Raw genomic sequence first — 72,089 nt, forward strand, 5'->3', positions numbered from 1 at the left:
TGGAAATCATTGTGGCATGAAATTGGTACTAAGCTTCTTTTCTCCACATCCTATCACCCCCAAACTGACGGACAAACGGAGGCGGTAAACCGGGTGTTGGGTAATCTCCTTAGAGTTACTGTGAATTCACATAGTAAAAGTTGGGATGAATGTCTTCCTTACATTGAATTTGCATATAATAGACATATCCACATAGCCACGCACATGTCACCGTTTGAAGTAGTTTATGGAATGAACCCACTAACGCCTATTGATCTTTTACCATTGCCTAGTAATGAGTTCTTAAATGTTAATGGTAGGGAACGAGCAAGACGCATAAAGAAACTTTATAAGGATGTCAAAGAAAGTCTAGAAAAATCTGCGGAGGTATATGCTAAGTACACTAACCGCGGGCGTAAAACTGTAATATTACATCCCGGAGATTGGGTTTGGGTTCACATGAGGAAAGAAAGGTTTCCCGCAAGACGGCGTACTAAGACTATCACCCCGAGAAAATGGGCCATTTCGAGTGCTTGAAAGGATTAATGATAATGCATACCGATTGGAACTTCCGGATGAATATGGTATTAATCTTACTTTTAATATTGCAGATTTATCACTCTATGATCGAGCCGATGAGGAAGCACAACGGTTGATGGCTCAACCTTCTGAAGGGGGAGAGGACGACATGGATACGAAAAGATCGGGACTTGCAATTCCACATATTCCAATTGGACCAATCTCGAGAGCTCGAGCGAAAGCGTGCATTGAAAAATTGCACGGCCTGATAAAGAAATTAGAGAATTGAAGCCCAACCGACGGACTATATTACAACATGCGAGAACTTGATGGAAAGCCTTGGGCAAGTGCCATGGTTGTAAAGGTTACATTGGAGCTTGCAACGCCTCAATCAGACAACTAACAGAAAAATTGTGCAAACCTAGGAGTTTGCTAAAATAGACGGTTTGATATGTAATAATACAAATCAAGGTAGCTCAAGTGGGGGGGGGGGGGAACATCTATTGGGACCACTTATATATACATATATAATAAGCTCTCTCACATGTCTCTCACATGCATGAGGGGGACCATTAGCTAGGTATCATTCATAAGGAGATTACTTATATAAAACTCATCCCACATTGAAAAATCATTCCACTTACCCCTTCCCCCACTTCTATAAATAGGACCCTCAAGGTTCTTTATAAGACACACCAACCAAGAATATTATTATGAATATTTTATCATTTATGATCATTTCCTTTTATGAAAAGTTATGTTTGATAGCAATATTTTCTCTTTTAATCTAATATTTCATGGAATGCAATTCCATTGCATGCTCCATAAGGTTTAGTTTCAAAATTCGGGTTTGGGTATAAAGCCTCAAGTTCGTGGCATTTGGGGAAGGTGGAAGAGCTCTCCAAAGTGTCGACCGAGGTGGTGCCTTCGTGGAAGATGGTTCGATGCTAGAAGGGTATCGGGTCGTGTTTACGTTAGTACTTACATAGGTTTGCTTCTCTTTCGATGATCTTTTTTCTCGATTTATTCGTTCCGTTTAGTTAATTCGTTCTTTTCTTACTTAATTAGTTCTGTTTAGTTGTTCTTTCTCATTGTTTATTAGTTAGTTCCGTTTAGTTAGTTTATTCTGTGTCTTGTGTAGTTGATCAATTTCGGTCAATAACATATGTTATATAATTTTTGGTATCAAAACAAACCCCTTGTTTAGAAATAATTTTGGGATACAATTTTTCTTCCTTTTATTTTTTTTTCTTCCTTTTATTTTTTTTTCTTCCATTTCTCTAAAACTACTTGGAAAAAAAAAAAAAAAAACTCTTTTTCTTCTTTTCTTGAAAAATTCCTGAGCAAACCCCCTGATTTTTTTTTTCTTTTCGAATTTGGTTTGCGAAATTCATTATTTCGTTCAAGTCGTTTTGAGAGGTCATCAGTGGTGGATCAAATTTGCTTCAAAGAACTTGTACATGAGGCTCGAATTTCATTTCGAATCAAATCCGGTGTTTGATTTTTGTGTTATTCAAATGGTTAGTTTTGAACTTTCACACCTCTCGGATTTTACTTGTTACTGTGATAACAATACTATCTTTGGATAAATGACAGATTTTATTTTAGCACTATTATATAGATAATAAAAATCAGTTAATCAATAATATTACTTTCTTTTCCGGTAAATTAGTTAATCAATTATATTTGTTACTCTCTCGGTCCCATTGAAAGGTTGTCATTTTTCATTTCGTTAGTCCCAAAACAAGATTATCATTTCCTAATTTAGTAATTGTACTACCTGCTTAAAATAATAAATATCTTTCCAACTTATAATATATTACACAAATGTGATTACTTTTATATTAGACAATACTAATAGAGATATTTTCGTCTTTTTTACTACAACCTATTATAATACTAATATTCAAAACTTTATGTACAAAAAGTAAACGACAACCTTATACCGAAACGCAGGGAGTATTATTATTTTTACTTGTTTATCAACTAATTAATAAATTTTATATAATTTCTCATTTTATTTTAATATTATAATTTTAATCTCTCTTTTGCAAAAATTATTATCCTTTGTAATTTGCGTTATCTTTTAAAATCCGTATCGAATCAAAATTACATATTAGTTTTGGCTGAAAAATGTATACTTTTAGTTTAAAACTAATTCAAATGGATAAATAAAATCCAAACACAATCTAAAGAAAGCCCAAATTATGGGCTGACCCAGGTCCATAAAACACCCAGGTTTGGTCCAATTGCTAAAGCTGAGTGAGCAACGGCCTACTGAGCTCTAAACCCTTCCTTCTTCCTAGCTCTGCCATGAGCGACCGCCGGGATCGGGACCGGGACCGAGATAGAGATCGAGATCGAGAGCGAGAGCGTGACCGGAAAAGGTACCGTGAAGTTGACCGCGAACGTGACCGTGACCGTGACCGTGAACGTAGTAAACGCTCGCGCTCCCGTACGCCCGACCGCACGAGATCCCGCCACACGCGATCGCGGACTCGTTCCCCCGACGAAAGAGATCGTGACCGGACCCGGCACAGGCACCGGCACCACAGGTCGCGCTCCCGTTCCCGGTCCCGCAGTCCTAGCTCTCCTCCCCGGAAGCGCCACAAGGATGACTTGAAAGACAAAGACAAGGACAAGCAAAAGGACGATGCCCATGCCCCGTCTAGAGAAAAGAAGCAAAAGGATGGTGCCGGAAACAACCAGGAGGGCAATAAGGACGAAGATATGGTGGATGAAGATGAGATGGAGATGATGAAGAAATTCGGGATTCCAGTGGGGTTCGACACCACGAAAGGGAAGTCAGTCCCTGGGAACGACGTAGGTGCGGTGAGAAAGGTCACGAAGCGGCAGCCGCGGCAGTACATGAATCGTCGTGGTGGTTTCAATCGCCCCTTGCCTGCTGAACGCAACCGTTAGAATTTCAATTTCATCCAGGTTAGGGTTGGTCTTCATATGATTTTTAGCTTATTTATTACTGACTGCATTTTGAATAGAATGGAAACTCCAATCGTTCCGCCAACCATTATATTTCCTTCACCTTCTTGATTGCAATTGCTTTCTTGGTCAATATTTTTAGGAAATTGTTTGGAATTGTTGATGATAAAAAGTTGCATCTGGTTGAAGTTTTGGATATAAATTCCATTTGTGGAATTTGTTTGCAATTCCCACTTGAACTTGTGAAACTGAATAGCCAACTTCTTTGGCTACTTTTGAATGATAATTTATCAAGCGCCCTGGTTTTGATGGGCATAAATGATCTTCTTTGTTGGCTGCTCTAGCAACTTTGCACTAGTTTTTTTATATATATGCTTCTGATTGTGCTAAATAAGGGTAGCTTGAACTCACAAATACTCTTGGGTTGCCTCCGAAATTTTCTATTAATTTGGATACTTTTCAGATTTCAACTGATTTTTGCCCGAGTTCATAAAAAAATTATTGTGGTATTTTGCTTTGCAATGAACAAATACCTTGATACTATTTGAAACCACAGTTCCACAAAATATCACAAGTATTAAATGCTATAGCTTCTAAATGTTTTTAAAATCAAGAATGTTCATGTTATGTGTAGCATCAAATTTATTAGTTGAAGCTGGAAGTTTCAATTTGTACATATTATTGAGACCATGGGAGCATGACACAGGAGGATGCTTTCCTTTCCTTTCCTAAGCTGATGTGTAAAACAAAACATCAGCCCAATCTAACAGAAGAAGGAATATGTGTTTCATTTTCATTCTGATAGCTTCCTGCTTGAGTCATGATGTTATGCCTAAGAAAGGGAAAAAATGACTAATTCTTGTAGTTTTCAATCTTGATGTAGGTTGAAGAAGATCCACTGAAGATAACATGATCTCTCTCGGTTTAAATCTAAGTTGGACTAGCGGGGAAGATGCAAGGAAGGATTCAATTTAGTCATATTATAGAGGATGCACATGTCTCTGTAGTGGTGGTATCTATCTCACTTTGCTTAATGGATTACAATTTGATAAATTGGTTTCTCTCTCGACCACCCGACTTGTGTCCAACAGATTTCATGAAAATTATCTGCGCTAGCTGGTCTGAAAAATCATCTCAACATACATAGTAGATGGATACTCAATAGCTATGATTGGTTTGGTCGTAATCATTGCAGTCTTCCTTCTCCACTGCTGGTTATGACATAGTTGATTTCTGAAAACCTTATATCTTCTCTTCTTAAAGGACTGACGTGTGTGTATCTCCTTACTCTTCGGGTAATGTCTTGATAGGGAGAGGCAATTTTTATATGTGCATATATATGCAAGTATATTTCACCATATAGCATGAAACTATGCTCAATGACAGTTCCAGAGCAAAATATTTCTTTGCCTGGTGATGCATGTTTGATTCGCCAGAAAGCTGGTTGCCTTCTCGGTAGATGTTAGAAATCTTTCTAGTGGCATTCTAGAGGATGTTCATTAAGTGAGTATGGTCCATGTAGTTAGAATCTGATGTATCTCTTGTTCAATACAAGATTCGAGAATGAATCCATAAACACCTTAACAACCCTTACTTCTTGTGGTGTTGCCGTCAAGCTTTTTCTTCTTGCGGTGTTGTTGTCAAGCTTTACCACATCAACCCTTACTTTTAATAAATATTATTAAAAAAAATTATTGTCACACTCCAGCCATCGGATAACTTTTATGCAATAGAAATCCTTGTCAACAATGCTTGTAGGTTCATCGTCTTTGAAGCCTCGGTCACAATCAGTTTCCAAGTGATATTGCACCTATTATTTCTTTCCCTGGCTCTTCCGTCAGTTTTGCATGGAGTAATTTGCAATCTAAATTCTAATCGATCCCTTGCAAAAGGCATGCATGCCAACCCTATATACACCGTCTTTGTCTCATCAACCATCCGGTGGCCCTTCAACAACATTTGTTGATAGCATCAGAATCAACATTCAGTTCTTATCCGTCGTCAATCTTTGAAGCAAATTTTGTTCACTCTATCTTCCACCACCGAAGAAGGGTTAGAAAGTCTGCACAACTCTCTATTCTAAACAAAAATTCACAAAGCCTTCTTGTTGCATCTCGATCCTAGTTGATGATAGTATTGGGAACCACTTTGGGAAAGTACTTAGTCAATGGGCTCAAACCAAATGGCAAGAACTATGTATTAAGTGAAAATAATCGACAAGTAGGTTTAGCGGGGTAATTTGCATCCTCGGCTCTTCAATGCCACATGATATAATAGCTCAAGATGTTTTCTAAGTTTGTGCCTTCTGAGTCTAGAACCACTTAACTAACGAAGTTTGGGTGTCTTCAAAGTTTACGATCAACTTGCATTTTAGACATCACAAATTTGTAGATGAGTTCGGACAATAAACAATTTGCATACTCTAAAGATAAAAAATAGGAGAGAGAGAGCAAACCAAGAGAGAGAGAGCGCAAACCATGAGCGGACTTATTTTTAGTTTTAGTAAGTAGGGTTAAGATAGTGCTATTTAAGTAGTAGTTAAAGTGATGAGACAATCATTCTGGGTTTGAAAATATAAAGTATCCTTTGAGTTTTTTGAGCAAATGGTTGATATCATTTTGTTATTCTTGAGCAAACAATTGCTATTGTTTGCTTAATCTCATCTATTTACTTTGATGCTAACAATTGGTCTGATCTCTTGGATCCCTTTCCCTCTAGAATGATGAGATCGACAAGCGATCGATTGAATATATCGGAGGCCAAGATGAAGGATAACTAGAATAGAATAATGCGAAATTAGCATAGAATAATGTGCATGATTGTCACAGCATCGCCTAGGTGACACCTAGTCATCTTAGCGGTGTACGATCACCGCCAGAATAGGTAGCATCGCCATTTGGTGAGGCTGGCATCCAGGCGTCGCTTGGCGATTCTGTCTCGCTAAAGCGACGCCATACAATGCCAAGCCCAAGCTCTGGGCCCTAAATCCAGTCCAAATTCATTCTTAATCCAATTTAAACTCATTATAAAATCCAACCTTAAAACCTGAAACTCAACCCTAAAACCCAACCTTTCCTTTGTTAAGGTTAGTGTTACTTAAGTCTCACCCACTTCTATTGCTGCCGCCATCCACCGGTCGCTTCAATTTTGTCTTCTGTCTTCCGTCTTTTGTCATTGCTAGCCTTGTCGTTGGCACCTATGATCATGTAAGAACTCTTTATAGTGTAATGTGTATTGTTTAGGTTAATTGTATATATATATATATTATATGTGTTTAGTAGTGTAGTATTGTTTATTGTTTTGTTCTACAATATTGTAAATTTTTATTATTATTTACTCTTTCCGTCCCATGTATTATGGGTCTATTACCGTAGATACGAGAATTTAAGTAAAGTGTGATTAGTAAGCAATTAAGAAGTGTATTAGTAAAAGTAATTATCGTATAATAAAAATAATTGTGGATTAAGATTAAGATAACTAAATAGTTTAATTAAGATTAAAAAAATTATAAAATTTAAAATTTAAAATTTAAAATGAGATTAAAATGTATAATTATATTTCCAAAAAAGGAATGAACAAATTATGTGGGACGGACGAAAATAGAAAATAGGGACAAATTATGTGGGACGGAGGGAGTATTACTTAGTGCGGACTGTAGTGAATATATATATATAATGTATTGTTGTTGTCGGTGATTATATATAATATATTACTAGTGTTTTACTGTTAGGCAATTATATATATATATATACATATTTGTATGGATAAGTGTTATAGCTAAAGTTGTTTTATGCTTGTCTTGTCCCGGTAATATATATTATATACAGTCAATGATGGTTGGTTAGACATGATAGATTGTAGATAAAAGAGTTCTTTTTTGTGTTTCTATTTTATAATTTTTAATTCAACTTAGTTTATTTTATTGATTTTGTCGTTAAGTATGTTGATTTTTGTATTAATTCTATTCATATTTTAATGTTTGACTTGTGACTTATGCATTTTACTCTATTACTACGCAATTAGCCGAGATCGTAGTTTTTCCAATTGTGCTATCGAAGGCGATTCTAAAACCATCACCGGAAGGGCACTCGTCAATTGGAGCCACAAAAGGAGGAGTGTGGGTATCTGTCACAGCCCCAAAGACGCCACATGTATATGATATGGCGCACGGTGGTGCGACAACAAAGCCAATGCCGTCGTTTGAAGTTGGACACCTGATTGGGTGGGTAGCTAGGGTAAAACAAAATTTTGAATTAAATCATACTTCACTGTAGATGAAGGTCGAATCAAGTGTGGTTGCTATGGATGGACCGACCTTGTACTGGTTGACATGGTTAAGGGTGCGTGTAGGAGGATTTCACACAAACATTGGTAGGGCGATTTGATACACGATTTAAAGGGAGCCGGTTTGACATTTTGTCCAGGGTTAGGCAGACTAGACAAAAAATGAGTTTACGATTTTTTAGAGCCCTAAATGATCTCGGATTGATAAAAAAAAAAAAAATATCGTCCGGGGTCATTTACATCATTAAAAACCCCAAACGCTAAAAAAATGTAAATCCAATCTTTACTCTCTAAAATGAACAAAATTCACACTGTTTATTCGAAACAACGCAAGAAACCAAACTCATTAGCCATAGTATGATGACTAAGTGATGTTTTTCGATCATTCGAGGTCGTTTAAGAATCTAAAAACCCTAAATACTAAAAAAATTGTAAATCTATTTTTAGACTCTGATTTTATGAAATTCGTACGCTTTATCCAAAATGACAAAATGAACCAACCAATTATATTTTTTCTCAATCCGAGGTTATTTAGGGCCCTAAAAATTCGAAACAGTGAAAAAAAAATCATTTTTTACTCTCGGAAATGAAAGAAATGTGCATGGTTTATTTGAAACAATCCAAAGAACCAAAGTTATTAGTAATAGACAAACCCTAAATGCTAAAAAAACTTTAAACCCATTTTTTAACTTTCAATTAGACAAAATTCGCATGGTTTATTAAAATGGACAAATGAATGATATTTTTTTTACTCAGCCAAGGTTGTTTAGGGACGAAAAACACTAAACGCTAAAAAAAATATAAACTTGTTTTTACTCTCGAAAATGGATAAAATTCACATGATTCATCCAAAACGATCTAAGGAACAAAACTCATCAATCATAAGTTGATGACCAACAATGTTTTCAGCCATCCGAGGTTATTTAAGGATCTGAAATCTATAAACGCTATGAAAATATAAACTTTCTTTAGTCTTGAAATTAGACGAATTTGTATGGTTCATCCGAAATGATCAAACGAACCAACCAACAATATTTTTTGTTCATCTGAGAGCGTTTAGGGCTATAAAAATCCTAAAAGCTAAAAAAAATGTAAACTCATTTTTATTCTTTGAAATGGAAGAAATTTGCACGGTTTATTTGAAATGACTTTAGAAACCAAACTTCTTAACCATACGCTGATGAGCAGCGATGTCTTTCGGTCATCCAAAAAAGGAGAAGATGTTGGCACAAATATCTTTGGCATCTCGTAAACTTTATATTGACAGATCAACTAAATGGAAGTTTGAGGTTGTTGGTGATGATGAGTTGTGCACAGTAGATTTGCAAATAAGAAATTGTACTTGCAAAGAATGACAACTATATAAAATTCCTTGCAAGCATCCATGTGCTTGTATACATAAAAAGGAGTTATCTTTGTATGTTTTTTGTAATGAACACTATAAAGTAGGCATGTACTAAGAGGCTTATCGGGTGGCGATAAATCCTATTCCAATATTTGAACTTAATAGCTCTCAAGTTGATGTTGAAATTGTGACTCATCCCCTAGATGTTCATCCTCAACCTAGGCGTCGAAGAAGCAAAAAAATACCATCACAGATAGATATTCAACCTCGAATATGCAAAAACTGTGGAATGTCTGGTCATAACAAAAGAACATACAAATATCCCCAGCTACATTAGTGATATAGTATTTTTAGTAAGGGTATTTTTTTTAAGTTGTTTTGTGGACAAACAAAATGGAGTTGTCGATTCTTTTTAAACTTATATATTAAAGCAATGTTATTGACTCTTTGATATGTTATTTTTTATATGTACTGATGATATTTTATATTTAATATTTTTATTCGTATAAAAATTAATTGAAAAAGGACATAATATTGTTTTCATCAATACGTTATAGATAGTATGTATTATCAACATCTTGTAGAAGTACTTGTTGCTGTACAATAAAGTATTAAAAATGAAATGAAAAAGTACAAATTTTTATTTTAAAAAGTATATTTTCTCCCTTAAAAAGTATAAACAACAGTACAACCCCTTTCAATAAAATAAAAATAGCATAAACTCCAGATTAAAAAAAAAAAAAAAAAAAAATAGCAGCAGCTCTTAAAACAAAAACAAAATATTTATAGAAATTATTAGTCTCAAGCGAATAATGTTTGTTTAAGGAAAAAAAAGTATCTCGAACACCTTGTAGAAGTATTGGTTGCTCTAAATGAAAATATTAAAAATAAAATGAAAAAGTACAAACTCTTACCTTAAAAAGTATATTTTTCACCTTAAAAAGTACAAACGAAACACCTTGTAGAAGTACTGGTTGCTCTACAATAAAGTATTAAAAATAAAATAAGAAAGTACAAACTTTTATCTTAAAAAGTATATTTTCTCCCTTAAAAAGTACAACGATACACCTTGTAAAAGTATTGATTTCTCTACAATAAAGTACTAAAAATAAAATGTAAAAGTACAAAGTTCAATTCATCAATTGGGGTATGTTTAGGTCACAATAGTAGAAGATTACTATCTAGTGAACATAAATATAGTGTTCAATCTTAAAATCATCGCTCGATAATAAATTGTTCGATTCGATATAATAATAGTAATAATTTGTAAAATAAAAATAGTAGCAACTAGTAAAACAAAAAGGAAAAAAAATTATAAAATTATTAATCTCAACCGAATAAAGTTTGTTCAAGAAAAAAAAGAAGTATCTCGCGCACCTTGTTAAAATACTGGTTGTTCTACAATAAATTAATTAAAAATGAAGTAAAAAAGTACAAACATTGTCTTAAAAAATATATTTTCTCCCTTAAAAAGTACAAACAATACATGAGAAGTATTGATTTCTCTACAATAAAGTACTAAAAAATGAAATGTAAAAGTACAAACCCTTGTATTAAAAATTATATTTTCTCCTTTAAAAAGTACAAACGACACCGCAACCCCTTTCGACATGATTTCATTGCTGCGATAGTCTATCTTTTAAATTAACCTATATAATTTTATTTGTGCTTATTGTCGAATAAAATTAGTTTAAAGAAAAAGAAAAAGTATCTCGAACACCCTGTAGAAGTATTGATTTCTCTAAAATAAAATATTATAAATGAAATAAAAAAGTACAAACCCTTAACTTAATAAATCATCGCTCTGACAATAAATTGTTTGATTCTAAAAGTATCTACCATAGCATAAGACAAAACTTGATTGATAATAAATTTGGCTCGTGCCAACATCTAACGGATTAATTCATGTCTGAAAAAAATATATATATTAATTGATACCAATATTTCAAATTAAAAACGCACAAATAACCTTTATTTTGTCCATCAATAGGAATTTCTTTTTATTCAATTCGAGCATCACTCAACAAAGAAGCAACAACAATAGCTCAACAGTGTTCAATATTCATTATCTTCTCATAGTCCCACCAAGTAGATGTATTATGGACGTAACATTCAAACCAGAGACACAAACATACCACAATCAAGCTTTTTTCGATCTTGTTTCCGACAAAACTGGGTACTTGGCTTGCCCCGATTCTTGGACTTTCATTTACAACCATGGACCTTTAGTTGAAGAAAATGGAGAAGAAACTTTCCCTGCATTGCATAAATAAAATAACATATGTTAGTTCTACAAGTTGTATATTTAAAGTGAAATAGTACTCGCATTAAAATAAAATTCTACCAAAGTATTTGCATCGCCCCTGGATTTTGGAGAAGGCATAGAGTGCGTTGAGTGATACATTTTTCCTTAGAATCAATAACAAGAAGGTGCCAATGGAAGCCAGTCAAGACTAGGATAAGAATATACCAACAACCACGATACATTGGTGATGCTATTCTATTGAAACCATTTTTCACAGGATCCCACAAATAACCAAGAAAGTCATCAAATTTATTTAGTGGTACATAACCAATTTTAAATCCCTTGGTGCGCAGCTTATTCATAAGACTTTTATTAAACACAATAGGCATTATCAATACATATATTATAATACTAATAATAAATAATAAAATAGACCTTACCACAAAAAAAGATGAAACATATCCCACACTGTGATCCAGATTATGAAGTTGTTTGTGTGCTTCCCTACAAATAATCTCGTTAAATTCATCAATAACATCACCACGTGTAGAATGGTTGAACAAAACATCAACAATAGATGTTCCAACTACATGTTGATCTTCAGAATATCAAACAGTGACCCTACGCAATAGTCTAAAAATAGTTTAATGCATCAATTTCTTATTTACTTGTAAAATAATAATAATAATAATAATAATAATAATAATAATAATAATAATAATAATAATAATAATAATAAATTATTCATACTTATGACAATAGAGAGATTAACTATTGTTTTATTCTTGTTTTTTCTTATTTGATTTGGCGGATGAGAAGTAGGTGAAGTCATAAATAGACTAGGTTTTTTTCTTTTTCTATCATTTCAATTAAGCACATCTTGGGCAATGGATGATATCAAGTGTTCTAAGTTGCATATATTATCAAAGTTCTTTCCAACCAAGTTCTCATCTATTATATTTTTTTCAACTTTTTCAATTGTCTCCTCTTTATTAAGAGCTTCGACGTTATCCTTTTCTCCATTGAATTTCTCTTTATCCTCATGCACTTCTTCATAATCACTTCTTCACATCATCAATAGTCATTTTCTTTGTATTTTTATGCCCAACAACTTTCATTTCATCAATAGGTATTGTCTTTGAATCACCATACCCAACCAAATTATTTTTACCCATAGAACCCTTTTCAACTCGTTCATCCTCACTCCCCTCATTCGATTCACTACAACAACAACATATCTCCTCAAATTTATGTAGCAATGTGCGTAGTTTCTCAATCAAGGACTTATTTCCCATTTATTCATTTCTTAGTCTCATACATTCCTCATAAATATCCTATAAAAATATGAATATTAGAACATTACATTGTAAATTAAATAAAATATAAATATTACCTCTTGTGCAGGTTGCAGTGGCCTAATAAATGATTTCTCTACTTTTCTAACTGTGAATTCAATAATAAATTCCATTGCTTAATTTGTTCGGGTAACTTCAAACTTCTTTCACTATCCCCAATATATTTTATCTCAATCCACCTCATGAATCGGGAGACAATCGGTACATCACATGGCTTTGCTAAAAAGGGAATTCTTTCTTAAATCCATCTCTGCAATATCAATTTTTATAATGTTACCTAATTGTGAAATTTAAATTATCAATTTATAAAATATTATAACAAATAAAGCATATACCATTAGCCCAACTATGCAACTATCCAAGTAGACTCTTTCTCGGGATTTGAAGCTTGTCATTGACTTCACTAAAAAATAATATACAACTCTACCCCAGTCATACTCTCTAATAGAATCCAAATTGTCAATATGTTGGAGCAAAAATGGAGGAATGGAGTAATTTCCGGTTGGAAATAAAACACAACAAAAAACAAAAAGAAATAATAAATAAACAAAGAAACAAATTTTCGAATGTTTCCTTCACTACTTTCTTCTTTCAAAACACTCTTCATATGTTCAACAATGATTTTTCGTTTGACGTTACTTATCTTTCCATTGAACAAGCTTGTAAGTAATTCAGATGTTGATAGGATGTTATCAGCTACATGTAGACCTCTAGAATGATGTCCCATTGTGACTGAAAACTCTTCACATAAAAATGGTACAGTGATCAAAGAGTTTTGGAAGATTTTAAAATATCTTTAAGATACAAAAAAATGATATATGTATTAAATGAAAATAGTGTCATGCGTGTTTGTATAGTAACTCTAAAAACTTCGTCAAATATAAAAGATTTCTTTAACTGGTGAATATCCAGGTTGAACTCAGAGAATATGCGAATATCCTAGATTTAATTAGAAAAAGTGTAATGAATTAATGCAATAGAAATGGCTGAAAAGTAAATTCACAGAAATTAAATCTAACTAAAAAGCAATAAAATATATGTATCTCGAAGAGAATGGAACGAGGCGTGTGTGTGTGACTTTTGCGTTCCTCAATGGCTAGAATTCCATGGATGAAATGAGCGGGATGACGATGGTGTGCTAGCGGATAATATATGTATAATTTCGGAATGATTCGGAGGAAGGAATATGATCGCGTTTGCTCACTTAAGCCCGATTTTTGACTCGGTTGATACTTGACCTTAGGAGATCTACAACGAGGCTTCAGCAACACTCGGCGAAGAATATTATTTTCTAGAAAAGCCGATGTTACCGGACATTTCTGTAACCCGATAGGCAAGCGCCTATGTCCAATGATTTATTCTTCCAACTGTTTCGCTAGTGGCTTTATCCCTCTGATACATCTCTTTAATCGGGGTTTAATTTGGCTCACAACGAAGCAGCTCGACAAAGCTCCCGCGTACTTAGCTGTTACAAACTTCCTAATCTCTGTTAATGAATACGACGCAATCATAGGCATGGATAGTTAACCCTTCTGTCGCCCTTCCACAACCGTGTCGAAATCTAGCTTGAACAATTCAATTGCGAACATGGAAAATAGGGAGAGAATCAGCTTGCTCGTGACACAAAACCGAAAAACTCGTATTATTAAACTAGATAAAAAAAAATAGAGAATGAGAAATGGAGAAAATTGAGTATATGGAATAATGAGTTGTGTGTATAATTATTTATAATAATATACAATGAGAGGGGATATTTATAGGGGACGAAAGCTTCTAGAAGCTTGGCGGTTACAACCACCCATAAATAACTACCTCTAAAAATAATTACTTATAACTTACTAATAACTACTTATTTTCTAGAAGGTTTTAGAATAAAAATACACAAAACAACAAAAAAAATGGCTAAGAAATAGTGCAAGAATTTAATTGAGTAGTTGGGAGAATTCAGGACAATAAATGGTGCAGTTGAGGGTGGATGAGACATACTTAATAGTTGCTGGCACAGTAAATGCGTCGTTGACCAGCAAAAGTAAATGCAGCCAGGAATTATGTGCAACCGCCACTCCCTAGTTTCCGTGTAGAGTTAATGTGCCGCTGACCAACCACAATAAATGCAGTTGTTGTTGTTGATTAAGATACATAGATTTCTGCTTCGCTCAAATTTCCGCTCTCATGAATGCAGCAGCCGCCACTCGCTTCCCTCAATTTCATGCATAGCCTTCCGTGCTAAGTAAATGCAGCTGCCACTCACGGCCTCCGCGCTTATAAATGCAGCCGCCGCTCATGGATTCCGCACAGCCGCCGCTCGCTTTCTACGTTCGCTTGCATTCCGTGGAGAGTTATTGTAGCCGCCACTTCGCTCACCTCCATGCAGAGATTTCTGCTCCACTCACAAATTCCGTACCCGCTGGTGTTTGTGCAACCGCCGCTGGAATTATGTGCTCACTGCCTTCCGCGTGCAGCGTTGACTTTGACTTTTGTGCATTAACTTTTATGTGTTGATTGTTGGCTTTTGTTGACTTTCGCACCGGCGGCTGTTTTTTCGCTTATGAAGCCATTTTTTCGCTTTTTAAAGCTAATTCTGGATTCTCATACCAGTTTTTAAATATTATTTTGCCTGCATAAATAATAAACACCTTATAAATATTTATTTAAATAAATAATACTTATTAAATAATATTAATTTACCCAAATTTAAATACTTAAATAACACATAAATAATACCTAAAAATATAATTCAAGGAACACATCAATTAATTTAATTTATACACCAAATAAATTATAAATTACACTTAAAAACTAATAAATTAATATTTTACAAACAATATACAATTAATGCAATTATTTGAATAATTAATATAAATATTACCAAAATTCGACATAAATAAACAAGTAATTAAATAAATATTCCCTCCGTCCCAAAGAGTCATCTTATTGGGTGTTGGCACGGAAATTAAGGAATAATAATATTTAATTGAAAGTGGGTATGAAATATAATGTAAAAGACTAAAATGTCTTTGCTTTTTGAAGGATTTTAAAAAGTAGATTAGAGTAATAATTAGGGGTAGTTTGGAAAAGTATGAATAATTTTTTTATAAAGTGGGGACCACGGTTACTAAATAAAGAAACAAAACAATTGTTTTGGGACAGACTAAAATAGAAAAACAAGATAACTCTTTTGGGACGGGGAGAGTATAAATATAAAATATGACAAAATCAAGAGTTATCATACAACAATATTCCTACAAATCTGAACTTTCATTTCGACCCATCAAATTTAGTCACTAACGCCTCAACATGATCCCACGGAATAGTGCCTTTTGGCATATCCCAAAAATGCGTAAATGGAGTTTGGCGAATGGTAGTAAAATGCACTTCTTTCATAAACATTTTTAGAGAACTTATTTTTTTCCAAAAGAAAATAGTAGAACACCGAGATATGCTATCTCTGTTAATAAAAATTAAACATATAAATCAATAAAAAAGAGAAGTAACATCAAAAGTGAATATATTTTCTACATTATATCATTGTATTACATCAAAATAATAAAAGTAACATAAAAAAGTAAAAGCAAATAAAGAGAAGTAAAATTTGTGTAAAAGCAACACTTAAAATTATAAAAGGATTTCAATTTATTCAAAACTTTAATTTGAAAATCAAACCAAAATAAGATTTTATTTAAAAAATTAAATTAAATCCAGTCAACCAACATGAAAATAAAGATGCACAATTTATTATTAACTCATAAATGAATCACGTTATCCTCTGTGTCCCCCAATTACATATAATTTTTCTAAAAATAACGAAAGAACATACTAACATTAGGTTAACATAAGTCTAAATAAATGTAATTAAAATTAATTTTTAATTAAACCTGCAATTTAGAATAAGTAATATGCATTGGAATGCCCTTGTATAGACATTAAGCAATAAAATTTCATAAACAGCAAAATTGTTCTAGACAAAGTTGTTGCACAATTAATATTATGAGCATGATGTATTTCATTCACCACAAACAAATATGCTATCTGTTTGAACATATTTATTACCTTTTGAAATCTCATGCTATCCTTTTTTTACAATATTTATTTATATGTCTACCTATCATACACTCTTATGGATATTAAGATTAGGCAACTGGAGGTTGAACATTACCTCCCAACATATTCTTCTAATTTTTTTCTAAAATCGAATCACACAGCTTTTTCTCTATAAGAAATTGAACATATACATTAATTTGAGAGACTTTGAAAATATAGATAATATTATATATATATACACTTATATCAAAACAACTTTTAAAAAAGATAAATTGTACTTCATTAGCAAAAATATATAATGAATCTTTAAAATTGCTCCAATTTTTTACCTTACATAAAAAAAATATATTTAAATTCGATTAATACTGTTAAAATAAAATCACAAATTTTACCCCGATATTGAACCTAAATTAATATTAGAAACTTGAGTATGGGCTCGACTTTGACGTGTGATATTTGCGCACAATCGCGATCGTTTGGATTGGTGTTGGTGCCCACGTTGGTTGGACGGAGATTCATCATCCATCGTCTAGAATATAAATAAGTTGAGATGAAGTTCAAACCGCACTTTCAATTTTTATTTCCCGGGATCATCATCGCTGCTAGAGAGAAGTGAGAAGTCGATCTCTTTGTTGTCGCCATCCTCGCGTTGAGTAAAGACGCTGGGTTGGAAGCTTTTGGCCCTAAATTGATTTGGAATTTTTTTATCTAGGGTAAGATAATAAAATAAATAAATAAGATATAAAAAGGATATAAAAGTAATTTTACAAATTAAATTTATGAATAGGGAGTAATTAAGGATATGTAGGGAGTTTTGTGGAAAAAAATTAGGATTAAAAACTGAATAAGAAAATGTAATGAGAAATAAGAATTTAAGAGAATTAAACGTTCATTTAATACTATTTTGGAAACAAATTATTACCCCTTTTTAACAAAAGAAAAAATATAAAATAAATACGCCATCCTTCTCATTTAATTTGTCCAATATTTTTATTTTCATCCGTCCCAAATAATTTGTTTTTTTTAAATATAATTATACACTTTAATCATATTTTAAAATTCATAATTTATATATGTTTTATTTTAATTAAACTATTTAGTCATCTTAATATTAATTTATAATTATTTTTATTAAATTATAATTATATTTACTAATACACTTCTTAATTACTTACTAATTACACAATATCTAAAACTCTGTGCCTAAATTAAATAGGACAAAATAGCTAGGAAGGAGGGAGTAGTTGATTAATTAATTATCTATTTATTTTATTCAAATAATGCTATTTAAGATATTTAACTTTTTAATTTGTATAAAATTTGCATAATTATGTACGTGTATACAATCAAATATCAATTTTAGATGAAAAATGATATTTTGTACATATTTTAATTTAACACAAAAAAATTTCACGTGATAAATAAAAAACATACTCCATCGGTCCCATTTCGAAGGAGTCGTCTGCTTCTTCTTTTTTAGTGAATTAAAAAATAATAGTATTTTATTCTTTATTAAAAGTGTGTAAAATAATTTAACATTTTTGCCCTTGAAAAGTATAAATAAACTAACAATATTTTTGTAAGTTGTGTCAAAGGAAGCGTATTTTGATATTGTATACAAAATAAATTTTTATCATTTTTCTTAATTTGTACTATATTTTGATATAATAATTAATATTAAAAAATTAATACGCAAAAAGATAAATATAAATTTTATAAATTGACGGAAATTATTTTATAACTTCCCCTAAATAATAATAATAATAATAATAATAATAATAAATAGCTATTTTGAGTGAGATAAATGAAAATGGTAAAAAAAATACTTTAAATTGGGACGAATGAAGTAATATTTTGTATATTTTTACAAAAACATAAAAGATACTCTCTTCGTCCGCTTAATAAATTTATATTTATCTTTTGCGTTATTATATACTCCATTTGTCCCGTCAATGATGGAGCTTTTTGTTTGGATACAGAAATTTAGAAAGTATAGATTAGTTATTTAGATAGTGAGGGTTTGATATTTGATAATTAAAATCAATTTAAAATATTTTTAACATTATATCTCAATAAAATATATACAATATGGATATCATCTTGTAGAGATTAAAATATTATATAATATAAATAAATAAAAAATTTATTTATTTATTTATCATTACCATAAATTAGTTTTATAAAAAATGAGGAGTTTTGAAAGTAAATAAAAATATTTGTTAATTGAGGAGAGAACTAAAAATAAAGAGATTTTGAGTGGGTTGTAGGTATAAGAGGTTAAAATTTTAATTAAATGGATTTATATTTTTTTAAATTTGTTTAAGATTGATAAATTTATAAAAAAAAAATAGAAAGAAATTATCTTTTGTAGGACGGACAAAAAAGAAAAATGAGGTATTTGTTGGGGCGGAGGGAGTATAACATTAAAAAATATTTATATTTGTATAAGTTTTTATAAAATATCATTATATTTGTATTATAAAATTAATAAAAATATTTATATTATTTTTCCTTAATTTATAACATATTTTAATATAATAATCAATATTTAAAAATAAATACGAAAAAAACAAATATAAATTTTATAAATTGACAGAAATTGTGTTATAACTTCCCCTAAACAACAACAATAATAATAAGGAGAGAGAATTCAAGAAGATATTAAATAGTGAAAAAAGTTGTGCTATGCGATATGGTTAATGGCGTGGCTAATGCAAACCATTAATTATATATAATGAGTGACTTGCAGCTAGGGATGACAATGTATTCGGGTAGACCCGAGATCCGATTCAGTCGGATATTGTTTGGATCAGTCGAGTCCATTAAATTACATATAAAGTTTAAGAATTATAAAATAAAATCGGGTATGTCAAATTCATCAAGTCTTGTCGGATATTGTTCAGATCGGATCCGATTCGGGTCTCGAGTCCAAGCATGTGTATTCGAGTCGGGTCTTAGATCTAGTTAGACCCGACCCATTGTCATCTCTATCTGCAACCATTGTTCAATTCTCTACAACCACATACTGACAGAAAAGTCATATATTTTGGAGTATTTACTTAACACCTATTTTTATTTATTATTCAAATTTTATACTTAATTTTTTATCAAAAAAAATATATATATTTTATTTAATAAAATATTCTATCAAAGATATTATATTTAACATACTTAAATTCAACCTAAAATTCAACTAAAAAATACACACCAAATCAATTTCATTGAAAATGACAGTCAATGCGAGATGGTACATTTTCAGATTCAAATAAAATTAAATCAACATAAATAACTGTAAAATTTAAAGGGTATAACTAAATTGTAAATACAACATAAAAGAAAATGAAATATGTGTTGAATAATCGGTTATCTAATCGATATAATTTAATTTTATCGGAATGTACGCAATCGATTAATCGGTGAGTAAAAATGCGACAGATCGATGAACAAAATTAATTGGATTAATTTGGATGAAATAAATAACTATTATATATTTATTGAATATAGGGCTAGGTTAATATTTTGGTTATTTTGCATGTCTCAATACAAACCAAAAGTCGCAGGGATTATCTAGATTGAAATTAGAATAAATTACAATCATTTCAAAGATTTTAAAATTAGAATAAGTTACGATCATTTCAAAAGGAACATTTGAAATTAGAATCAATTACGACCACCTCAAATAGAAAGTTTAAAATTAGAATAAATTACATCAATAATTAAGGTTGTAGTTATGATCGTAATTGATCTCTTGCCATGGCTAAGTGGAGACGACTATATAAAAGATGGAGCTTCATTCAAAACACATCAACAACATCATTCCTCTAGCTTTCCGACAACCTCTCCAATCCAATTCCTCTCTTGTTTTTGTTCGTTGGAGCTCTGACTATCTAAGGTGTCACTCTCATCGAAGACATAAATCGTTTTATCTTTGGGTTAGAATGCCGGACACCGGAGGCACTACCGGGACATATCTAATTTCCAAAAGAGGATTCATCATCGACTCGGTTTTACGGTATATTTATTTTTCTCAATACTCCTTTTACTAACAATAACAAATTAGATACTATTTTGCGAGAATGTCATCCTCTGATGGAGTCGCTGGAGCCGCCACCGAAGTCATCGGAGCCTAACAGTCGCCGGAGCCGCCGCCGAAGTCGTCGGAGCCTAACAGTCGCCGGAGCCGCTGTCGAAGTTGCCACTCCCCCAATTGGGCCGGTTCCCTTTATGGGTAGCCTTGCGTTTTCTGAGTTTGCCCCAGGTGGATATGGGGGCTTTCATGGATTTGTGACCACACCCGTTGTCTTCGCGGCCCAAACTGTAAGTCCTGGGATAAGCCCACGGATGATGCCCCACGTACTGGTTTTACAACTATTCACTAAAGTGGAATTCAAGATATGGTAGAAGAAGATGCTTTTCTACTTGACCGGGATTGAGTTTGTCATGTTCATGCTGCATGATGTCTCAACAACCCCAGAGCCCGATGAGGATCAACAGACGCATGTGAATTATGCATTATGGGCACATAAAGACTACATGGCAAGAAACACTATATAAGGTAGTCTCTCTAACTCTCTTTATAATGTATATTGTAAAATAAAGAGTGTAAAAGGGTTGTGGGATGCCCTTGAGAAAAAAATATAAGTTCGAGAATATCGGGTCCAAAATGTTTGTTGTGGCCCGATTTATGGACTATAAAATAGTAGATGACAAGTCTATCATTGAACAAATGGAAGAATTTCAACACATTGTCCACTCTATTATTGATAAGGAGATGTCACTGCAAAAAATGTTCATCACGAGTGTGATGATCAAGAAATTGCCCTGAGTTGAAGCAATTTCAAGCACGGGCTGAAACATGAGCTAAAACAAGTAGGGCTTGAAGATCCGATTGTTCGAATTCGGATAGAAAAGGACAACAGAAAGCAGCACAAGGTTAAAGGTAGAGATATTGCCAAAACCAACTTAGTCGGAGATCCCTCCAAGAAACATGCACGCCCAACTCAAACGGACAAGGACAAAGGTAAGGCCAAATAGTTCAAGTTTACATGTAACTGTTTTAACTGTAGTAAAACCGAACACCAGGTTAAGGACTGTAAGGCACCGAAAAATAAGAAGCCCAGTTACCAACTGGTCAAGACAAACCACCGGACTGATCGTGACCTCAACAGTAACAATCTTGTTACTGTTGTGTACAAAACAAATAATGTAGAAAGTCCGAAAGCATGATATCGATAATGGAGCAACCTGTCATATTTTCTCTGAAAAGACAAGCTTCGCGACCTACAAAGAGACCGAGGGGAGGAAGCTGCACATAGGAAACCACGTAACTTCTGAGGTCCAAAGCATGAGAAACGTAGTGTTGAAGATGACATTCAACAAAGACCTAACCCTGAAAGACGCTCTGCACGTACCAGGCATTTGGAAAAATCTCGTCTCAGGATTGCTGCTAGTTAAGCATGGTTTTAACTTGTCTTTGTAGCAGATAAATTTATATTGGCAAAAAATGAGATTTCCTAGAAAGGGGTTATCTTAAAAATGGGTTGTTTAAGTTAAATGTAACGGTTGTGCGCCAAGCACCACCCACTGATAATGAAAATGTTGCTTCTTCTTCGTACTTGATTGAGTGTTTTGATTTATGACATTGTAGATTAGGTCATATAAACCTACATGCTATAAAAAAATTAGTAAATATGAATTTACTAAATATTAAATATGTGAACACTAAAAAAAAAAAGTGAAGTTTGCGGACGCCAAAATGGCAAAATTACCCTTCCATTCTGTCGAAAGGAACACTAAGCCATTAGAATTAATTCAAGCTAATGTATGTGATTTAAAATTTGTACAAACTAGAGGTGGAAAGAAATATCTTATCACCTTTTATCGATAAATGCACGAGGTATTGCTAACGTTACCTATTAAGGGGGAAAAAAACGAAGCAATTAAAGCCTTCAAGAACTTCAAAAATGAGGGAGAGAATTAACTTGGCTGTAAAATCAAAACAATTCAAAGTGATAGAAGTGGCGAGTGTGTGGCCCCGTTCAAAGAATTATGTAACGAAACTGGCATCATTCATCAGATAATAGCTTTATATTCACCTCAATCAAACAGCGTTGTAGAACACAAAAATCAAATACTTAAGGAAATAATGAATATCTTGTTAATAAGTTCAAGACTCCGCCAAAACTTGTAGGGGAGGCAGTATGACTGAAAATTATATCATGAACAAGATTTCACTTAAAGGTAAGGATGCTACTCCTTAGGAACTATAGAAAGACAAGAAATCTACATACAAATATTTCAAAGTGTGGGACTCTTAGCAAAAGTAGAAGTTCTGCCTCCAAAGCAAGTCATTATTGATCCAAAAAGGTAGATTGCATATTTATCGGACACACATTAAATATTAGTGCTTATCGTGTCATAGTTCACAAATAAAAAATTCATGATATGACCGAGGAAATTACGATAGAATAAAAAAAAGGTCATATTCTTTGAAAATATCTACGGGGTGAAAGAGACAAGGGTCAAGAAAACATTTGGTCTGGATTTCGTTACGTATATATTGAACAATGATCCATCAACAATCAAGGAAACACTATAAGGAACCAATAGATAGTGAAATAAACTTAATAATGTAGAATAACACTTGAGTGTTATCTGACCTACTCGAGGGTTGTAAACCACTGGGGTGCAAATGAGTCCTAAAAAAGAAAAACTCTAGGCTGATGGACCTATTGATAAATACAAACTCCGTCTCGTAGTAAAAAGGTATAGACAAACCGAATGGTTTGACTTCTTCGACACATATTCACCAATAATCAGGATAACATCCATTCGAGTGCTTCTCTTGATTGCATCTTTGAACAATCTTGAGATTCACCAAATGGATGTGAAGATTGTTTTCTTGAATGGTGAATTAGAATAAGAGGTATATATGGAACAACCAAAAGGGTATGACAATCCTGACCAAGAGAAGAAGTTGTGTAAAATGACAAAATATTTGTACAGACTAAAACAAACACTTTTACAATGGCACTTAAGATTTATAATGTCATGTTATCAAATGGTTTTAAAATAAACGAGTGTGACAAGTGTGTCTACGTCAAAGAAACACTTTTTGGTTTTATCATAGTTTGTTTATATGTAGACGACTTACTGATCATGACTAAAGAGGTTAGTCTAATCAATGAGGTCAAATGCATGTTGAGTTGTAACTTCGACATAAAAGATTTGGGGTTAGCCGCGTTATCCTTGGAATGAGGATTTTAAGACAAGACGAAGACAGTGTTCTGACTCAGTCTCACTATGTGGAAAGATATTGAGAAAATTTAATGCCTACGGAAACACTCAAGTGAAAATCCCAATGGACCTCAACGTACAGTTGAGCAATAATAGGGGAGATCCCGTAGCTCAACAAAAGTATGTCAAAATTATTGGAAGTCTAATATACTTAAAAAATTGTACAAGGCCTGACTTGACTTACTCTGTAAATAAGCTGAGTTGATACACTAGCAACCCCAGTCATGAACATTGGAAAGCGCTAGTAAGGGTCTTAAATTATTTTAAGTTTACTCTCAATTTTGCCATCACTACGTGAAATATTCAACAGTACTAGAAGGGTACTATGATGCCAATTGGATATCTGGTGTAAAAGGCTCACTGTCTACAAGTGGATATGTATTTACAATTTGAGAAGGAACTGTTTTGTGAAAATCTACAAAACAGACATGCATTGCACGGTTCACAATCAAATCGGAGTTTATCACATTGGACAAACTTGACGAGAAAGCCGAATGAGTTAGAAACTTCATGGATGATATTTCATATTGGAGTAAACCAGTACCTCTCGTGATTATTCACTGCGATAGCCAAGCTGCAATTACAAAGGTTAAGAATAGAATTTACAACGTTAAATCTCGACATATCTGATGTAGACATAACATTGTAAGACATTTGATCACCAGTGGAATTTTGACTATTAAATATGTAAAGTCAATAGAAAATCTAGCGGATCCGCTAACCAAAGGGTTGTAAAGAGATCAAATATACAAACTGCTAAATGAAATGAGCTTGAAATCCACAAGATAAAGAAAATTACATTGGTAATCCAACCAAATCATTTGGAAATCCCAAGTCTTTGTTCAATAGGAAAACTAAGTTGTGACAGTCTGGAACGAACACTCAATTACAGTTTCCTGAAAAGAAATGAGTGTTACAATGTGCAAAGGTGGTAAGGTTAAGTCAATGGCTCATAATGATCCTAAATGTGTGAGTTAGATACCTTGAGATACGATTACCTATATAAGTGTGAAGTGTGGGCCGCTAAAAATGACACACTTATGAATCCAAAGACGAGATCCATGGTCGAAGAAGATCAAAATGTGAGAATAAAGTTAAGGTTGAGATAACGACACGTCAATATTATTAACTAATTAGGGTGTGTTTGTTTGGGGGTTTGGATTTTGGATTGAGATTTGAATAGTAAAAATTTTGAATTTGAATAGTTGTATGATGTGATATAAATAGGGTTTGATGTGATGTTTTGAATGTAAAATTGATTTTTAGTATAATATAAAAAATGAAAAATAGGTGTTTGATTTGATGTTTTTGGGGGGAAAAAATTGGATGAATAGTGGAAATCCTCCAAAATCCTTCAAACAAACACACCCTAAGTGTACATAGAGGTGGAAAAGTTCAATGCATCACGTCCATTGGGCCTCCAGTACACTCTGTAATGTTGACTCTGGAATGTTCAAAGCCACAAACTACCTGTTTTGATGTGTCAATATCTCACAGGGATTGAGCTAGGCTTATGTTCCTTTATGGACATTTCTATTCATGTGATTGTTGGATTAATCGGTGAAATTTGATATTAGAACATTCAATTTGGAATTTACGCAATCGATTAATCGGTGAGTGAAAATGTGACAGGCTGGTGAACCAAATTAAGTGGATTAATTTGGATGCAATAAGTAAATATTACTCCATCCGTCCCATATCTATCTATCCATTTGCTTTTTGCACGGAGTTTTAGAAATATTAGTATTATATTAGAATGTAGTAGAAATAAAGGTCAAAAAACTAAACTAACCTTATTAGTATTGTATGATATAAAGGTGACATTTGTGTAATATATAGTAAATTGGAAGAGTATTTGTAATGTTAGGTAGATAGTACAACTACTAAAAAAATAAAATGAATACTTTGTTATGGGACGGACCAAAATGGAAAAATGGATAGATTGTTAAGAGACGGATGATGTATTTATTTTTTGTATTTGACTTGGTTAATATTTTGGCTATTTTATCTGTCTTAAGACAAATCAAATTGTGCAACCCTAAGTTAAACCCATAAATATGACCTAACTCGCAGTATTATCTGAATAGAATCTTATCTGTTGAATGAATTTATTATAATATCAAACGAAATGTTTGAAATTAAAATAAATAAGAATCGTTTCAAACGGAATGTTTGAAATTAGAATAAATTATGACCGTCTCAAACGAAAGGTTTAAAATTAGAATCAATTATGATCACTTTAAATAGAAAGTTTGCAATTAGAATAAATTACATCATTAATTAAAGTCGTAATTATGATCGTAATTGATTTTCTGCCATTTTGGCCGAGTGGATACATCTATATAAAAGGGTCTCTCTACTTCATTAAAAACACACCAACAACATCCTCTCCTCATCCTCTCCTCTTCTCTAGCTTTTCGGCAACCTCTCAAACTCAGTTTTTCCTCCGTCTTTGTTTGTTGGAGTTCCGGCAATCTGGAGTGTCATTCTCGTCGGAGTATGAAACCGTTTTATCTTTGGGTTAGAACGCTGACCACCCGAAGCACTACCGGGACACATTTAATTTTTTTAAAAAATAATTCATCCTTGACTCATTTTTACGATATATTTATTTCTTGCAACAGAAATTTTAGTAACAAATGTAAGATCTAATCCAATGACGTACAGATTTTGTGAAGCACTCACTACAAAAAAATAATATATTTGTAACGGAATTCCGTCCCTAAAGTTCACGTAGCTAATGTAATTCCGTTCCTAATTCCGTCTCTAATGTCATTAGTATTTAGAGACAAAAAAATTTTGTTACAAAAATGATTTTTTCTTGTAGTGACTTGTCAAACATAATTGCCATATCTTCGGGGCGCGTGATATTATAAAAAAGGGTTGGTGCATAGAAAAATCTAATTTCATTTTAAACTATCATAAATTAAATTTAAAATATGAACAAAATCACAATTTATTTTTATATATGGATCAATCTCAATTTAATTGTTTGTTTTTGTTTGTTATGACTTTTTAGGTGATAATGTTGATAGTATTTTTTATATTTTCTCTTTATTATTATTATTATTATTATTATTATTATTATTATTATTATTATTTTTTTATTTCTCACGATTTTATAAATTATAAATAAATATTGATTGGGGATATTGATTTTAGTAGGGTTTATCCAACGCAAGCTTTTAGGGCTATTCAAATAGGAGTATTTTTTTTTGTAACATGACTTGTTCAATGGGCCATCAATTTAATTTAGCTGGCAATATTTGTCAAAGCTTTTTTGTTTTTTTGTTTTTTTTTTCCCTAAATGAATTTTCGGCATACGTAGAAAAATCTCTTTTGAATTTTTCTTATTTTCACAAAAAACATGCTTACTTTTCAAACCTCATTCAATCGATTTTGAATGTTAACATCTGTATGTCTTTTCGTCATAATATTAGACCTACAATACAACAAAGAATTACTACTCCGTCCTTTCCATGAAATTACCCTCCGTCCCGTTTTTTTGTGGCACGTCATTTAAGAAATATTGTGTTAGATAGTTAATTAATTTAATTAATAGATGCAATAAAATATTATATTAAATAATTTTTATTTAATAAAATGTTAAATTAAAAATTCAAATATTTTTTATTTTAATTTTTAAATATTAAATATTTTATTTATTGATATTAATAATAATTGTATTTATTGTAAATCAATATATGCATTTAGATAAAATTTTTTTTAATAACTTAAATGTAATTTATATAATAAAAATTGTAATAAAAAAAATTATATAAACAATACATAAAATTTTTCGAATTTGGCTGTTGTTATACAAAAAACATACGTACGGTACAAAATTTTTGGTATGATATTGTACCGTATTTTGATATACCGAATTTGCGAATAAAAAATACTGAATTCGGTAAATAACATACATAGTCGTAAAAAAAATACCAAAAAAATTTCAAAATTTCGATACAATATGATTTTTTTTTTTTTTTATGATAACGTATACAATAAAATATTTTTAGTGTATAAAGATAATTTTAAAAAATTGGTATTTTTTATATATACCGATTATTTGATACAATATTGATATATTTTTTAATAAATTAAAAAAATTTAGTACGGTATGAATATATTTCGATATTTTCGGTATACTATCTCAAACTATCTCTAACTGAATTGTATACACGGTATTAGAATATAATATTTTAACTCAAATATCGAAATTAAAAATAAGTATAATTTTACTTTATAAATAAGTCCTATGTTTTATTATTTTTGAACAAAGAAAAAAAAATCAATATCAAATCTCATTTTTAATTAATTTTTCAAACATAGATTTCTAAATCAAACATCAAATTTTTATTATATATTATATTAAAATTTAATTTTAAAATTAAATGAATTTTTATTTATATAATATTAAATATTTATTATTTTTATCTTTTAAAGTTTTAGTCTAATTTTTAAATTTTTAATTAACAAATAATAAAATTAAAAATATTAATAAATTAATAAAATATAATTAATTTTTTTAATTAAAAGTATTAATTATTAAATATTACTATAGTAAAAAAATAAATTAATTTTATGAGACGGCTAAAAAGGAAAAAAATGAACGAATTTCGTCGGTGTCCGGAAAATAATAAATACTCCTATACATTAGCTATCCGCCATCGCCTATCTGTCACACCAACTGATTTAATGAATTTGACTTTAAAGTATAAAAAGTGGGACCGATGAAATAAATTGCTTTTAAAATTATTTATAGCAGCAGAACAGACTACTGTGAATAGAGCAAGTATTTATATATATAAGAGGAGACAATGAATAGACGCAAACCGATGCAAGTGAGGTGAGTCAAGCAGTTGTGCACGCGCCGCGCTGGGGCTGCCATTTTCGTGGGGTCTCTCAACGCATAAACCCCACAACCGCCACCGCTGTGAGATTTTTTCCGGCGAGGAACGGCGCCGTGCCAATGGACACTCCCGGAGTTCAGACCAGCAGCACCGCGTCGGGTCGGTCGTCTGTGGTCGGGTCGTTACGTGCGTTCACGCTGTCCGGCGTGCGTGTCGACAAGGAGGAACTGCGGAAGAAGATTATGTTTCCTGAGTATCTTAGGATGGCCATGCGAGAGGCGATTCGGGCCAAGGATGTCGGTGCGGCCGCCGTGGTCCAGTTGTACGAGAAGAGTCGCTACGGCGGAGCGGAGGCGGTGGAGTCTGCTGAGTGGCCAATAGTGGTGTTTATTAACTCCAAGAGCGGTGGGCGCCACGGAGCCAAGCTCAAGTCCCGACTGCAGGAACTAATGGGCGAAGAACAGGTAACTGAACGCATGTTTTGCTCAGAGGCTCATATATCGAACTTTACGCATTCGTGCTCCAAGTAAAATAGCAATTTTCTTCCTCAGAGTAAGATTGGTTGTTTACTGAAAATTGGTGAAGTGTGCGCTCATACTTCATAAGCTTAGCGCTGATTTTGCAAGATCAGAAATACAGAATCCCATACCATCGTAGCCTGCCTTTATCAATCTTCTCTGAGGGAGAGAAAATACCATAGGGTATAATAGTAGGTACCCATAAAGAAGAGTTCTGAAAGCATGTTTTGGACTTGTTACCGTCAGACATATTTAAACCTCGCAATTCAGGATTGAACGTTTTGACCTTTGTGAGAAAAGTCCGTTGGTTGGGTGGGCGAGAATGCAAGGATGGATGCAATTGACAATTTGAGATGAATGAATGAAATCTTTTTTGTTCTAGAACAAAAAGAAAAAGGGATTTATCCAACTGGTTCTAGATATACAGTTAGATTGGAATTTGATTTTTATATTTTTATTTATTTATATCTATTTTTTTAGGCATGAAGTGCCTAAAATATTCAGTGTTCTTTTGGAATTTGGTATCCGTGATTTACCATTTCGATTCTCTATAATATAGTATGCTATTTCCTTCCCAAGACATCACATCCATCGTACCAAAAACAAAATAAAAAAATCCAAAAGAACACATCAATGAATAGTTTCTGTTGTAGAATGTGCCATATTCATTTTCTCAAAGGTGATGAAAGTAATCGTTCTTGAGTTGGGGAGTGCTATTCTTGCCTATTCCTACATTTGGTAGTGGAAATTTGTATATTCCATTATTCCCTGCCTGCTGGATAACAAATACTTGAATATTTTTTAAACTTATAGTTTTTGTTCTGTCATATATTCTCTCATATATATCGGGTTTGATCAAGGGAAGGACTTGGTGAAAGCAGCTTACTAAATTGCATCCATTTTGGAGCCTCTATTTCTCTTCTTCTTTATTTATTTATTTTATTTTAATCAATCTCTGCCGTAATCATTAATGTAGTAGGCATCTAATTCTGCACTGCTCCTTTTTTTTTCTAGATAGAATTCTATGGATATGAATCCAAGGAATACCCCAAGAAGGTTTTATGCTTGATCTTGGTGATATAAATATTAGTGGTCCAGTCATGAAACTTTTCTCATTATTGTTGTTGCCATTGAATATGTCACTCAAGTAATCTCAAATGTTAAATAATGGACAATGTATTTCATATTATCAAGACAAGGTTGAATAATTGGTGTTATAATCATATTACAATTTGAGTCGGTCTTGCATAATAATTTCAAAGGATAAATATAGTAAACTAAAATAATTTTCATTCATTTTCAGATTTATGTTTCTCTCTATGTACATATGTTATGCAGTTGTACCATTACTTTTGTTTGCAGTAAATTGCAACTAACAATCAGTATAAATTTTGTTTTCCATTCTGAAATACTACCAGGTTTTTGACCTTTTAGTAGTGAAGCCTCATGAATTTGTTCAGTATGGATTAACTTGCCTGGAGAATTTTGCTAGTTTTGGGGACAACTGTGCAAAAATGACCCGTGAAAAGCTTAGGATTGTGGTACATCTCATACTGGATTTCTTTCTATTATACCAATTTCAACTATGTTCTTGAAAGAAATGCAATGATTGTGCTTGTACTTATGGTCTGGTGAAATGGACAATTTGAAGCATCTAGTCTTTGACAGGTGGCTGGAGGTGACGGTACTGTTGGTTGGGTCCTTGGTTGCCTTGAGGAGCTTAATAAGCAGGACAGACTGCCTATTCCACCCACTGGAATTATTCCACTTGGAACAGGAAATGACTTATCAAGGAGTTTTGGTTGGGTATACTTTCATCTTGATCAACTTCAAATTTCATCCTGTCCATTTGGTTGATTACATCCTGTTTTTTGCAGGGAGGCTCATTCCCTTTTAATTGGAAATCATCTGTTAAAAGAACTCTAGAAAAAATTGCCTGTGGATCTATTGCTCAGCTTGATAGGTGAGTGTACAGTGTTACCCTGAGTGTGCTTTCTTCTTATGCTTTTGTTGTTGTTGTTATCACCTTTACTTCAATAATTATTTCTGGAATTGATCAAAACAATATAAAATTTATATGTAGAGTTGTTATCCCAATTTTCTTTGAGAGAATTTGTTCCCACAATTGCTCTCAGAATAAGTATAGGACTGGATGTGGTAGGTTTCTTATGTTACTGAAAAAGGATTTACATAAATTTTGTGCTCTGTTTGCTACAGAAATTATCTTAATGTTAGTTTCTTTTGCATAATTGAACACGAGTGGTTAATTCTCTGAGTGCAGGACACTTTTATATTCCATCATCTTAATGAATTACTTACACTAAGAGTGTGTTCACTTGGGGTCTGTTTGGTTGTAGTTTGAAATTGATTTGAAATGACGTGTTGATTTGAGTTTTTGTTTAATTAGTATTTTGATGTAATGTTTTGTAAGAGGAAATAATATATTTTTATTGAAAGCTGTTGATTTGAATTTAAAATGGTAGAAGAACAAACCCTTGGCGTGTGTGTTTTCTTTAATTATGCATGATTCACAAAAAATATTACAAAAATACAATATATACACATCACAAAAAAAGTAAACAAAAAACACAATAAATCAATAAAAAACTCAAACTATCATTCTATATGCTCCTCTGTCCCAAACCAAAGAGGCCATTTGGGGTAGTAGATTAAAATATAATAATATTTTATTGGTTAATGAAAGTGTATAAAATGATTTTGATATTTTTCTTGCTTGCCCTTTATGTATAAATTAATTGTATATTTAATGGTATGTTTGAAATTTATGTGAAAGTTAAAAGATAATTTTGATATTAGTGTTTGATTACTTTTACCATAATAAAAAATAATACTTTTAAGTGGAACGAACGAAAATGGTAAGAAGGTATTTTCAGTTGGGTAAGAGAGTATTATTTTTATAATTCTCTATACCTCACAACAAAAATACCTAAAACTATAAACACTAAACAAACACAAAACACTATTCAAAATTGTCTGCTCTAAAAAAAATATCACATCAAATACTTATTTTTCAATATAATATTATATAAAAAATCTCTCTTTCTCTCTCTCTTTATTTTTTTTTTTTCAAATTCAAAACACTAAATTTAATAACATCACATTAGATATCTATTTTTTATTCATTTTTTTACTATTCCAAAATAATCCAAGCCTCCTAAACATTTCTGGAACATATGTAAGCACATCACTTTTCCAAATTTCTTAAAAACTTGGAGTGCAATTTGTGATTTGAAAGTACAATAAGGGTGCGTCATTTCATTTAATTTGTACATATTTACTTATGCTGATTTCTCATGTTGATTAAAGTTAAAAGTTTACCACAACTTGTCTGGAACTACACACACATTTAGTCTCCGCACTCCAAAAAATGATCAGAGAAACAAAAATAATCCATCATTGGTAGCATTATTATGTCTTTAGTCACTAATTGTATGTATCTTACCTTGTTTTCTTTGCGTAAAAAGTCCACTTGAATTGGCACTTATAGATATGGCTTTCAATGCAGTTGGCGTGTTCTAATATCCATGCCTGCTGGAGAGGAGTTGGAGGCTCCTTATTCTTTGAAGAAAACTGAAGAAAGGCCTCTAGATCAGGTTTGCCCCTCTAGTTACTATAAGTCTGTAATTAGTATCTATATTTGGATTATATTTGTGCTTTCCATTAATTAGTCTTTTACTCTTTCTGAACTGCTTTCTGTTAACAAATTCAAAACTAAAGACACATTCACTTTTCTGTATGGACCTACAAATAATTGCATATTCTGACTTTTACATAAGTTGTATTACACCATTGTGTTTGTTTGGGGGTCTGGACTTTGAATTTGAATTAATGAGGATTTTGAAGTAAAGATTTTTAAGTAGTGTTTGTTTGGGGGTTTGAATTTTGTAATAATTATATTAGAAAAAATTATTATTTTATTAAAAAAAGATATATTGATATGATAGTTTGAATTAAATACTAATATTTAAATATGTGAGTAATGATAGAGAGTGAAATTTGATTTGATTTATATGAATAAAATTAAATATTTATTTTTTGAAATATGGCTTTTTTCTTTTTCTTTTTTTTTTCCTGTTTGCAAAAATACGTGTTTTTTTGTGAGAAGACGACTGTATGCATCATTTACAATACAAACAAACAATTTCTGATTGGAGAACAGGTAGGGGGAGGAAATATGGGAATCTTTTTCTCTGCAACAATTTACTGCCCAACAATTTCTAACCGCAGGACAGGTAGGGGGAAGAAATAAAATTGTAGGGTAGGATAGAGATTTAGAATTCAAAATCCATAGCATTTCTACAGTTGATATTCACTAAAATTCGCAAAACGAACACAGCGAGGGTTCATTTGTTAGGAATAATATCTTAACCTGTAGCTTTTGGGGCTAGTATTATACGATTTCTGTAGATTCATTAACAATAATAATTTTTCACTTGAATATTATTATAGGACTACAGTTTATAGAAAATTAAAGGAAACTAATTAGCTAAATTACCGGAAGCTAATTATATATAAAATAGGAAGTTGACTAATTAAACGCCTATCAACTCCTAATTTACAGCTACACACTTTTGACAAAGTAAATACTACATTTTCTACACTCCCCTTCCCTCCCCCCTTCAAGTTGGCTCACATATATCAGACATGTCCAATTTGTTTACAAACAAACCCAATGATGGTTTATATATCCCCTAGTCAGGATATCTGATGTTTGGTCTTCAAATGCAACAAAGAGAATACAATAAAGTTTACAAAATGTCTATCCATCTCAGTGTGTGATGTGTGGTAATGCTGAACTGGATTTTGAGCCATACTAATTGTTGCTTTATTGTCGCAAAAGAGTTTTATAGGCAACTCAAGCTCTAATTTCAGGTCCTTAAAAAATCTCTTGATCAATAGAATTTCAATAATGCTGTTTGCCATTGCGCTTCGGCACTACTGCGGGCAATATAAACTGACTTACCGTGCTTACAACAAATTTTGTGTTAGGTCAGTGTGAGATACATAGATCAATCTTCTCACTAGCTGTTGATATTGTTGCACATCTAGTGGTTTACTTCTTTGTTTTTTGCTAGGATCTTGTTAGGAATAAAACAAGAATAACAGTGTGTTCCCTAATTATCCTTCCTCAAACGGATAATTCACCAATATTTTATTTCATCCATAATCCCCAAAAGTCCTAAGGTAGGAATTTAGATGCCCTACTAAGCAATTCCAAATTTAGAAATAGAATAAATGCCAATAAATTGAAATTAAAGACAATAAATTAAAATTAAACCCAATAAATTGGAATTTGAAATTTGAATTTCAAATAAACTTAACCCTACTAAGCAATTCCAAATTCAGAAATAGAATAAATGACAATAAATTGAAATTAAAGATAATAAATTAAAATCAAACCCAATAAATTAGAATTTGAAATTTGAATTTCAAATAAACATAACCCAAGGAAAGTGGGTTCATGTCCGTCTTCGTCGACGGTAAACTTGCAAGGACCGACCCCTTTGCACCACATCAATTCCATCCCCCTTGGAAATAACCTAGTCCTCAAGGTTGAAGGCTGGGAACTGTCTTTGGAAGTCCGGACGAGATATCCAAGTGGCCTCATCGAGGGATTGCCCATGCCACTTAACCAACAGCTGTTCAACCGTGACCCCATCCTCTTGAACTACTCACTGTGCTAACACCTCTTCGGGCTAAAACACTGGTCCTATGGGCAATTCCAAACTTGGCGGTAAATTCCCTTCCACCGGATGATCGCCCACGACATGTTTAAGTTGAGACACATGGAACGCCGGGTGAATGTGGCTAGACGCCGGTAGCGCCAAGCGATATGCAGTTGGTCCCATGCGCTTCTTCACCAAAAACGGACTATAAAACTTGGAGTGAGCTTATGGTGAGATTTTCCAGCCACCGAATATTGGCGATGTTGACGAACTTTCAAAAAAATCTTATCCCCCACTTGATAATCCACCTCCCGACGTCGCTGATTAGCAAATTTAGACATTCTCTCCAAGGACCCTCGCAATTGGCGCAACATCACATCTCTACTGCTCAAAGCATCGGCTACTGCGGAAACCCGACATTCACCTGGAAGAAACCGTTGAATCGTTGGAGGGACCTTACCATAGACAACCTTAAATGGAGTAATCCGAGCTGGAGTCTGGAAGGCTGTATTGTACCAATACTCCGCCCATGAAAGCCAGCATTGCCAATGTGTCGGTTGCTCACACACGAAACAACGCAAGTAAGTCTCTAAGACCCGGTTCAACACCTCCGTCTGGCCATCCGTTTCCGGATGATAAGAAATACTAGACTTAAATCTCGTCCCCGATAATGTAAACAACTCATTCCAGAAACTACTCAAAAATAGTGAATCCCGATCACTAACAATTGATCGAGGAATCCCATGTAACCGGACCATCTCTCTTGTGAACAATTCCGCCACCGAACGGGCTGTGATAGGTGGACGGATAGCTAAAAAAATGCCCATACTTAGACAATCGGTCCACTACTACCAAAATCGCAGTACACCCTTTCGATTTAGGTAAGGAAGTAATGAAGTCCATCGAAATATCATCTCATATCATTTCCGGAATAGGCAGCGGCTGAAGTAATCCCGCCGGCGACAATGCTTGATATTTTACTTTTTGACATACCAAACACTGAGCCACATGGCGTTGTATGCGGCCGAACATGCCCCGCCAATAAACATTCATAGCACGGCGTCGGTAGGTGTGAAATATACCTGCATGTCCCTCGACAGGCGAGTCATGGAATTTCTCCAACAATTGAGGAATCCACTTGGAGTCGAAAGCCAGCACCAAACGTTCTTTGTATAATAGCCGTCCCCCCCATTAACTCAAAACCCAGATGGCGCGTCGGATCCACTTTTAGTGCTTTTCGGATTTCTTGTAAATACAGGTCTTGCGTTTGTTCCTTGCATACATCCTCTAACCCCAACCATTGAGGCCCGCCGACGATGGTCAAGGATGTTTTCTTAGCCCTTCTCGAAAGAGCATCTTCCGCCGCATTAGATACTCCATTCTTGTATTCAATAACAAAATCATACCCAAGCAACTTCGCTACCCAAACTTGTTGCGATGAAGTCGCCATACGCTGGGTAAGCAGATGTTTCAAGCTTCGATGGTCCATCCGCACCACAAAATGTCGTCCGATCAACTAGGGCTGCCAATGCTCTACGGCCAAAGCTAACCCCATCATCTCACGCTCATAAGCCGATCTAGAGAGGGTACGATCTGTCAACGACTTACTATAATAAGCAATGGGTCGCCTCTTCTGCATGAGTATGGCCCCTACACTCACACTCGAAGCGTCACATTCCACGACGAATGGACGATCAAACCGAGGCATCGCCAGTACCGGAGCCTCAGTCAAGGCCTTCTTCAATTGCTCAAAGGCCTTTTCTGACGCAAAAGTCCATACAAAAATGACAAGATGCTTCTTTCTTCAAGAGGGTTGTGAGGGGCCGAGCAATAAGACCATACTCCCTCACAAACTTGTGATAATAACCGTTAAGACCTAAAAATCCCCGAACCTCTCGTACCGATCGAGGTCGCGGCCAGTTGACAACTGCGCTCATCTTTGTAGGATCCATCGCTACTCCGGCACTTGAGATGACATGCCCCAAATATTCGATTTAAAGGCAACCAAATGCACATTTTTTCTAGTTGGCTCGGAACTAATGCGTGGCTAAAATGCGAAGGACTACTCCCAACTGTGCGCGATGTTCTTCCCACGATCTACAAGATATCATCGAAGAAGACTAGCACGAACTTGCGTAAGTACGGCCTAAACAATTCGTTCATAGTTGATTGGAAGGTTGCCGGCGCATTTGTCAATCCAAATGGCATAAGAAGGAACTCATAATGTCCACTATGCGTCCGAAACACCTTTTTATGGACATCCGAGTCTGCTGCTCTGATTTGATGATATCCCGAGCGCAAGTCAATCTTCGAAAAAACTACCGCATCCGGCAGTTCATCCAACATTTCCTGAATTACGAGAATTGGGTTGTTAGGCACCGTAGACTTATTTAATTCGCGGTAGTCCACACAAAATCTCCAACTACCATCTTTCTTTTTTGACCAACAAAACCGGGCTCGAAAATAGACTTGAAAACGGTTGGTTGATCTCCGCACGCAAGATCTCCTCCACCAACCTCTCTATCTCATCCTTTTGGGCGTGCCCATAAGGATAAGGGCGGACCGATACTGGCTTCGCACCTGGGGCTAGCTCAATCCGGTGGTCCGTCACGCGGCTTAGAGGCAAACCCTTTGGTTCTTCGAACACCACCGCATGCTGTGAAAGCACCTCGTCTAATGCTTATGAATGTTCCTCAGTCAATTTTGCAGGCGCTCCCTCTAGGAGGACTGCCCAAAGTTCGGTTTCCGATGTCTTGACTAGTGTTTTCAGGCTTACCAAATTCCGACACAACGCCAGGTCCCCCCTTAGCTCCACTCGACCGTTAGTTCCCTTTAAGCTCATGGAAAGCTCCGCCCAATTATGGACAATATCTCCAAGTGTGGCGAGCCACGCAATACCCAAGATAACGTCCAAACCCTCTAAGGGAAATATGTAGCAATCTGCCACCGCCTCACACCCCGGCAGTCCGATGGCTAATTTTTACACACCCCTCCAGATTCCTTCCGGCAACCATCTCCCATTTGTACCCCGAATTTCCTGGTCGGTTCGGGATGTAGCACCAACCTGTCAACCAAGGAAGAACATATAAAGTTGTGGCTCGCTCCACTGATTTCCGTGCCCTGAATTATGCTCTGTAATCGCATCGTGCGAGGACTAAACACCCCCGTCATCGAATACACTAGCAAGTCCCCTAACTCTCCTTCTTGTTCTTCCTTACCCCCCTCAAGGCCTGTAACCTCATAATATTCGTGTTGTTGGATAGCTAACTCTTCGTTGTTTTCAGCAATTAATACCCGTATTTGCTTTAGGAGGCAATCATGGCCTGGGGAGAAAGGTTTTTTGCAACGAAAACACAATCTTTTTGCACGCAGTTCCTCCAATACTTTGGGTGGAAGTCGGGTGAATCGGGAACGCGCCATAGACTGTCCGGATGACCCCAAGCTCATGCCCACGGTCTGGCTCCCAGCCTTTAGGCCATTATCACTCACATTACTCATATGTCCAGAAATTGGACCACCGTTTGATGATCGAGAAAACCCTTATGAACGGTTTCCGAAAGTACCAACTGATTGTCTTCCTCACCTATCATTCTGCAAACTCAGGTTATCTTTGATGTCCCTCGACAACTCCATTGCAGTCTCCAAATTAGTGGGCCATAGTAGACGAAGCGAGCCCTGAATTGAACTCTTTAGGCCACTCGTAAAATACCCCAGATAGTGCACCTCCGACAATCCTAGAACCTGACTTGCCAACTGAACGAAGTGCGATATATACTCATCTACTGTTTTATGTTTCTTCACCTCTGACAATCGTTCAAAACGGTTACCCTTAAAATGCGTGTCGAACCGCGCCACTAGTGCATGTGTGAATTCTTCCCATGGTAGCCTCGGGCGACGTGCACGTAGCCACGTCACCCAATACAATTTCAGTCGTTCCATTGCGACTATCACCATTGCTACCTTTTGCTCCGATGATGTGCTATAAATCTTAAATTGCTATTCAGCCTTTGCCACCCAGCCGATTGGGTCATCTCTGTCAAATGACGACAACTGCACCGTCGTTCCACTGTGTGTCCCCCCTTCACCCCGTGCTCCTGTCGCCCATGCGGCTGTTGCCGCGTTACCACTCGGCTGCGGCATGCCCTTTTGCTGCGCTCGTCGCATCAGCCACCACCTCCGGCGCCTTCCCCCGCACTGGTGTTGCATTCACCGGCTGCATAGCCGTTCACGGAAGAGATAGTCCCGCCGTCAAGGCTGCCAAGGATGCCGCAATTTCGGCGAGTTCCGCTACTTGCGCTTCCAACTTCAGTACATGCACATCTAGTTTCACATCTTGCGCATCTATCTTTTCCTTGATTTTATTCTGATCTGACTCCAATTTGCTCAAGCGTTCTCCGTGTGACACAACCATCCTGACGGAAATGGATCCGGCAGCTTGGACCAATTTTTAGGAATAGAACAAGAACAACCGTGTGTTCCCCAATTATTCTTCCTCAAATGGATAATTCACCAATGCGCATCTAGCTTCACATCTTGCGCATCTATATTTTCCTTAATTTCATTCTAATCTGACTCCAATTTGCTCAGACGTTCTCCGTGTGACACAACCATCCTGACGGAAACGGATCCGGCAGGTCGGACCAATTGTTAGGAATAGAACAAGAACAACAGTGTGTTCCCCAATTATTTTTCTTCAAACGGATAATTCACCTATGCGCATCTAGCTTCATTTCTTGCGCATCTATCTTTTCTTTGATTTCATTCTGATCTGACTCCAATTTGCTCAGGCGTTCTCCATGTGACACAACCATCATGACGGAAACGGATCCGGCAGGTCGGACCAATTGTTAGGAATAAAACAAGAACAACAATTTGTTCCCCAATTATTCTTTCCTCAAATGGATAATTCACCAATATTTTCTTTCATCCATAATCCCCAAAAGTCCTAAGGTAGGAATTTAGATACCCTACTAAGCAATTCCAAATTCAGAAATAGAATAAATGACAATAAATTGAAATTAAAGACAATAAATTAAAATTAAAGCCAATAAATTAAAATTTGAAATTTGAATATCAAATAAGCTTAATCCACGGAAGGTGGGTTCATGCCCGTCTCCGTCGATGGTAAACTTGCAAGGCCGACCCCCTTGCACCACATCAAATTTGTAGGAGGGATGACATGCACTTATTCCAGTGTCCTGTTATAGATCTTTTATATAGTCTTGTGGCACAATAAAATCCTTGTTTTGATCGAGCAATTGTCATAGATAAAAAAACATACTTCATTTCATTAATAATCTTTATTTTCAGCTTCTTAAGAGAGTTGAATCTTATCATTTCACTTTATTCATGATCTTCACATCTGAGAAGAATATCATCTACATACACTATCAAAATAGTGATCTTACCATTTTTGGAGAATCAATTGAATAGCATTTGATCAAATTGGGCTTGTGTGTATAGCCTTGACCTTCACAACATGACTAAGGGGGTTGTATTCAATGTAGACTCTGAAGGATTTTGTTGGACTTTCAAAATCTAGGTGCATTCAATGAAGATTTTTAAAAGTCTTTTAAAATGTGAAGGTATTCATTACAGACTTTTAAAAGTCTTTTAAAGTCTCGAGGTATTTAACAATCCATAGACTTTTAATGGAAAATTGTGAAAATTTTGTATAGGATAAAATCTCTCCTGTTGAGATGGATTCTTAAAATTATTATTATTATTATTATTATTATTATTATTATTGTTGTTGTTGTTGTTGTTGTTTGTTGTCGTATATGTGATAAATAATATGATAATATTTATTAATATTATTATAATTTTTAATAAAAATAATAATTTAAAACTAAAATATTTTATCAAATTATTATGATTTTTTTAAATATATATTTTTATATTATAAATATAATTTAAAAAAATATTATTATCATAATAAATATGTATTACTGTCATTTTTTCTTTTCAATTATCAAATATAATATATTGTCAATCCGGCTTAATTCTCATTTTTCAATTATCGAATACACAATATTATCATTCAGATGACGGTGTTATAGATATTTAAATATATATATTTTGTTGAAACGTTAATTTATATTTATTTATTTATTTATTTTAATATTTTTTCAAAATTCGTAAATTATAGTAGTATTTTTTATATACGTATTTATTTTTTATGTAAAAAAAGTTATATAAATAATAATAATTATAATAACTAATAAAGAAATATAAAACTGATTTGATATGTTGAATAATAATATAATACTAACTTATAAAATTAAGAACAATAATCTACAATATAGTAGTGTTACAGATGTTACAATACTTCTTACATTATTAATAATTATATGTTATTTATTGATATTGAATTTTATTTTATAAAACTATAATTATATATAATAATTTAATTATAAATATATTATATTTATAAATTATGTGTTTGATATAAATTTATATAATTAATATATCCATAAAAAGATTATTTTACAATCCTACAAAATCTATATAAATCCACAAAGAATTCAATCAAATCAGTAGAAATCCATCTAAATCAATTACTAAAATTAATCAAATTCAGTGTAGACTCTGTAGATTTTCTAAATCTACATAAATCCATAAACTTTTTAAAATAAAAAAAAATCCATTAAAATCCCAATTGAATACACCCTCTAAATCTTTCAAACTTGGCTTTTGGGAAATTGCTTAAATTTTTAAAGGGTAAACTTTTTTTTAGTCTCATATCTGACCCATTTAATCATGTTATGACCTTAAATAAACCATGTTTGAAAATTGTCTTGCAAGTAAAATTTTTTCAATAAAATAGTCCTCCGGTACCGAAACCGCCACGTTGCTCCGCTGTTGTTAATGAGGCACTGACGCGGCTGATATATCATCACCACGTCAATGACACTTCCATTAGACATTTTGTAACATAAAAAAGTTAAAAAATTTCCACGTGTCGCTGACGTGACATTTATGTGGCCATGACATGTCAGCCACTTTAGCGCCACATTAGCATGGTGGGCCAGCGTGGCGAGTCCGGCACCGGAGGACCATTTAAATTCTTTTATTTATAGGACTATTTCAAATATGGTCTATTTAAAGTCTTAAAATAATAAAAATTGGTCAGATACGTGACTAAAAAAACAATTTACTAATTTTTAAATAGTTTTTCCAAATGGCATACTTTGGAACCCAACTTATCTTTGAATCCTGGCGGATGTAGGAAATAGACTTCTAGTTTCCCATTCAAGAAAGCATTTACATATAGGGATGACAATGAGAGCGGATTTTTTCCTAGACCCATCTCGGCTCCAGTGTTAATAAGGCAGGTTTCGGTCCAAAATTTTATGTTTGGGGTGGATTATGGGCTAGATTAAAAACCCATCCCGAACTTTCTTAAATCAATAATTAAAAAAATTAATATAGAATTATAATTATCTATATTGTCTACATTTCTAATTTTGTACTAATACAATTTCCATTGATTCTTATTTGTTAATTTTTACAATTTCAACCATATTGTACCTTCCATTAATTTTTTATTTGTTCACAATTTCAACCATATTGTATCTTCGAACTTTCCTTGCAATTGAAAACATATCACTAGTCATATGATTGTTGTTTTTGAAGTTTAAAGTATTTGATATTCATTACTTAAGTTTCTTTTATTATTATATTATATGACCTATAAAGAATATATGTACATATATATACATATTTTTTTTTTTTGAAACAAGACATATGTTTGAGGTTGGCCTTCAACTTGGTGGGTTCAAGGCGGGGTGGGTTATGGGACGGGACTAATATGGAGTGGGTGGGTTTTGGGGCTTACAAAACCCCCATGAACTTGCCACACTGTCACCACTATTTACATCATATTGTTACAACAACCAATCCAAGATAGCTTCCATCGAAAGTAGGATCTGAACTGTGTTTAATTTGTCACCAGACGCAAGGTCTTTGTATAGTCCATACCATAGGTTTGAGCATATCCCTTGTATCATCAAGATATTTGTCACTATCAAACTTTAGAATACATCCCCGTTTTGCAGCGAAAACATAGCTAGACATGAGATATTTAACTTAAGAGGGCTTTGCTTTCTAAGGCCTATCTACATTTTTCTTGTCTCCATCCTCACCACATGTTTTTGGATGTTTTTGCTTTGTGCATAATCATTCTCCTATCCTCAACAAGTTGTCCCATCGGGTTGTCAAAAACGTTTTCCTTGGTTATTTGCACACGCAAAAAGGGTATAGGTGCTATGATCCTGCTACTAGATGTCTACACACATCTACTGATAGTTACCTTCTTTGTAGATTAACTAGTGATCTTGATGTCTCCTCTAGTCTCTTTAGTCCATTTCCGCTCACGGGGGCGTGTTATAATATCTGTATTAAATGCCAAGACTATATTCTATTATGAATTAGAATATTTACAACTTAAAAGAAAATATTTGATTGATTGTACCTAGACTATGTTCTTTATTCATTAGTCACTTAGATCTGCTTATAGTGGTAATATATATTGTAATATATCCATTGTAAAGGTAGATAGAAATATAAGCCGTTCGTTCCTTCATCTCTTTGATAATATTTAACTTTATCTCTACTCAATATATAAAGGGTAGCCTTTTTTGTTAATAGACTTCATCACATATATATTCACTCTGTTGTTGTAGTCCTCAATTTGCAACACAAGAACAAACAGGCTAGATCCAATACCCCCATTTTTTTCGAAATAATTTAAGAGGTTTAGTAAAGATACTCATGCCAAGATGTATTTTCTTTGTTGGGATCCTAGTAGTAACAATGTCGTAGTTAAGCGTATTTACAATAAAGTAAGTTTTAAAATGAGTGTCTATTGGGAGGTTTTTCAGAATGTGCTAAAAAAGACCAGTGGCTGTGTTGATTTGTGATACCAATTTACGATTATATTACACCCAGCTACCATAGAGGGGTTGTGGATATTACAGTAATAAAGTTGATCCACGATCATTTTGCTGTCTTTTGATGTACCAATCAACCACCTAGCTGGGTGAAGTTCTCGGACACAATGAGGATGTTGCTTTCTTATGAGGGGAGAAAACACTACTTCACAAAATTTGAGAAGGACTCGAGGATCACTCACACTACTAGTACCAACAATGTGTACTTTTCTTTCTAGGAGCCCAATAGTTACAACTTCAAAGTTGAGCATGTTTGTCTAGTAATAGTTCTTGGATGGACGGTCTCTATATAAGTGTAGGAATGCTATGATATGACATTAGACAACTCTCTTGTGACTAAATCTTTGGTTGTAGTCACATCTGTGCTATAACTTCTGCAGTGATACTTTGACAGGATGTAAGGGGAAATGCTCCATTTACTCTAATCACCTTTAACCAAAATCACGATGAATGAGTGCTATCACTGACCTATTCAACACAAAAATCAAAGTTTACCCGAACCCTGAAATTTATATCTTAAGGTTTATAAACAGACTCTAATTTGATTATTAATATACAACTTAGAATATCTCATAAATTCTCCCAAAATGTAACAATGATCAACAAAGAGAGCCACACGCTTCACTGCTTCTATACTTTGTAATATGCTTAACATATACATTTAGATTAATACATCACTGAGCTTTTACAGTCTTTTGTCTTCTACTGTACTTCCCTGTGATGTTGCAGGAACATGAAGTTGAAGGGGAGTTTCCTGAGAAAGTTGCTTGCTATCAAGGAGTATTCTATAATTATTTCAGCATAGGTTTGCATGTAATTTTCAAGCCTTTTTCTCTTAAAGATATATATATGTTTTGGTTGAAGATGTATTATATATGTGGATGAAGGAATGGATGCCCGAGTTGCATATGGTTTCCACCATTTACGCAATGAAAAACCATACCTTGCCCAGGGTCCCATCTCAAACAAGGTAATTTGTTTTCATAAAATTTATTATCTTATTTCTGACATACTCTATACCTACTTAGAGATAATTGTGGAAGTGATGCTTTACTCCAAAAATTATGAAACTTACATGCATAAACTTCTCTAACCCAAAAATCTTGTATAAATAAATATATAATATATTAAATTGAAGGCTTATGGAATCTTCCGAAATAGAGTAAAAATAAGACAGTTTTGTACCAGGGTATCTGTACAATACAAAATAACGTTCTTGATCTAAAAGGCTGAGTTGAAATGAAAACCTGCTTCAATTACAATAATCTATAGCCTAAGTAGAGACGGAGCCAAGCTCTTATGAATGAATCCGAAACAATGGCATCAAGCTTGATTTAAGGTGCAAGGAGCAATAGGGTATGATCAAAATTTCTAGAAGGGAATCGTTAGCAAGGAAATATGAGGTAAAAGTCGTTTAGTGCAAAACCGAAGGATCTATAATAGAACGGGTTCTCTATCTTTCCTTCCCTTGCTAACATTTCCTTCACGAAATTTCCATCAAACCTATCTCTCTTTGCGCCTTTTATCAAGCTTGTCACCATTGTTTCAGATCAGTCGTTATTTTCAGAAGAAATGTATTGTCTTGATCTAGTGTAAACTTAAAAGAATATGGCCATGATGCAGTTGGTGTCCACATATCCTTTATTTTACAGGTGCATTAAACATATCAAAATTAAGAAAACTTTGAAAAGTCTAGGATTCCATTTGGGGCGACTAACAGCTTATTTGATTTTTTTATAACTTAAAAGGTTAATCGAAAAGAAAATCGACGGAAATAGAGAACCATAGGGGAAAACCAATTCGCTCTGTAACCAAAATTAAAATAATAACTGCCTACCCCAAGACTCATAATTTAAGAACTAAATAGGAAATAAAATTATAAGAGGAATAATAAGAAATAAAATAATCATTAATGATGAATTCTTCAATCCTGTGCCACGATCAGTCTTAGGTGAGTGCGGTCTTTCTTCCCCCTTCTAGTGTAAACCTTAATATTATGTGGCTCCATAACAACTTCACCCCCTTTGAAAATCGCCTTGTAATTAGATTCATTAATCCAAGTTGAATTTCGCCCGTTAGTTCGCGCAAAGTATCAAAAACTGAGAAACGAGTTTTTCATTGCGCCCTTTAATGTGACGGTCTAAAAGTGCCTCGGGCTCAAACAGGGGTACCTCATGGAGCTCCAAGGGCTCTGGTAATTGAGCTTCCACCGGGTGATCACCAATGACACGACATGAGGCAGGGTAAAGCTGACAATCTCTAGGGAGCTCTAGTCAGTATGCGGTGCCCCCGATCTTCTGAAGAACTCGGGATGGCCTAAAGTACCGTGCGGACAACTTGGAAAATTTCGATTGCTGAGCCGAATTATGCCAATAGGGTCGAAGCTCGAGGAAAACTAGATCCCCTGCCATGAACTCAACTTCTCAATGGTGTCGGTTTACCGCCGCGGTTGTATGTTGCTGAGCATTGTCCATGTTGTAATTGAGAATACCAATATTCTGCCTAAGGTAAGCAAAACGCCTATTTACGGGGCTGCTCGAAGGAGAAACAACTTAAGTAGGTTTCCAATACTTTATTCATTACCTCGGTTTGGCCGTTGGATTCGGAATGATAGGCTGAACTGTACTGCAATTTTGTTCCCTGTAGTCGGAATAGCTTTTGCCAAAAGCTGCTCATGAAGATTGGTCCGCAATCACTGACTATGCTACGGGGAATCCCATGGAGACGCACCATTTCCGGAACAAATATAGACGCCACTCTCGCCGTAATAAAAGGATGTTGGATGGCATACTTGGACAAACGGTCAACCGCGACTCGGATGCAGGAGTATCCCAAGGATCTCGGTAAGCCAATGATGAAGTACATTGGTTATGTTTGTTTGGGGGATTTTCCCTTAATTATACTATTCATCCAAATTTTTTCCCCAAAAAACATCTAACTTAAACATCTATTTTTTATTTTTTATATTATACTAAAAATCAATTTTACATTCAAAACATCACATCAACACCCATTTATATCACATCATACAACTATTCAAAATAAAAATTTTTACTATTAAAATCTCAACTCAAAATCCAAATCCCCAAACAAACACACCCTGAGAGGTCATCCCACATTGCGTTTGCCGATACTTGAGGCGGAAGCGTTCGTTTCCACAACGAATTGTTTTGTGAAGTTAGGCATCGCAAGGATGGGAGCGGTCGTGATGGAGCGCTTTAAGGCAACGAACGCCTTCTGCGCGGCGATTGTCCAAGGAAAAGGGGTAGAAAACCTCTCATTCTTAAAAGTTCCGTAAGAGCCTAAGAGGGTGAGCTAGCAAGCCATAATTTGTATCGAAGTGGCGATAGTATCCAGTGAGTCCCAAGAAGCCGCAAACACCCGTGACTAAGGTAGGGCGCCCAGTTCGTCACCGCTTGAACCTTGGTCGGGTCCATAGCCACGCCCTAACCGGATATCATGTGGTCCAAGTACTTGACAATTTGCAACCGAAAGCGTACTTTCGATTAGCCAGGAACTTATTGTCTTGCAGTAGTCTCAAGGCACACCCGAGATGTTCCATGTGGTCATCTCAAGTGTGACTGTAGATAAAAATATCGTTGAAGAAGACGAGAACAAACTAGAGAAGATGGGGCCAAAACAGATCATTCATCACGACTTGAAAGGTGGCTGGAGTGTTAGTTGGACCAAAGGGCATGACAAAGAACTCTAATGTCCACTGTGCGCGCGGAATCTAGCATCTAGCTGGATGGATCTTGGAGAAAACTTTCACTCCCACCAACTGATCTAGTATCTCCTGAATCACTGAAATAGTGTATTTGTTGGAAATGGTGACTTTGTTGAGCTCCCGATAATCAACACAGAATTTCCAACTGCCCTTCTTTTTCACGAGGAGCACCAGGCTTGAGAAAGGGCTCGTGCTCGGCTGTATGATTCCTACAAGGAGCATGTCGTGGACCAGTCGCTCGATTTCATCCTTTTGAACTTACCCATAACATACGGTCGGACGGACACGGGGCTCGCACTGTGCTAAAGGACAATGTGGTTGTCATGGTTCCTTACGTGAGGCAGATTAGATGGCTTGCCGAAGATATCCGTGAATTTCTCCAATACGGTGTGGACCCGTTTGTGCGGACTGCGGGATCTTCCGCCAACAATGACAAAGGGAACGAGGCAGTAATTGCACAGTAGCCTTCATCAATTCCACTCAATATTTTTTTTGAGGTTTTCATGCAAGTGTGAGAGAGTTGGGTCTCCCTGTAACTAAACCTCCCGGTTCCCTACTCGAAATGTCATAGACAAGACCCCCCAATTAAGATGGATTACCCTAGAGTGTGTAGCCACGCTACTCCTAAGATCACATTCACTTCCCCTAGGGGAAACACGTTGCAATCCACATTAACAATCCAAGCCCCGAGATTGAGGGCTAATCCTCGATAGACACCCTCATTGCAGATCTTCGGTCTGTCGCTGAGAACCACGTTGATAGCCCCGATTGGTGGGGCAGCGGCCCTAATCTCGCGGATGAACTCAGACGAAACGAAGTTGTGGCTGGGGCACAAATGACAACTGTAACATCAAGCTCGCCCAATCGTGCCTGGAGACGCAAATCCCATTTGCTCGCTCTCGGAAAATCCAAGCGCATTTTCTCCACCCCTCGACCTCGTTATCTCTTTGAGCTTGGCCACCCAATTCGTGTTTGGGCTCACCACACAAGTATGAAGGGACTTGCTGGTATATTTATGCAATGGTGTATAGGGCTCTCCTTGCAACGATAACAAAGTCGCTTATACTGACACTCGCTGTACTCTTCACGACTCAATTTTCGGAAGGGAGCTCGCCCGGAGGACTAGTCCAACACCATTGGACTCCGGCCAGTGGAACTGCTACCCGTGCCTGGTCTATTGCTTCCGACGCCACTTCTCAAATTGAAAAGACCTACCGGCGGCTCGGAGCACGTCCCACTACTAAGGCGTTGAATTCAAATCTTTGGGGTCTAGTGTCCGCAGACGGTTACAAATGTTTTACTGTAACCCATCCATGAAGTATTCGAGGTAGTGGTCATCCATCATACCTTGCAGTTACGTCGCCAGTTGGATGAACTCATTGATATACTCATCAACTCTTTTTTTTTTGTCGAAGTGTGGCAAGGCGCTCGTAAGGGCTCCCTACACTTTTGTGTGGGTCATTATTATCAGTATCGTTTCTGGTTAGAACGCCAGAAATTGCGTTGATGGATGACCCACTAACGCCACCAGCCGCTTCTGTGATTGCTACAAGTAACTCCTGCTGCAGCGACGCCATCTAATTTGTGTTATATTCTCCCAAGGTCTCGAGGTTGGCAAAGAGATCCTGGCGGATTTGGATTACCTTATCCTGTATTTCCCCAATTCTAGTAGCTCGAATCGTTGTTGATTGGAAATGGACATGATTCTGTCAGCAGAAGATCCGGTAGGTTGGACCAAATTGTTATAACTTAAGGTTAATCGAAAAGAGAATATTATTCAAATCAACAAAAATAGAGAACCATAGAGAAAAAAAAATCGCTCTGTAATCAAAACTAAAATAATGACTACCTACCCTAATATGACCTATATGCGCCCTATATATAGATGGACTTATGGCCAAGCCCAACACTCATAATTCAAGAATTAAGTAGAAAATAAAATTATAAGAGGAATAATAAGAAATAAAATAATAATTAATGATGAATTCTTCAATCCTATGTCACGAACTCCCCTAGGTGAGTGCAGTCCTCCTTTTTCCCGTTCTAGTGTAAACCTTGATCTTACCCGGCTCCATAACGGTTTTCCTTAAACACAAACTTCTCTCCCGATAGTTGAAGGGAAGCTTGTTGTAATTTTCACTTTAATTAAGGGAAGCTACCTGACAGGTTTCTAAAATAGGCTCTACACTGATTGCATATTTCTAACTTTTTATTTGAGTCCCAAATATCTTACGCCTATGCTCTTCATGTAATTGAGGTAATTGAATATAATGGTCCATGATGTTAAAAAACTAAAGACTTGCTCAATGAAATTATTATTATTCTTTATTTCATAGTTATATTTTTGTATACTATTTTGCGGGTACTAATGTTAGAGTTATAATATTTGTGTACAGTTAATATATTCGGGATTCAGTTGCACACAAGGTTGGTTCTTCACGCCATGCAGTAGTGATCCAGGTTTGAGGTCAGGTTTTTTTTTCTCTCTGTGAAGGAAATTAGGTTTTTTTCCATTAATTTTTAATTATAATAATAATCACATTACACTTATATACATATATACAAACCTAATCTATATTGGGTTATGGGCCCACAATGTAAATAGCTACTAATATATATATATATATATCTAACAATAATTATAGCACTTTCCCCAAGCTGAAGCATAGATATTAATCATGCCCAGCTTGTCACACAGATATTTGAGACGAGGGCTAGGTTAGTAGATCTCCAACTTGTTCTCCGCTTTTCACATGACCTGCGACCGCCACACCAGCTTGTATATATATATATTGGGTTATATATACTAGCCTAATCTATATTGGGTTATGGGCCCACAATGTAAATAGCTACTAATATATATATATATATATATATAACAATAATTATAACACTCTCTCCCAAGCTGGAGCATAGATATTGATCATGCCCAGCTTGTCACACAAATATTTGAGACGAGGGCTAGGTAAGGCTTTGGTTAGTAGATCTTGCGTGGCTTGCGGGCCCACGTGTCACAATCGAGCAATTCAAAATTTTGGTTAATTGATTAACAAAGACAAGATTGAATGGACAATGGGGAGCAAATAGAACAGGGGTTAAGGTGACACGTGACAATGGTTTGAGCATCACCGACGGCTTTAATGGACACTTTTGAACCATCAACTAAAGTAACATCAGGTAACAAAACAAATTTGTGAACTTTAGAAAATAGTTTCGGATTACCATAGGCATCAGAATCAAGCCCATGGTCCAAGAAATTACCAGGATAAGCGATTAAGGCAACTAGCTAAGAAAATAACGACTTCGAAGTTTGATACCCAATATATTCCTAATGGTCTGAACCCAAGTCCAAATGACTCAAAGCTGAAGGTAACGACTTCCATCAGGCTACGGAGCTTCCATGGAGCAAGAGGGTATAACTTCCACAGGCCTTTGGACAACAAGCTCCATCAACCCTGGGTTGGCAACTTAATAATATTAATGGAAGACCCCGACACCTACATGTCCTATATGGAAGGTTCCATGGGTCTAAACCAAAGAAAGAAGGAGGATTCCATGTAACTCGAGGCTGTTGGGGACATATCCCGTAGACCAGCTAGGAGTATGATAGAAGCAAGTCAGGGTAAGTTGCAGGTCTGATCCAGGGGCAATGGAAGAAGTTCAGAGCGAATGGAACCCGGTCCAGAAACAACGGAAGATGTTCAAAACGAATGAAACTCGGTCCAGAGGTGATGGAAGCGGTTGGGAGCTGATAGGAGGTTACCTGGCGGTTGAGAGAGGTGGAGGAATAATTAAAACTGCCCATTTTCGTGGATGAGGTGGTTTTTCTAGCTTAAGATTAAAATTAGGAAAAAACACATCACACAGGCACAATCAGATCAAATCGTCTATTTTTCTATTTTTTTTTTCATGTTCTAGTTTCGTTTATGCAATTTAATTCAAGTTACTACTTTCTGCAATTTATTTTACTTGTTTTCCGTAAATTATCGTAGTTTAGTTCGATTAATCACGTAAGATCTCGATTACCCGACGACGGATTGACTCTTTGGAGTACTTCCGGAACCCACACTGTCGACATCGACGAATTATTTTAGAACTTTCGAAATTCAGGTTCCAACAATTGGCATGCTCAATGGGATCAAGTCGGGTTCGTGTATGCAACTTCGTAGTGGGAAGGTGATCATTATGGAAAATCAGAATCAGAGCTCAGGTCTGAATATCGGTGCAGGAAATACTGGAATTGGAACGGCGGTTTATCCCAGTGGAAGCCGCACCCCAGGGCTGAGAAAAGAAGAAGAATCATCATCGACCAAAACGATGGTGAACATGGTACGCAGAGAAGTGAATCAATGTATTTGGGCTGGAATCGGGGATATCGCGTACGAAATCTCTAGGCAATTGGCTGATGTGATCCGGCCAACTGTGAGGAATGAAGCGTTTCAGATTCGCGAAGAAAGTCGAGTAGCGGCTTATGGAGTTCAGAATTCTGGAATTTCAGGAAATACATATGGAGGTCCAAAAGGAATAGCTCCAGGTTTCAGGATCTCCCGGGGACGCTTCCAAGCAGGTGGTGATGAATTGTTCGTCCAGACCCTCAGGGAATTGACACGAAAGTGCCGAAGTAGACGTTACATCCCGACGCCCAATGAAATACTCCCGAATACACTCCGGATTGATATTCAAGTCGGAAGTAACACGACTTGCACGAGGTGGGGCAGGAATGTGGTCTGGAGGCGGAAGAGGAGTCCCCGACGTCCTCAAAGGTGCATGCTGGTAAAGGACGTTGACAATTAATATTCTAATGTGAATGTGAAGAGGAATGCAGTTTGGGTGATGGAAATACATTGGATACCAAAGCTTTGGGTGGATGAACCTTCGAAGGAGGGTTTACCATAGTGCGAGCTGTAGTCCTCGTTGTCGGGGTTGTATCAACGCCTTTGTGCATTTTCTTAGCGGGCTGGATGCAATGATACATACGAATGAGAAAATTATGAAGTATTCGTAGAAGTATATGGAGATGACTATGAACCCGGGGGCTGAAAGAGATAGTTGCACGGCGCTCCTCCGAAAGTTTCAGGGCAGCAGCTTTGGCCTTAGCATGCCGAGTTGATCTACGTACAGGGAAGGAATCCATCACTGTGAACACAAACAGAGTCAGCCGGATATTTAGTGAGCAAAACTCAAGGAGAAGATAAAAGTTTACCTTTGATGATCTCAGGAGCCGCACTTTCAACCTCCTCAGCGGCAATATCAGTTGTTCCACTATGGTGGTCGGAATCGGTATCAATGGAACGGCGTAGCCATGAAACCTGAGGTTCAACAAAAAGAACATCCTTTAAGGATTTCCACCAGCCAGCAAACGCCGAATCGGTGGAGGGCCTGGTTTCGAAACAGGAAGGGGCGAATCCTCAATGGTTGCATTCAAGCCCCGATACATATCAAGATCTTCGGAGGATAGGTCCTTTGCCGCTGGAGGAAAGGGCCCTTGACAATGGAAACGGTACATCGGGATTGTCTGTTGGAGTCCAAACTGGCGCGCATACAACTGTGGGAAGTATCCCTCTACTCCAACGGGTAAAGAACGAGACGTAGGCTTTAAACCCAACAATAAGGGCCTTGTGGTTCAAACTTGATTCTATGATAAAGTGATGGAGGACCAGTCGGGGGAACCATACTTCTTTACTGGCGGGGGCTTAGAGAACCATAAGATCGCTCCGGAAAAGGAAAAAATCGTGCATCCTCATGGTTATTCGACTACAAGAAGAAATTAGCGATTTGAAAAGCGTTGCGGGAGCACTCAAACCCAGCTAAAAACACACCGATACGTTCTTCGTTCGGAATTTGAAACGGCCACAGTATGTCAAACAACTCGGGAAACATATAAGCAGCCCTGAGTTGAAGAGACCATAAAGGTCCCCTCTGGGTGGATACATACTCCTCACGACCTAGGTGAGTATGAAGATCGTTAAGGGTTCTATACAAATGTCCTAAGAAGAACTTAGCAAGCGCCAAACAGTCACCCTCCATCATCGACGACACTAAGGGTTCGTATTCCCTAACCAAGTTTTTACCAGCTGCACCTATGAAGAAGCGATTCACCCAAAGCATTAAAAAAGTCCTATGGTTATCTAGCAAACTGACTTTTGAGTTCGGCGCCCCATACTTCTTGTATAGTAAGGCGCTCGAACTAGACTTTGAATAGTCTATACCAAAATCGACAGTATTCGGTGGAGCAGGGAGCAGAGCATAATCATCCCTTGTTACGGGGAGACCTAGCAACTCCGCAATATCAAGTAATGTGGGTGAAATCATGCCAAAAGAAAAGCAAAATCCGTTCACCACCGGACACCAAAACCCTAGGAGTACGAAAAGAAGATCAAATTTGGGATGAGAAACCTGTGTGCTAACGGTAATCATGTCGTCAATCCCCCAAACTTCCCATTGAGTGTCGACTGAGCCACCGAGGGTTGCCGTCCATTCCTTGAAGGTCGCGCTGTCGGGATATTGGGTTAAAATCCTACCTTGTCAAAGAGCCAACGAATAAAAGGATTTCGCGATTAACAGGGAAGATACCCCGTCGCCGGCGATGATTTGCTGGAGTTCCTCTCTTTGAAGATCCGTCTCGGCCGACGGCATTAACATCCACGAATCCCCATCAGCGGACGGGCGCAATGGTCCCTCAACTGGCATCGAATAGCGGATCGGACCTGGGACTACTACCATCGACAAGGGCTCTTCCACACCACCGGAAGGATGAGCTATCGGAGAGGCCATACGAATTGACACCAACACTCACCAACCAGAACGGGAAAATCCAAAGGAAAACGAGAGAAAAACGAGGGGGAAAAGGGTGAAAATGGGAAGTGCTGAGATAAACCCCAAAAAAGCCCTCAAGTGTCTTTTTCTTTCAGGCAGCGCGGGAATCAAAGAGTGCAACTGTCACATCAAGGTTGGAAGGCCTTATGCGATAAATCAAAAGGGGTTGAATTTTATACTAAGGCCCATGGGTGTGAGCTCTATACGAAGGAAATCCCAAAAAAGAGTAAAGCTCTACACGATTCGCATTTTATCCCTTTTTTGAGGAGGGCAATTGTTGGACCGAATAACGACTTCCATCAGGTTGCGGAGCTTCCATGGAGCAAGAGGGTATAACTTCCACAGGCCTTTGGACAACAAGCTCCATCAACCCTTAGTTGGCAACTTTGTAATATTAATGGAAGACCCCGACACCTACATGTCCTATATGGAAGGTTCTATGGGTCAAAACCAAAGAAAGAATAAGGAGGATTCCATGTAACTTGAGGCTGTTGAGGACATATCCCGGTAGACCGGCTAGGGGTATGATGAAAACAAGTCATGGTAAGTTGCAGGTCTGATCCAGGGGTAATGGAAGAAGTTCAGAGCAAATGAAACCCAGTTCAGAAACAACGGAAGATGTTCAAAACGAATGGAATCCGGTCCAGAGGTGATGGAAGTGGTTGGGAGCTGATGGAATGAGGTTACCTGACGGTTGAGAGAGGTGGAGGAATAATTAAAACTGCCTCTTTTTGTGGAAGAGGTGATTATTCTAGCTTAGGATTAAAATTAGGAAAAAACACATCACACACAGGCACAACCAGATCAAATCGTCTATTTTTCTATTTTTTTTTTCATGTTCTAGTTTCGTTTATGCAATTTAATTCAAGTTACTATTTTCTGCAATTTATTTTACTTGCTTTCCGTAGATTATCGTAGTTTAGTTTGATTAATCACATAAGATCTTGATTACCCGACGACGGATTGACTCTTTGGAGTACTTCCGGAACCCACACTGATGACATCGACGAATTATTTTGGAACTTCTGAAATTCAGGTTCCAACAATAACATAGAATTCATGCTGAGAATAGGAAAATAAATTAATCACGAAAAATGATAAATAAAAGATAATTTCAATGAAGAAAAGTTGTGAATAAATAGTCATATTTAATAGTAATTTTTAAAAAATAATACTAATATTGATATGAATTTTATAAAATCGGAACAATATATTTTTAAAAGAAATTACAAAACTTAAATAGTAAAATAAACAAATAAATAAAATACACATTTAGGTATACAAATTTTATTTCTCTCAATTTCTCTGCAAATGAGAGAAAAATGAAAATAAAAAAAATAAAAATGATTTATTTTCAAATTCTATTTCTCTAGAAGTAGAAATATTTCCATTTTCATGCTCTCAATTCTCTATGCCAAACACTCTTAATGAAGTATTGGCTCCTGGATTAGACATAAGTCCTATTAGTCCCAAATCTCAGAAAAAAACAGCACCAATCAATCCCAGAGAAGACTTCAACGATGAGTTATTACTGCTGAAGTAACTTAATGAGTTTGCTATTTCTTGTTAAGCTAGTTGAGAGGATGCAACTAATAAGAGAGGGAGAAGATAATAGGTGCCCTATTAAGCCACACCGGCGCCGGCTAAGGAAGAGAAAATAACACCGGTTGGTGGAAGTGAGGGGCGGTAATAAAAACAGTTGTGACCAACTTGAGGCAACCCAGCGGTGGTGGCGGCGAGATGAGAGGAGAACGCGCCGGCGAAACATGACAGATACAGTGGCACGGCGGGTCAGTGGGTTCACTGTAGTGGGTCAACGGCTATGATACCATGTAGAGCGAAACTCAATTCTCATTGATTTAAGTTGAAATTGATTACATAAATAAACCTTAAAAAATAAACTACGATTAACTAAAATATCAAATAGGTCCCTATACTATTCAAAATCCAAAATTGGTTTATATAATTTACAATAGGGATGTCAAATGGGGCGGGTTAACCCCGGAGCCGCCCCGGACTCGGTCTTAATGGAGCAGGTTCGGGTCTAAAAAATTTAGTTCGGAGCGGGTTGTGGATTTTGAGTTTTAGATCTGGCCGGGTTTGGGAAGGGTTACAGGTTTTACTATAAACTCGTCCCACTCCGGACCCGGACCCGAATTCGAATATTTAAATAATTATTATAATATATTTATATTTTTATACAATATAAATTTAATTATTTATTTATTTAAAAAAGTTGAAATATAAAATAAAAACTTAATTCTAAATCAAATTTATCTTCGAATTTATTTATCCTACAATTTTCTTTATAATTGGGACTACTGCTGACCGCCTTCACTATGGACTATTGTCAATATTTGATTGTTCTTATTTTTAGAACTATAACTTTTTGACGCATACTTTTTTAATATTAAATTGTTTTTAAAAAATTCTATTTTATTCTTTTCTTAAAAACAAAAACGGGTTTGTCGGGTTTGCTCCGAACCCGGAGGGTTCGGTGCTGGACGGGTCCTGGGGCCGGGTTGAAGCGGGATAGAACAAGTCTTGGGTCCTAATATTTTCTAGCGTGGCGGGTGCCGGGGCCTGCAAAACCCGTCCCAAACCCACCCCGTTGACATCTCTAATATACAATATATCTAACATTTCTTTTATATCAATTTTTACTATTCAAATTTTCAAATTTCCTAAAAAAATGTCATATTTAACACAAATTTTTCATTCAAAATATTACATCGAACAATAATTTTTTTATTTAAAACATTACATCCAACAACTATTTTACTTCAAAAGCATCAAATCAAGAACCAACACAAAATTTGTGGACCATATTTTCTTTGCATGTTATAAGTTCTAGTACTTTCTCATGTTTCTGTATGTTTTAATTGAAGAGGAGTGTTTGAGAAGTTAGTTTAATGTATAAATGATTCTAATTGCTTAAAAATGGTTTTAATCATTTGTTCCAATACATCAGATATAGATTTGTGAGTTGAAAAAAATTCTATTATTTGGTCTTTATAGACAAAAGTTACTGTAGTTTTATGAACTTTTAGTTACGCTAAGTTCTTTTTTCGTAATTATGGTTCTTAGTTGATTAGTAGGTGGTACTCTATCAATATTCATTTGCAAACTTTGATACTTACTGCTTTTGTTCCTTAATATTCTAGTACTTTACAGGCCAAATATACCTCTATTTATTTTTCAGATCATTGAAAAACATCTTGAGAATTTACCTTAAGAGGGTTAATTGTTTAAAGTGGGAGCAAGTTCCTGTCCCTTCCAGGTTGGTTCTTGCAAGGTTTTACTTTGCATCTGATTGCATGATTACTAATCACCGGTTATTATTTATTTTAATTCATCTTAGCTTTGTGAATTTTTCAGTGTGAGATCTATTGTGGTTCTCAATCTTCCCAGTTACGGAAGTGGAAGAAATCCATGGGGCAAATTGAAACCAGATTACCTAGAGAAGGTTTGAGTTTGTTCATGCCATATATCTTGACTAATTGGTGCTTTGATTGTTTGTGAATGTACTATATAGTGCTCTGGATACTTTCAGCTTTATCAAATACTTTACGTGGATTCTATATTAGTTCTCTAGCTAATTTAAGGGGCATCGTTCAAATAATTTTTTACTAGACAATTCTGCTTGGCATGTGGTTTCCTTATTTCAAATCCAACTTTTTATGGGATACTTGTGCATTCTACTCATGGTTAAATTCCTGAATACTCTCAAAACTCATGTTGCGTTGCTGTTCCTTTTCCCTTGGATGGGCAAGTTTTCGAGGTGCAATTTTGGTGTTTTATGTCTTTGTATCCTTTCATATTTGTGAAATATTCTTTGTCAGTTTCTAGTAAGTCAGTAAAAATTGTCTGATGTTTTAAAATATGAGCACCCACTAGAAAAATAATGAAAAATAAAAAATTCTCGCCTTGCATCAAACGTGAGCTTTGAGATGGTATGCTAATGTTATCATATGGTGTTTGGCAAATATCCTTTTCATCTTATATGTGTGCTCAGTATCTAATGATAACGATTGATTGTAATATGCATTACTATATATTAAATCTACATAGTGTACGTAGATTATGGATGCCTCATCATGACCTTTGTTTCTATATAATGGAAACATTTTTGAGGTGAACAAAGCTCTTTTTGTTCGTTGTGCAGAGAGGGTTTGTTGATGCGCATGCTGATGACGGTTTGGTGGAAATCTTTGGCTTGAAACAAGGGTGGCACGCTTCAATGGTTATGGTTGAACTGATATCTGCAAAACATATAGCCCAGGTATCATGTTGGATTGTGTTCATTGCAGTATTTCAGCATATAAAAAACAGTAAAGTTGAGGATGCTACCATGCTCGCTATTAAATTTCAGTATTTTGATCTTCAACTGTCTTCAGGCCTCTGCAATCCGGTTTGAGCTCAGAGGAGGAGAGTGGAAAGATGCGTTTATGCAAATGGATGGTGAACCGTGGAAACAACCTATGAGCAACGACTTCTCGACATTTGTGGAAATTAAGAGAGTGCTGAATCAGTCAGCTATGATCAGAGCCAGTTGAGGAAAACAGGTATTTGTATTTGTATTTGTGTAAAGTATGCACAAAATCTACTTCAATATTTGTATATTGAGTGTCTTTTGATGGTACAATAAACCCGGACAATTGTCAAATTTCATACATCTTATGCTTACTTAGCTCTTTGTATCATCTATCATTGTTTATGAACTGGCTTGGCTGCTATTATGTTCAACAACTTGCTTCACTGCAAACCTTGTCTGCACCACTTTCTTGAAAAGAAAGTGGCATTGCTATTGCTATTGCTATTTTGCCATTTTATTTTATAATAGGGAAAAAAAAATCAAAATTGGTCCCATTGAAACAAAAAAATGATTAATTTTAGTCTCAATATAAAAAAAGTAATCAATTTTAGTCCTATTATAGACAAATAATCAATTTTAATTTTACTGTTGAAAAATTAACCGAAAATACTGATGTGGACATAATAGAATCCGACATGGCATCTGATATGGACAGAACATGACTGTGTTTTGATGAACGTGGTTGTGTTTGCACAATTAACAACAGACAGATCAAAATACTGAAAGGGAGCCATGGCAACACGCAGAAGAATACACCATAATTATATTGAACATCACACTAGAAGCGTTGAAGAAGTACAACAAGATTGCGTGGCAATCCACAGGTTTGTTATATCAACTATATGAATAGTAAGATAAGACAATGATTTGATAGAATTTCAAATCGCGAAATGTTGTCCGTATACTTTATTTCGACCCTTCCATGCCTTACGGATCACGAAATAAGTACAAAGATAAAAAGAAGTTGCACTCAATTGTTACATGTGTTAACAATGAGTATTTAATGTCTTGAAGAAAAGAATGATCACTTTCTTATACACGAGAAGAAAGAAACTGTAAAAGCTAAGCGTGGCGTATGTACAGAATATGGGAGTTTTCAAGAGTTATGAATTTAAATTAAATAACTAACTCTTCAGTTTGTTCAAACTCAAATATTAATAAGTTGAATTTGATAAACTCGATTAATAAAAAAATTTTAATTTGAATAAAACCAGCAGCTTATTCTGCAGTTTATTTTCCCAGTTCTTGATATTAGGAAAGTTTGTCCGAGCGCGTACTCCACGCAACCCGTCCCGGACTCGTCCTTGGCCTAAGAATAATTCCCGATTATACCAAAATAACCAACATTCCTACCCCATTTTGGTGTAACCCTTGAATTATTCATAAAATTAATCAAACTCATCAAACAAACGCATAAATGAAAACATCTGAACGGTTGAATTTTCATATTAGTACGTAACAACACATTTATTCGAGAATCAAGGTATCACTAGGGATTGAACCAATCAACTCATAAGAATACATGCTTGTAATGTACACGAGTGTTTGCAAATCCTAACATTAATCTTGACACTTTCAGCCTTGTATCCCTATCCTTCGCAAGTACATCGACATCAAAGTCCTTAAATATTTGGAAGCGGCAAAACTTCGTACTTGTGTAGGTGATTTCCTTTATATCTTGCTCTTGCAATGCAATTTTTCAAAGAAATCATTGAGAGAATAATTTTCAACCTAACTTTCTTATAGAATTGAACGTTTACCTTGGGATGATCATTTAAAAAACGTTCCAATCAACTAAAGATAAGCTTTCCTCCTTGAATTCAACTTCTAACATCATATTAGAAGGGAATTGGTGTCTCATCCTTAGATGAATTTAATAGACTTTAATCCCATCCCGACAGATGACTTGTGCACAAGTTCTCTAGCTAATCCATTCGTCAAGTGATCAGCTAAATTCTGTTGTGAACGAACATATTCTACTGAAATCACTCAATTATTAAGAAGTTCACGAATCATGCTATGTCTCACGCCTATATGTCGAGACTTTCTACTATAGATTTCACTATAAGATTTTTCCATCGTTGCTGAACTATCGCGTGGTCAATCAAATATTTCACCTATTCCGTGATCACAATTTAATGTAATACATGGGAATGGATCGTCTCCAGAGGAATGATGTGATTCACTCTTTCGTGTTCTAATGCAGTAAATAAAGGGGGGAATTTTCTTTTATTATCTAATGAAGACAAAATAATAAAACGATTAAAGTAACAAAGAACTAGCTATTAAGGGGATGTCTGGCTCAAGGGATGATGCAGTTATGACACTTGTGTTTTATCATTGATTCAATAAAGTTAGTTCTTATTAAAGTATTAATAAATTGGTTATAGTTATCAACAAGCTCCGACAACCAATTTTTCCTTACAGTGTAGGTAATTAAGGTATGACCGTTAACTACCCATAATTAGGCTAATAAACCTAGGCGCGCCCATAAGAAATATTGTCTGATCAAATTCTAAACTAGAAAACCCAATTCAAAACAATTACTACCTAAGATGAGCAATTAGGTTTGATTGTCTGACCCCCATGAAGGAACTATTCAACCCGGTTGTCACCTATTTAAGTGCGAATACAATAACGGATATCCTACCTAAATCCACTTTGGATTATCAGACTAATTTAAATATCGGTACCAAAATATCCAATCAATCTAACAATCACAATCATTATTTTCAGGATTAAACAAATACTAATTATAAAAAGAACTTTTATAAAGAAAATCAAGAATCTCCAAAACACAAGAACCAAAACATTATCATCTCTCAAACCAGAAAAATACCTACTCCATAATCAAATAATAAAGAACAATAGGTTAAAGATAAAGTCATAGTGGGAGGGGAAATCTTCTCTGTCGATTTGCTCCTGCGCAATCTATGAGTCTGTCAGTCTCCTGCTCTTGTGCGCATCTCTCTGGCCGCCTCCCCTTTTCTGTCTGCGTGTGATCCTCTCCTTTTATTTAATTTTGCCCTAATTATTTTGTAGTTGGGCTTTTGGGCCTTTAATTACATTTTCATGTCAGGAAGGTATAGTTAGTCATGGCTATGACTAACTAGGTGGTGCAAATCTGAATTTTTCTTTACTTTTTCTGCCAATTACGCCAAATTTGATATTTGCCCTTTGCACACAGCAAATAAACAATACGCATATAAATTAGGTAGAATCCGATCAAAATCAATCAAATATCGCATATGATATGAACATAAAACGCATGCGATCTCTAGCTATCAATTCTCCTCACACCTAGATCATGCTTTCCCTCAAGTATAGATTCAAAATAAGCCAAAGAAATCGCAAACGACTCAATATGACAAGAGAATCCAACACAACCAATTCAATCCGAAATTCAACATGTCAAGCCAAATCGACCTCACAACATACATGTATTCATACATGCTCTCTGAAGGAATAAGTGTATAATTGGCTAACACTCAGGTAATGCAACAAAAGATTATCCTATAGGCTTGAGTAAAAATCAAATCTTCCTTACTTAAGATGTTCGAATCTAGCATAAAGAATCAAATGGACTTTCAATAAGGGTTGTAGCGGGGCTTATGGTCAGGGGTAGAAAACAAGGATAAACAACGGCTACGTATGTCAGAAAAGAACACAATAAGAAGACGATGCGAGCACATGAAAAAAAAATCAGCATAAACAATGAAATCCTTACTTTATTCACTACCCAAACTTCAATAACGAAATTAAATAAAAGTACTTCATTAAGATGATTAATTTTTTTTTCTTTTTATTTATTTATTTATTTATTTATTTTTTCCTTTTTGATATTTTCTTCTTTTTTTTGATATTTTTTTTTCGTTTTTTTGTTTTTTTGTTTTTTTTGGCTTTTGCCTTTATCTATATATATATATATATATACACCTTTACTACCTATAATCATTCTTTTATACTACGACTTATTCGTACCCAAATTTCGTTTCTAACTAGTGCCGAAGAAATAAAATGCATCACAATATGAACTTAAAGTAATTCTTTCTAACATAGGGTTCAAATCGGAAAAGACTTAATCAAAAGAAGGGTCTGAGGCTAAAAGACGGTTTATCATAGAAGAAAAAATAAGCTAAGAAGGCTCAAATGGGCTATAACTAGGGGAAAATATTTTGCTGGGTAATAAAGAAAGGCTTAATGGGGTTACCTAGTGCCCTTATTATTTTCAAAATGCAAGACTCGATAGTTGCAAGTTCAACATGCATAATCATTTAAGTTCTAGGTCATCTAGTTGAGCACTACAAATCGTACATAAAAGAAATTTCCAAAAGTTTGAATATATGCAATTTATTTTCTAATGTAACTTTTGGAACGTAGGCTCAAATCTCACGGGGTTCAAACGTCGACTTGACTCAACATATCATCAATCAAATGTCATTAGTCATGCCAAACTAACGTATCACACAAATCACCTTTGATTCACTTCATACTAATCTAAAAAACATGCGAAAGAACACCAAATCAAAAATAAAATGTAGCAAAAGAAATGAAAATTTTGCCCAAAAAATTGCATAACTCTCCCACACCTAAAGTATGCATTGTTCTCAATTTAAAAAGAAGTAAAAAATGAGAGGGACTTCCTTGGAGTCCGCAGGGGATGTATAACTTCATTGTGTTGCTTCCTTGCCAACGCCTTTTCATTTGTCGTGCGCCAGGTTTAGATGAGGCTTGGAATTTATCCTTGCAAAACGATTAGCCAAACGCAACAATGTATCCAAACAAGGTAATTCACTCAAGTGACTAAACTCAATTGCACTAAAAAGTCAGCCATAACAACGAGAACAAGATTCTGCAAGGAGAGTGCGATCTTCGATTCAAACATGCCGAATCAAATCATCGTATTCAAAACAGTCCTATATAACAACCAGAGACAAATAGCCAGTCACAACGTTAGGAAATGCAATCCAGAACAATTAAGGCCAAAAAGTTCACCATATAAAGTTAACTTGCAATTCAGAACACCACTTTAACTAATCAAAGAACATCACTAAGCGACATCAAGTTCACAACAATTTCCTAGTAACCGGAGTCCAAAAATTGGCAATTCTTAACATCAATCCCATATCTCAACATATTATTCAAAAATTGAAAGTATTAGTAAATAGGGATGAATAGATAATACCCAATCCAAGAATGAAGATCGGCGGCGGTTGGAATGAGAGGTCGGCGGGTCGGAGAACAATAGCGACGCTGGCGGCTGTCATCGCCGTTCGGTTGGAGCAGATCCGGTTCGGGCTAACCAGTTTGGCGTAGGAGCAGGAAGGGCGTCGACGAAGGTCATCGTCTGGGCAGAAGACGATCGGCAAAGGCGGGGAGGAGAAGGGGGAGAAAGGAGAAAAAGAAGAAGAAGAATGGGCGATCAGCGGAGTTCTGGGCAGAGGAGGACGACGGAGGTGATCTGACGAGGCGAGGTGGGATCGCGGTGGAGATCGACGCGGCGGAGGGGGGAAGAAGGGTAGGGCAATGGGGAGAGAAGAGAGAGAGAAAGAGAGAGGGAAAGGGAGAGAGATTAGGATTTAGGAATTTATTTATTTATTTATTTTATTTTGGAGAATTAGGGTTAAAATTGGATAGGTGGAGGGGAGATGCAAGCAGTGTGATAGAGTAGTATTAGTCATGGTCATGACTAAATACTATCTATTATTCTGGAAATTAGAGGGGTACATAAATATTGGGTAAAAAAAATCAGAATGTGAGGTGCCAATTAGTCATGACCATGACTAAAATTCATCTCTTTGTCTTTTTTTTTGGGGGGGGGGTGGTTTAAGTAAATTGACGCGCCTACGCCAAGAGCCAGTAATTATTTTCCAAAAGACCTGCACAAAACCAAACAAAACCATCAAAAGTATTGTTAGCATTAAAACAATAAAAAAACAATTAGAATTAAAGAAAGCAGTTAAATGGCTTAGGTTGTCTCCGAAAAAGCGCTTTTCTTTATAGTCTTTGAGTTAGACTTCGTCTTGCATCAATTATGAACATCAAAATCGGAAAAGGGTGCTAACTTTATAGGATCAAATAAGGGTCGCTCGTGGTATGATTTGAAGCGATGTCTATTGGCCACACACTTTTTCTTCGGCTTAAAATTTTGATTCTCCTTATAACACTTTTTCACTGCCAACAATGGTGATCCCTTGGGAATCCATCTCAACTTTTCGATAATCTTTTCTTTTCTCTTACTCTCTCCAGTTGGTCTTTTCTCTAACTGTTTTTTCAACACAGTTCTTCGTTTATTCTAATTACCAACTTCATAAGTTTCCAACACTATAGAATTAATAACATTAATTGCGTATAACGATTTAGATTCAACAGGACATTTGATGGGATTAAAAATATTGAAATAAAATTCTTCTCCATCAAACTCCAAGCTGAGTGTGCCATTTTTAACATCTATCTTTGCTCCTGCAGTGCACATAAAAGGTCTTCCTAACAAAAGAGGCGGTGGATTAAAGCAGTGTGCATCATGCATATCCAAAATATAAAATCAACAGGAAAAATTCATTCATTCACTTGAACTAGTACATCTTCTATCATACCATCAGGATAAGCATTGGTTCGATCAGCAAGTTGAATAATAATTTCTGTTTCTTTTAGAGGCCCTAGATTTAGAGAGTCGTATATTGATCGAGGCATGACATTAATAGCAGCTCCTAGATCTAGCATAGCCTTACTTATCTCAGTTTTTCCAATCTTACAAGGGATAAAAAACATATCTGGTCACCTATTTTAGGTGGTACCTTTCTTTTTAGAACAACAGAAACGTTCTCACCCGCTATAATGTACTAATCTCCTTGCAATTTTCTCTTGTTGGTGCACAGTTCTTTCAAAAATTTTGCATCCTTGGGGATTTGGTTGATAGCTTTCAGGAGCGGGATATTAAGTTCCACCTTCTTGAATATCTCCATCATCTATTTTCATTTGTTTTTCTTTTGTGGTTTCTTCAACCTGTTAGGGAAAGGAGCCGATTTAGTTTCAGTAGGAAGAACAAAATTAGGATGTACCTTTTCGTGGATCTTAGCTTCCTTTCCAATCTCTTTTTCAACTTCCTCTTCCCTTTGCTCATTTGAGATGGGAGTTGGACCATCCACTTGCTTCCCACTACGGAGTGTTATAGCACTCGTATTCTTTAGATTAGGTTGAAAAGGACATTCAATCATTGTATCACTTCAGATAGTGATGGTGCTGACATTTGCTGGATTTGGCTCAGCCTGAGCGGGCCACTTTCCTCTTTCATGTAATTGTCTCACCTCCTTTGACACTTGATTGATCTGACCTTGTAATTTGTCAATGGTCGATCTCATCTCTTGTTGGAACTTTTTCATCTCTTGTTGAAACTGCAGGGTAGTGGTAGCCATAAACTTCACCAAGTCTTCCAAAGACGGACTGGAGTTGCTTGTGGGTGTTTGGGGCGGTTGTTTCTCATAAAAGCGAGGTTGTTGTATCTGTTGCGTAGCTCCGAATAGTTGAGGAGCATTACTTTGGTGTGCGTTTCCATAGCTCAGGTTCGGATGATCTCTTTAACCTGGATTGTAGGTGTTGGAGTATGGGTTGTAGATTGGAGGTCCATTCATACCATAGTTTGCAGCGTTTACATCCACAACATAGCCTTCTTGAAGGGTCGGGCATGCATCCGTAGGGTGGCCTGCACTTGTGCATATTTCACACGCCTTGACTTGGACACTTGGGTTAGATTTTTCCACGACCATCTTGCGAACAAAGCTCGTCAACTCAGAAAGTTATTGCTGCATCGATTGGATAGAGTGGTCGTTACTATATCTGCTCGTCTGTCCAACATCCCTCGAGCCAAATTGTTGTGTGTTTTAAGCCATCCTCGGAATAAGATCCGAAGCTTGTGCTTGCGTCTTATTCACTAAAGCTCTACCACTTGTAGCGTCGATGATGTTCATGTCCATTAGTGACAAACCATCATAGATATATTAATCAATAATTGTTGAGGAATTTGATGTTGTGGACATTTAATGATAAGCCTATTAAATCGCTCCCAATATTCATGGAGTGTTTCACCTGATTGTTGTTTGATGCCACATATCTTCTTCCTCAGAATCGCAGCTCTAGAAGCCGAAAAGTACTTCTCCAAAGATTTCTTCTTCATGTCATTCCACGTGTTGATGCTTCCATATGAGAGATAGTAAAGCCAATCCTTTGCAGCATCTTTGAGTGAGAATATGAAGGCTCTGAGTTTGATCTGTTTGTCAGTAACACCTGGTGGTTTCATGCTGGAGCACACCACATCGAATTCTTGCAAGTGTTTGTGAGGTTCTTCACCTGCAACTCAACGAAAGGAAGGCAGTAAATGAATTAAACCAGATTTCAATTCAAAAGCAATAGTGTTACTCAAAGTTGGAAAGTTAATGCATAAGGGTTGCTGGGTCAAGTTGGGAGCAGCCAACTACCTTAGAGTGCGGGTATCCTCAGCCATGACAGTCTCTTGATCACTTTTAGAGTCGCTAGAGCTAGAGATTCTGAGGTGGTTTAAAGAATCGGCCAGCTTTGCAACTTGAGCAGCTTTTCGTTGTTTGGCTTCCTTTCGCTCAACCTTCTCGATCTCAAGATTAAATATCAGTTCATATGTACGAGAAAAACGGGGCATAAACAGGAGGATATATGAAAATAAAACAAATAAATAATGAAAAAGAGTAAAACAAAGCGTCAATCCCTGGCAACGGCGCCATGAACACTCTTTTCTCTCTTCTACTTCCTTTGTAGCCTTTTTTCTGAGTTTCGTCAGCACATGCTCATTTGATGCATATGCTCTTTCTTTCTCCCCAACATACTGGCCAAGTGCATTATCTAGCTGTAAAAGTAGAGTAGCACAAATCTGTTTCCTCTTCATATCCAGTACGTTGACTCTGCATATTTGCTCACAGATAGCCAGGGAGATTTCGCGTGGCCAGTGCTCCATGTAGAACATAGTAAAAACACCACAACTATTGACATCTGGCTACGGTATATGAGGAGGAAATCCAACGCTATACTCCCTATCTCATTGCCGGTCTGGCTATAACGACGCTTCTGCACGTTTGAAGTATAAAATCAACTTCAAGAACAAGACTGAGTCACTCTCCTATGCGTCCCTCGGATTCAAGCTATGAAAGTAGAAGATTTTTCTAACCACCGATATTGCAAACAATATCCAATGATTCGCATGGCAATACGGGAAGAAAAACTGCAACCACATATGACGTATTCAAAATTATGGTATTCGAGAAGAGTAAACCAATCAATGATAAAACAAAGTCAAACTGATGTAACAACACTAATAAAAAAAAGATGATGTTCGTAGAAATAAAATATTTTGTGAACAATGAACGAGATTGATGTCATTTATTTGGGCGGGGTGTGTGATGAACAATTATTTGTACAAACAAGAAATAGGTCCTGCTATAAATCTTTTTTAATAGCAGTCACTCACATAGTCAGCCTTGAGAGCATCCATCCAGCCATCCCCAAGGTGTGATTGAAAGAGAATAAATTTTCAATTCGCAATAATATCATTCAAATTTTTTTCAGGTGTTTTGTGCTTAAGCTCTTGTGAAACCAAGAACTATGTAAAAAAAAAATAAGAGTTACTCGTTTTTGTAAAATATGAAGAAAATCAACTACTGATAAATATATGACAGAATAAAAAATAAAAAAAACAAGCGAAATTCACACTCATAGTCACGGAAAAACAATACTTCAGCATTGGGCGCTTCTCTATCTTCGAAGGCTAGAATTCTTTCCGATTGATATAAGAAGCCCATATGTCTATTATAGTGTTGAAGATGTCGCTTCCAAACCTTAAGGTCTGCACATCAAATTTTAACAACAGTCCGTCGTTGTCATTGTAGACAACAGGGCCACATTCATCTCATTTTGGAGGATCACCGGAAAAGGCCCACTTGACAACACCCTTATCCTCTGAACCAATCTTAAAAGATTCAGATAGACCGTGTGATTTTTCATATAGCGAGGAAAGCATTTTCGACGACAACTGATCCCTGTGACTCTTTACCTCCGAAACAGGGACAACCATCGTCGGGAAAACATCCTTCATCACTTGATCTTTAACTAGGGCATTATCCTTGCCCACAGGTTAACCCCCACCCCCCCCCCCCCCCCCCCGTATAAATAATTAACTGGGGCATCATCCTTCAACGCAGTTTCCTTGGCCTGTGCAACATCATCAAATGACATGTATTCATGTCAAGAGTTTTTACAACAAATATATGTGCATTGAACAATATATAATAATGTTGCATATGTAATAAAATAACTTAGTACATACCATTGCAATCGAAGCCGGGTCAACGATATCATCATGTAGCTCTTGTGTCATGGCCAAAGAAAATAATTTCTCAACAGGGGTTAGAATTTTTTTCAGACGACTCCTAGTAGGTGTTTTGCTTCTTCATCGGGGGGGTTTCGTTGATTGGTTCAGATGGGCATTCAACATCCTTCGCAGCCTTGTGTGAAGTCCGATAAGGCTCATCCTTTGATGAAGGGTCCACAATATCTTTCTGAATACACAGATCAACATCTTTTGTCTCCTTATACTTCTCATCACGTTCCTCTCTTAGGATATGAGCCTCGTCCAATAACCTTGCGATTTCACTGTCGTACCATTTCTTACTCCTACTCATCTCTTTCGCTGGATCACTCTGAAAATGAATAAAATACGATGCGAAATTGGCAACATATTGAATGCATCATAATCGGCACACTAATACATTAGAACATATAATTGAAAAAAACATCATTAAAAGTATTGATGTATTACAACAACCTTTTGACGGGAAAGTTCGGATGGGCCCATAATCTTGCAAATCTTATCTACAGATAGGGTTCTTGAAGATGAGCACGTGAAAATCAGCCAACCAAATATATTTTGTCAACCATGTCAAAGAACATATGCTGCAAAAGTATTGGATAATATATAATATATCAATGCAAATGGCTTGGTGATCACAAAAGATAATAGTGAATATCAACAAAATAAGAAACTTACTATGAGAGCATGCATGTCGCCACTAGGTCTCGCACTTTTCATGTCATTTGCAAGCATCTTTTCACGGGTAGCCTTTATCCCCGCAATCAACTTGTCCTTGAAAAACCCGGCCCAGTTGTACTCGTTCGCTATTTTCTTGGTTTTAAGAAATTCAAAGTAGCAAAACACTTATTTGGGCATTTGAGTCAGCAACTAAAAATGAGAAAATACAATACATAACATAGACTCTCTAAAAGTCTACCTTCCTCACAAATTATTCACCTTTCAGTAAATTTTTCAAATCACTATCTTTTATTGGTTTCACATAATCTCATATTAATCCATACTCCTTAGCAAACTCGTCTGCGTATCCATAATAATAATCTCATTCCGCCAACGATATAGGGGCCCTATCACAACTGTGTGGAAAACTATACATCCTACCAAAGTCCTCATCTTTCAAAACCCACTTATCCCCACTAGAAAACACAAAGCATTTGCGATCGACATCCCAAAAACTAATTAACTTTAAAATTGGATCTATACACATGGGCATCGAATTAACAAAAATGAGACCTCTAAAGCATGTTCCCCTTATGAAATACTTTAAGGATTTTCCACTAGCATGAAATAGCTTCCCATTGTTGAAGTCAAAAATATTCTTGGGGACACACAAAACCTGTATAAACTTACTTCTCTTTGGCCTAGACTTCATCGAGGGCTCCAAAACGAGATTTTTTGTTTTAGTCATTGACCATGGCGGCGGGTGTGTGGAGAGGGGATTGACTAGGTTGGGTGGCTGGAACTCGTGACTGAGGGTTTTGATCCAACGGGATTGTTGATTAGGTTTTCTGAGAGGAAGACGGGAGGCGAACGATAGCGGGGGTGAGTGTTTTCCGACGGCGGAGCATGGTTGACAGCGGCGACGTCCGCGTATGAGGATTTGCATATCTTTTAGAACGAAGGAATAGGGTTTGCATTATTTGAGAGGATGAAGGGACGCGAACTACTAATGCGGAGTGTCGGCAGCGGAGTGTTGCCGACGGTGGCAATGCGTGGTCGACGGTGACAACTTGGCTGAAAGTAGCGACGGAGTGAATCGTGCGAGGGTTAAGGCTTGGTGAAATTTGGGTGAATGGGTGGGATTACTTTGTCGGTAGTGGTGGTAAATTATATTAATCAATTAAAATATTAACTTATAAATATATTGCTTAAACATCATATCCTATTACTGTATATATCATATTATATATGTATAACTATATTTTCATTAAATAGTTGTATATTGTTAATTATGGAATATTACTTTAATTAAGGATTATTATACAAATAACACATAGAAAAATCATATTATAAATGTTTGATTTCCAAATATAATTCTGTTAATTGAGGTAAAAATTTATTCATGAGTAGATTTGGAATTTTTAGAAACACATGAGTCAAACTTGTCTGGAATAATGAATATTACGTTTGTTGAAAAAATTGCATCATATTGCGAATTTGCGAACATAAAACTATATAGTGCATATTGCCTCTATTTTTCTTAGACATCGTTCGATTGGTGTTATGACAACATATGTCAACTGTACGTACATCATAATGTGTTTCAAAAATTTTTTATTTGGAAATAGTTTAATTGCATACATTTTTAATTTATTTGGATTAATTTTATTAATTATAACGTAACTATTTAATATAATTAACTATTTATTAATTAATTAACATATAATTATCTTCTTCCAAAATTCCTACAATACCATCATTGAATAACAACCATTAGATTTGATCTGACGGTTGCGATAGGTTCAAGAGGATCCTGAATCTTATATAGGATCAGGAGGATACCAATAGCTCTTTCAAAATTATCGGTACTTTTTCTGAGCCCACGTATTTTAATTATTGATTATATAATGTTCGTTGTACATTTGATATCCGATCAATTTGAACACTAAAGCTTTCAGACGTGCATGCATTTAGGAATTCAGTTGTCTAATATAGGATATTATATTGAGTTTATTTATTTTGTATTTTTAGATCAATTTATTTTTATAATAAATAAGGAGAATTGTGTTAGTAATATAAAAATAATATTTTGTATTGAATTGATAATT

At 35.5% G+C, this 72,089-nt stretch overlaps 2 protein-coding genes and 1 non-coding gene across 3 annotated transcripts; all 3 read left to right on the top strand.

Moving 5' to 3' along the window:
- The first annotated feature begins 2,755 nt into the window (after positions 1 to 2,755).
- LOC127244379 (uncharacterized) lies at positions 2,756 to 4,510 on the top strand. Its single transcript, XM_051264885.1, has 2 exons — positions 2,756 to 3,438; positions 4,322 to 4,510. The coding sequence occupies exon 1, from the start codon at positions 2,812 to 2,814 to the stop codon at positions 3,418 to 3,420; it is 609 nt and encodes a 202-aa protein (XP_051120842.1). The 5' UTR covers positions 2,756 to 2,811; the 3' UTR covers positions 3,421 to 3,438; positions 4,322 to 4,510.
- A 24,295-nt stretch (positions 4,511 to 28,805) lies between these two features.
- LOC127244086 (diacylglycerol kinase 3-like) lies at positions 28,806 to 59,259 on the top strand. Its single transcript, XM_051264405.1, has 12 exons — positions 28,806 to 29,321; positions 30,794 to 30,916; positions 31,044 to 31,181; positions 31,253 to 31,338; positions 32,902 to 32,989; positions 44,743 to 44,818; positions 44,901 to 44,983; positions 50,137 to 50,207; positions 57,759 to 57,836; positions 57,935 to 58,022; positions 58,722 to 58,838; positions 58,954 to 59,259. The coding sequence occupies exons 1-12, from the start codon at positions 28,977 to 28,979 to the stop codon at positions 59,110 to 59,112; spliced, it is 1,452 nt and encodes a 483-aa protein (XP_051120362.1). The 5' UTR covers positions 28,806 to 28,976; the 3' UTR covers positions 59,113 to 59,259.
- A 7,690-nt stretch (positions 59,260 to 66,949) lies between these two features.
- LOC127244478 (small nucleolar RNA R71) lies at positions 66,950 to 67,056 on the top strand. The gene has a single exon (XR_007837202.1). It is a non-coding gene; the product is annotated as a small nucleolar RNA R71 (small nucleolar RNA).
- Positions 67,057 to 72,089: the final 5,033 nt, after the last annotated feature.

The sequence above is a fragment of the Andrographis paniculata genome, unplaced genomic scaffold (genome assembly GCF_009805555.1).
Source record: "Andrographis paniculata isolate CXL003 unplaced genomic scaffold, ASM980555v1 Contig9END, whole genome shotgun sequence".
NCBI lineage: Eukaryota > Viridiplantae > Streptophyta > Magnoliopsida > Lamiales > Acanthaceae > Andrographis > Andrographis paniculata.

What these genes read in the sequence shown, in the direction of transcription:
- LOC127244086 (XM_051264405.1), top strand. Translation starts at nt 28,977, where the DNA reads ATGGACACTCCCGGAGTTCAGACCAGCAGCACCGCGTCGGGTCGGTCG. An exon ending in TATCAAGGAGTTTTGGTTGG is followed by an intron (nt 31,182 to 31,252) that starts GTATACTTTCAT and finishes TGTTTTTTGCAG; the next exon opens with GGAGGCTCATTCCCTTTTAA. An exon ending in AAGAAAGGCCTCTAGATCAG is followed by an intron (nt 32,990 to 44,742) that starts GTTTGCCCCTCT and finishes GTGATGTTGCAG; the next exon opens with GAACATGAAGTTGAAGGGGA.
- LOC127244379 (XM_051264885.1), top strand. Translation starts at nt 2,812, where the DNA reads ATGAGCGACCGCCGGGATCGGGACCGGGACCGAGATAGAGATCGAGAT.